Source organism: Xenopus laevis, chromosome 1L (genome assembly GCF_017654675.1).
Source record: "Xenopus laevis strain J_2021 chromosome 1L, Xenopus_laevis_v10.1, whole genome shotgun sequence".
In the NCBI taxonomy this organism is placed as follows: Eukaryota; Metazoa; Chordata; class Amphibia; order Anura; family Pipidae; genus Xenopus; species Xenopus laevis.
Window position 1 is genome coordinate 193,661,100 of NC_054371.1, and position 72,089 is coordinate 193,733,188.

Here is a 72,089-nt window from a genome sequence, read left to right on the forward strand (position 1 = left end):
TGAATTACACGATATGGGAAATATTATATGAGGGGGTCCCTTCAGTGGTTGTTGCGCTACAACTTCCAGAAGCCCCTTAAGGGACTGTCAGGGTTAGCGCTGAAATGGTTGGGTATAAAATCAACCTGGACTAAGTTCTATGGGAGAACTTGGTGGTATCTTAAACACCCACCCATTGTCCTTATCCCCAGCAGCAGCAGCAGCTTCATACAGTTGCCACCCCAGCTCCCCGCACACAGACAGCTGCAGCTCTCGGAACAGACAAAAGGAGAGGAGGCCTAGCGCTGAGCTGGATATCTCTGTTAGTTGTCAGCCTAGGTCCATGGGCAGGGAATGTTAATGAGGCTTTGCAGATCTGCAAGGAGAAGACTGCATCTCTCTCTCTATTTTACCCTCCCCCACTGCCCCTCACTCACAATCACACTGCCTCCTTTTTGGAGAACAGGGGGGGGGAGATCAATATCTGACCCTACAGTTTAGCCAGCGCTCTATTTATCTGACCCAGCAGTGATATTATCAACCTTAAACGTTATATCCAGTCAATGTCTTCCTAAATCAGCACAAAGAGGAGCCCAGGGTCAGCCCAGACCGCTAGGCCGGGTTTAAGGGCCCCCACAGCCTTTCTAGCGCTTTCTGTTGCTCCCACCCCAGTGCTTTGCGCCTGACGGCTGCGCGTGCAGACAAGGAGATGTATATACACTATTATACACTATTATCCAGCTATCATTGAGATTACTAACAGTGATTCTGCTGTCAGCTTAGTGACAAAGGCTGTGAAATATCCCCCCCTATCATATCGACATTTCCACAAAGCCCTGAGCAGAAAAGCATGTTCGCTAGGAGCACACCGAGCGTTATTTATTAGTCCCTGGGATAAGGTTTGCATAAATAATAACGTGGTTTTATTGTTTATTGAAATCAAAGGGGAGATAAGGCAGCAGCTTGTTTATTATCTGAGCGCAGTCACAATGCAGCTCTGCTACAGATCCATTCCCACACCCAGTCTTTGGAGGGGTCCTGCTTAACCAAAGAGGGGGGTTCTAAGAATTTTTTCTAATATATATTCATTAAAACGTCAACGTTAAATCTAACTGCTATTGAAAACAATATTTGCATGGCTGCTATTCTGTGCACTTCTGGTTCTGACTCATGAAGCAATGGAGTTGCTTTGCTTTTTGCGACTGTTACCTAAGAACACATGAGATTTGTGCAGAGTTGTTAACCCCTTGCAGTCTGGGGTTGGGAGGAAAGAGGAGTGAAGGAGGGACTTACCTTGATGGCAAGGAAAGGGTTAACAGGGAACTAAGTATTGCACAAGGAGAGAGGGGGAAAAAAAGTTGGGAAAATGGATTCTCTGACAAGCAGGGATAATAAATGAGTGGGGCTTTCAGATAGATATCTCAGACGTGAAATTGCACCCAGCTGGTTGTGTAAGCAAACAAATAGTTTCGTGTAAGGGACCCTGGACTTGTGACTTGATGAATAGAACACGACAGAGGTAAATGGCTCTTTAACTCATTTAGGAATAAAACTGTTTGGCTTCTTAAATGAAAGAGCCGGCGAAGCCAAGCACCAGGGCAGGGAGTTTAACAACAGATTTTAGTGGTTTGTACTTGGCTTTGTGATCCTTTCTCTCCCCACTTGCTTCCCAATCTTCACCAGACAGGTTCCATGGGTTTAGCTGAATGATAAGGGATGATCTGGGGCTTCACAAGCAAATATGAGAGTGACTGGGAAAAATACCCTGTGTGGGAAGCCATAATTCATGTACATTATAGTTCTTCAGATGTTGCTGAACTACAGCCCAGTAGGCCTGACCTAAAGCGTTACTCTTGCTTGGCTACATGCACTATCCCACAGATGCAGAGCATTTCAAACAACAGAAAAAAGTAAAATGTCTGCTCCACCCTTAGGCCAGGGCTGGGCTTTTGGACTTTCACTTAGGGTTTTTTTTTTTTTTTTTTAAGGAAACCAATTTCAGTAAAGGAAGGGACACAAGGAAATAAAGTCACTGTGGCCCTTCAGATGGTGGTTAAATATCAATTCCCTGCATCTCAAGTTTGCCTATAGGTCGCTGTATTTCAGCAAACTAGGGTTGGCAAATTAGCTCCTCCATACTGGTTATGGTTTCTTCTGGAACTGCCCAGTTTTCATTCCACCAAAAACCATTAATAATGCCAATTCTTTAACCATTGACCACATCCAGAAACCAAAGGGTTCGCAGTCTTTCTGCATCCTAAATAACACTGCAACTTTTAGCTTAGCAATTCCCAAAATGAACCTTCTGATCATACCTGGTACATCGGGCAAATAATAATTCCTTCCTCCCCAAACCACTGGCAGCCTTTATACAGTTTCTGCTCTACTTATGGAAAATTTAAAGGGGATGTTCACCTTTGAGTTAACTTTAAGCATGATGTAGAGACAATTTGCTATCATTTTTCATTTTTATATTATTTTGGTTTTTGAGTTATTGAGTTTTTTATTCATCACCTCTCCAATTTACAGTTTCAGCAATCTGGTTGCCAGGGTCCAAATTACCCTAGCAACCATACATTGATTTGAATAAGAGAGAATATGAGAGAGCCTGAATAGGAAGCCGAGTGATAAAATGTTTCAATATTAATAAAATTGTAGATTGCATAGCATTTGTTTTTAGATGGGGTCAGCGACCCTCGTTTGAAAGTTGGAAAGAGTTAGCAGAAGGCAAATCATTTTAAAACTATAAAAAAATGATGAATACCAAATGAAAAGTTATTTAGAATTGACCATTTAAAAAGTTAACTTTAAGGTCTAATATTGCAATGTAATAAGTCTCAGGATTTCCCAGGCCCCAGAAATGGCTGGACATTTCTCCCCCATTTCACTTGTAATGAATTGTTTTCAGATAAAACCCAGTAATCTGCGTCCCTGATCAATGCCATTTTCTCAGCGGTTTATGTTGTGAGAGGCAGTGAGTGGCCACAGGGCTACTTGACCTGAGCGCTCTCCCTTTGGCTCTGGGAAGGTTAAGGTCACCCTGAAATTTAAATAGCTCTTATGTCGTGCGATGGGAAGGTTGATTTGCATTTCTCGGTGTGTTTTTATGCCTTCTGCATAGATACACCATAAATGACAAGTTCATGCCCAGACACTGAGTCTTAGGAGAAGTTCACCGGTCTGTTGAAGGTTAAACAGGAAAAACCTCAATTTAGTGTTGGAAATTGTTGTAGAAATGTCATAAAGGGTTTCTGTTAAAAGAATAGAAAATAGAAGAGGGATTTTCAAAAAAAGGGTGGGTGAGGGTGACACATTTCCGTGTGGTTGCAGCTTGAGCAGCTTTGAAATTGCCCTATTTATCAAAGTCAAAATAGAATCCAGTCATCCAGGGGAGGCTAATTTATGAATCAGCTGGGTAACCTTCCAGTCTGGGCCACACCTATATACAGGAGCAGTAACATGTAAGGGCTCTATCTATCTATCTATCTATCTATCTATCTATCTATCTATCTATCTATCTATCTATCTATCTATCTACTCTCAACTAGCGCACACATTTTGGATAGGCATTTATAAGCCCACAATATAGTTCAGACTGAACTTGTGCTGTTTTACAGATCAACCATAAAAACTTATTGTCCTCCTGGTTGTGCTGTTATCGTCCTTCTAATAGATTGCAAGCTCTCTTCAGTAGCGCCACTCCACAGATCTCGCGACCCTTGTTTTTAGTTGCTGATGCACAAAGCTGGAGGTGCTGTATTCTATGAAAGTCGAAGAGTTAACGCTCCTCCAGGGCGGGTGCTATAGATGATACATTTCCTACAGGGTGCGTTAATTGCGCGCACGGTCACTAAAGTCAACCCCACTAACCCAGCTGATGAAATATAGAAACTACTAAACCAATAGTTTCCTAAATGCTCTGCTGTTTTAGAATCCAGAGCAAATGGAAAATGAAAAGGCACCATTTGGAAGAAATATGACCTGCCATAGTCTCTCTCTCTACCGCAATGTACCATAAAGGTATTTAAAAGAAATAAAAAAATACCTAGGTGTCAATGTCCATACTCAAATGCAACCAAATAGCAACAGAGGAAAACATACAAGTTTTAAAGGAAGCATTAAAAAATAAGTTTTCTTAATTTAGTTTGCTCTGCTTGAGTTTCAGGTATTGGTAAAAAATAAGTTTATTGTGTTGAGGTTGCGGCCCCTTAGTCAGGATTAGTCAGGATTCCTATAGGCAAGTCGATTAACCTCTTTTCCTATTTTTGCTGTAAAAATCCCGTTAATGGGTCTTTTGTCGTTATTTGGTTTAATATGTACATATCTATCTATACAAAAATGTTGAGTTCAATTGGAACCCCCAAATTATTATTATTATTATTATTATTATTATTATTATTATTATTATTATTATTATTATTATTATTATCATTATCATTATTATAAATAATAATAATAATACTATACTGGAATAATATATAGTATTAATAATACAACAATCTGTAAATGATTAGAGATTTTATTAATAGGCGAGCTCCCTGGTAGGACGGTGGGTGCCCATGAAACATGAATGCGCAGGGAGCAGTAAGAGGGAGAAGCACAGGAATACCGAGCAGTCTTTACCTTGAGAGAAGCCCATTATAGAAGCGATGTTTAAATGAAAATTGCGTGTGTGGCGGATGGATGGAAAGAGGGAATGCTCATAATGAGACCTATAGGATCCGCACTCAGGCTGGGAGAAAGACATTTTTATATTAATAGATTGGGAATAGGGCTTTACATGGAGAGCTGCAAGGAAATAATGTCCTCTGCTCTAACAGCAGAAAATAGGGTCAGATCAGAAGGCCCATTGATAGCCACTCAGAGCTATAATAAGCCAATCTTTCTTATTCAATCCAATTGCACATTCTATTACTATCTCTTACAATACACCCCCACAAGCAGCCAAAAGCCAGAATATCATTTCCCCTTCACATTTTCTCCCCCCACCATTCCCAAGCAACACTGACTAAACAAGAAATGGAAAATGCACCGAGACACATCAGCCCCATTTATAAAATGGATTAAATTGATGAAATGGGGAAAAATTCGAGGCAGCGGCAATTTGTATATTATGACCCCCCTACAAGTAGAGGCTGCTACTGTACCCCAATTGCACAGCACCATGAGTCCTCCATCTGAGAATCCAGGGGGGGGGGGGGTCGAAGGGGCAAAGTGTTGGTTGTAGTAGAAACTAAAAAAACAATTATTTTGCTAAAGTCTTTTATTTTGTTTAAATTCTCACTTCAATTTTAATTCTTGAAGAACTTACGCCTCGACAACATATATCGCACTCATTATAAGAAGCAAAGGGTTATATCAAAAATTATTAGTATAGAATTACAGGAGACCTGGTTTGGAACCAGAAAAATACAAAACAGATATAGATACATAAACACAGGACGAGTTTTTTTTTTTCTGGTTTATAATTATTAGGAAACTGCACGATTTCCCCTATTTTCGTAACTCTGCTTTTGTGTTGTTCTTTATGCGCATACATTGCTTTCAACTTGACATAAAAAAAAGAAAATAAAGACTAATATATATTACAAAATGGCCAGGAATTGTTCCTGGTTAAGTAGTCAGTGCTTGTGTCTGCACGGGGTTTATTGCCCGGTCCTTGCCATTCTGTACAGACCAATCCATATCGGTCCATAGTACATCCAAGTGGCTCAGTTTCCTCGCTTTATATTAGATTTCTCATGGTCCATTTCCAGCAGAGTCCTCCATAGCGATTTATTTTTTTAAAAAAAAGGTATTAATTAAGTAAGCCTACCATCAGAGCTGTGTGGCCAAGAGAGGTCCAAGTGAGAGTCCCAGGGCGGGTCCCTAGGAGCACTGGATGGGCATGTAGGGCCAATTGAAACTACTTCCAGATAATAACATGTCTCTTATGAGAGTCTCTATTGGGGTTTTACCTACCAAACGCACGAAGAACAGTTGCTCGATGACAGACGAAGATACTGTGCGCAAGGATGGGAGCCTTAGAAGTAGTTTGCCGAATCTGCTGGGTTGGTTGGGGTATTGGCTCCTAACGTACTCCTCCAGGGCGCACTGCGACTTTTCCTGCAGGCTCTCAATGTGCGCAGCGTCTGACAGGCCGCAGGCATCTACACAGGGGCCAAGGGAAGGAAAGACAAACAGAACACATTATTAATATGGCATAAGGGCCTGACAATCACAAGCAAAACATTCGCACTCTCACACTGGAGTAATAAGTCCCAAGGACATTTAGACAATAGTAGTTCAGCGTCACTGGGTTGAGGGCATTGCACCATAGAGGCATGGGCAGATGGACCATATTGTCTCACACTGCCACCCCACAACAATATTCTACTGTATTTCCCCCATACCCCAACATGCACAAAGCATGGAATAATGACAAGCACTAACCTCAAATAATACCAAATCTAATTCTTATGGCACAGGCATTATCTACCCCACATGTTACCTGCCTGACCCACACCCAAGAACTGTATGACCACTAACCTGGCACCCAGGGCTCATCTGTTAATACAAGTAACAAGATTTCCTCAAATACAGCTCCTGACACCCTCAACAACAGATGAATGACCATTATCTTTCTTCAAAATTCAGTTTATTCAGTTTATGTTACAGGGTGCTTGGTTCTGTTATGAGCATAGAATGGTATTCTCTAAAGAACTGGCATCACGATCGCACGGCCTTACATTTAAATGCACAACTAAAAGGCACCCCAGATAGTGTGACCCACGTTCAAAGCTCTCTAAGGGGAAGGGGCGCAGTAAAGAAATTAAAGTCACCGCAGACTCACTTTTCTGCACCTCTCTAGAAAAAGTGGCACCCTGAAAGCGCCCAACCCAGTGTGATCTGATGCAGTTCACTTTTGGTATGTCTCCCTTTGCTAAAATCAAAGGTACAGTACAGCACTCAATTTCCTATAGCAATTCCTTACAGGGTATCAGGGGTATCCATACACCCTCAGACTGAGCCCTAACTGGTCTTTATGACCCGCCTCGATCTTTAATAAGTCCCATAACTGCTACAAGACGAACAGCTCACTAAAGCGCGTTATAGGGCCCGAGTGGAACTAACACATACCAGTCCCAATACACTAGTGAGTGTGATATAAGGCCAGGGATCCCCAACCTTTGGAACCTGTGAGCATCATTCAGAAGTAAAAGGAGTTGGGGAGCAACACATGCATAAAAAATGTTCTTGGGGTGCCAAATAAGGGCTGTAATTGGGCATTTGGAAGCCCCTATGTGGATTGTCAATATACATTGAGGCTCTGTTTGGCAGTGCACCTGGTTTTTATGAAACCAAAACTTGCCTCCAAGCCTGGAATTGAAAAATAATCATCTGCTTTGAGGCCACTGGGAGCAACATCCAAGGGGTTGGAGAGCAACATGTTGCTCACGAGCTACTGGTTGGGGACCATTGTATAAGGCCATTGCTTACACAATCTACTGACCTCACACTGAGGCATCATTAAGATACACACACATGCCTCCAGGTGGGTCCCAAGTAAGCCCTGGGAATCAATACCCTAAAGAGGCCACAAAAAAGTCCATGCACCATTAGGAGCAGAGTAGAAGATACAATGTGCCCTCCATGTGGCACAAGATGCTTCCACTCCCAGCCTATAAAACTCACAGTGACGTTAAAGCCAACCCACGACAATGGAACAATACAATTATGCAGGAGTCCCACTGAGTAATAAACAGGAGGGGGATCTCCAGCCAAGCACCCTATCTCTCCAAGCACCCTATCTCCCCAAGCACCAGGCCGCCTGCACACACACCCTTGTGCCTCTCCACCATCCCCTGTTCCCAGTTGAGCTATTAATAGACACACACAGAAGCCACATTGTCGCTGCGCTTTGTTTAAATCAAATAGCTGTATGTGTTTCTTCACTGCAGGGCCTCTCTCACTTTCATGCCTGTCACTATTTACAGTACGGCTCATGCGCACAGGGGAGGGGGGCTGTATTCTCACAGATCGATTCTGATGTATCAGTGTGCTATTATTATTATATAATATTCTAGGCTGGAAATACATCATACCCGAGAGCTGCATTTGGAGGCACCCACTACCTGTCACTCTATGGCCCATTTATCTCTATACCACCAGTATGGGCCCTGCTGTGGCACCCAGACTTCTCTTTCGTTTAACCTCTCAGCCGCCAGAATGGCCTCAAAGCATTGCAAGCCGGTGTTCTCTGGCAGAGCACAGGTTAATGTCTACAGCACATTAATAATAATAATAATAATAATAATAGTAATAATAATAATACACATGGGGCCGAGGCAAATGCTATATTCTGTTAAACAGTTTGTACTATTGCAAGCAAGAGGGGGGATGTAAAGCTGATTGTAATGGTCTCTGGGTAACGATGAGGACAACACACTGTGAATTCTGACATATAGATGTGTCTCTGTTCTGGCAGAGGCAGGAATCATCATATATCTAAGTGTGATGTTGGAGGAAATCCCCATAATGATTTGAATCTTACAGCATTAAAAACATCTTTTTTTTTTTTTATCAGATCCTAAATGTACATGTTGTACCATATGCACCGCTTACAATGGAGATTGTTTGCTCTCATGATATTATATAGGAAATATATAGTGATTAGTCATATTCACGTCCCCCCCCCATATGCCCCACTAACTTGCTAAAACCACATATACACCCCTGTCCGCTTAGTGGCCGAACATAACACACTGCTTAACATATATACTGCTGCACTCAAAGTTAGTTGTGGGATGATGGGATTTGTAGTTTAACAACAACTAGACTCTGCGCTGTTCCATCTGGGCGCACTTATGTATTATGTTTCATCTCCAGCAGCCCCAAAGACTAGATACATTAAACTGAGTAGCTTTGGTCGGCGAGTGTATTACAATGTAGCTAATTATACATCCTTGTCACAAGGTGTACATTGCTCCAAGTTTACACAAATGGACAAATATTTGGTCCAATTATTAAAAAAAATGAAAGAAACTCAATGAATTCTCCATCACATGTGAGAAATAGGGGGCAGGGTAGAGTTCTCACCAATGCTCTACAAGTGGGATTCAAATGGGTTAACCTGTTAGATGAACTAGGACTTGTGGTATGGTATCAAAAATGGGACATTTTTACAGCTGGTGCATTTATTTCATGTGTTCTCTGTTCCAGTTCTTTCCCTTTAACTGCGCCTATCTAAGGCGGATAGGGTTAAAAGCATATTTGTGGTAGAGAAATTAATAATCTTGCAGTGGGAAACAGGGTTCGTGACCTCACGTTTGGATGTGATCCAGAATTATTTTTTTTTTTAAATATTTTCCGGAGTATAAATGTAAAAACCACAAAGTGGGCGCCCAGTGCCAGGATTAAATGCCTTTCACTACTAAACTCGTTTGTTCATTATGTCTAAATTATGATCTAAAATTGCGTTTTCATCACTTCAACTATGTTTAACGTTCAGCTTTTCAGCGAATTCCCAGCTGATTAGTAATCACAGCAAGTTTGTTCAGAAGTTTATTGTGTATGTAGTGTGTATGTGGTGTTTATGTGGTGTGTATGTGGTGTTTATGTGGTGTGTGTGTGGTGTTTATGTGGTGTGTGTGTGTGTGAGTGTGTGTGACTGTGTGTGTGAGTATGTGAGTGTTTGAGAGTGTGTGTGTGAGAGTGTGTGTGTGTGAGTGTGTGTGTGTGAATGTGTGTGACTGTGTGTGTGAGTATGTGAGTGTTTGAGAGTGTGTGTGTGAGAGTGTGTGTGAGAGTGTGTGTGTGTGAGTGTGTGTGTGTGTGTGAGTGTGTGAGAGTGTGTGTGTGAGTGTGAGAGTGTGTGTGAGAGTGTGTGTGAGAGTGTGTGTGTGTGAGTGTGTGTGTGAGTGTGTGAGAGTGTGTGTGTGTGTGTGAGAGTGTGTGTGAGAGTGTGTGTGAGTGAGTGAGTGTGTGTGAGAGTGTGTGTGAGTGAGTGTGTGTGAGAGTGTGTGTGAGTGAGTGTGTGTGTGTTAGTGCTCGCACGGGGAGGGGTTGGGGAGAAAATGGACGCTGACAGTTGCATTTCCATGTTTAATAATTTAAGGGCTTTAAGCATTCACTACTTCCTCACCGCAATATTAATACTGTGGCTAAACGTGAATTTAGAGACTTGATTCTATAGACAAGGGGATTTTACTTTTCATCTGCTTATAGGGGGAGCATTAAAGGTATTTGTGCTGAGGTTTTTTTTTTTGAAGCTCGTAAAATGTGTTCAGACAAAAAGATCCCCAACTAACTGTTACAACATTTCGCTTCAATTTACATTAAATCACAGATTCAAAATAAATCCCAGTTCTACAGCGGTTTAAGTTTTTTTTTTCAGTTTTGTCTCAAAGGGTCCCACAACTGTTGTCACGAGAATTTCTGATTTATTTTAATGTGCCCTGATTTTATTCAAATATATATATATATTTATACACACATACATAATATATGTATACATACAACATATATATTTATGTATATTTATATATGTATATGTATTGTCCTGAGCAGCACTGAGGGGGCAGAAGAGCTACAATAGTGGGTTTGATCACAGTGTATGTATCAGCTCCCTCTGCCTACAGAAATGATCTGATGTTCAGATCAATATTAATACTGCGATTGCCGCACCACAATCCTGCGCACTTAAGTGCCATTTAATAGAAGGAATATGAACAGTAAGAATGCTGTGGGTGCAGCGAGCAGGGTGCTGGGCCAGGGATCGCTTCGCAGCTTTGTCTGACTATCGCTCGCTTTTATTTGTCTGCGTTTTTTTTAATTTTTTTTTTATCTCTGGATCTTACAGAAATCATTTAATCAATATTTATGAAAAAATACCTCGCAGGAAATCGTGAAAGGGGGGTAGTGATGATCTGAAGTGCGTGTCTAATGTGGATGCCGAGTAGCTGCCTTTGTTTACATGTGTGGCAGCCATACAAGCTGCTCTGTGAGCACCCACCTCTCATTAAGCACCTCTTGCATTTGTAACAGGCGCACTTAAAGGGACAGCCCTGCAGAATTAGCAGACTCGAGCCCCATCCTCACAGCTAATATGAAAAAAATAAATACAATAAAAAAAAAAAAAGACCATTTCTGCAAGGGATCGTTGTCTGCTCCCAATTTGCTTTTTTTTTTCAGGCAATCTGTTAAATATTTAATACGTGTTTGGTTTCCATAGCAAACTGATGTATAACTGGAACCGTAGCTCAGCTCTTTTACTGCTTTTGTACTTATCGGGGTTTTTGTTCCCGTGTGCCATATTCTGGAAAGGGGTTTTGATTTTTTTTTCTTTTAATTAGAAATGACGGAGATTAAATGTTAAGTGTTTTGTTCGTTTTACAGAATAAGGATTTAACTTGCCCCAGGCATTAAAATTGTACAAATGCCCTTTATATACAGATCAGTGGCATTCTTGCCCTTAGCTTGAAATGGTTCATATAGCCTGTATATACTGCCCCATGTCTCCCCTAGAGATATAGAATTGCCCACATTCTCCCGCGGCGACAATTGGTACCACTACCTTGTAAATACTGTCCCACGCATTAAATGGTACAGTCGCACTGCATATAGTATCCAACGTCTCCCCTAGTAATAAATGGAACAGGCATCCTCCATTCCCTCCAGTAATAAATAAAACACTCACCCTGTTTATACTACCCCCAGGTCACTAATAAATGGTATATACCCCAACGTTTTCCCTAGTAATAAATGGTACAGACACTCTGTATATACCCTACATTTTCCCTAGTAATACATGGTACATTCACTCTGTATATACCCCACACATTTGCCTTAGTAATAAATGGTACAGTCACTGTATATACCCCACACATTTCCCCTAGTAATAAATGGTACAGGTACTCTGTATATACCCCCACACATTTCCCCTAGTAATAAATGGTACAGGTACTCTGTATATACCCCACACATTTCCCTTAGTAATAAATGGTACAGTCACTCTGTATATACCCCACATATTTCCCCTAGTAATAAATGGTACAGTCACTCTGTATATACCCCCACACATTTCCCCTAGTAATAAATGGTACAGTCACTCTGTATATACCCCCACACATTTCCCCTAGTAATAAATGGTACAGACACTCTGTATATACCCCACACATTTCCCTATTAATAGATGGTACAGGTACTCTGTATATACCCCACACATTCCCTTAGTAATAAATGGTACAGACACTCTGTATATACCCCACACATTTCCCTATTAATAGATGGTACAGGTACTCTGTATATACCCCACACATTCCCTTAGTAATAAATGGTACAGACACTCTGTATATACCCCACACATTCCCTTAGTAATAAATGGCACTCTGTAAATACGCCCAACGTTTCCCTTAGTAATAAATGGCGCAGGGACTTGGTTTATACTGTCCTATTATCCCCTAGTAAAAATGGTGCTAATCACTCTCTATATACACCCCCAGTTTTCCTTAGTAATAAATGGCGCAGGCACCTTGTTTATACTGTCCCACGTTGTACATAGTAATACATAATGCTGTGTATTTACTGTATATACTGTCCCACCTTCTTTTTAGTAATATATCTTACCAGCTCCCGGTAAACATTGTCCCCCCCTAATAGTACAGACACTCTTTCAATACATCCACACATTTCCAATAGTAATAAATGGAGTAGGCATACTGAATATACTTCTCTGTGATTGCTCCTACCAATTAATGATGCAGCTATTTTGTGCATGTTCTCCTGTGACTGCCACAGTCTTTTATTTCATATTTTAGGTATATACTGTCCCTTACCGACACCTAATAGCAGAACTATTTTCTATTTACTGCCCAATGCCTGCCTTTTTTTGCACATACACCCATACATACCTGTACCTGACATTAAAAAAACACCAGCACCGTGCACCATACATGTGCCTAGGGCTGAATATACACAGTTTCAGACTTTACTATTGTCGCTAACATCATCCATACAGAGTTCAGCGTAGGCCCCTAGCATGAAAATGAAACTAACAGCATGTGTATTGCCCACACATATGCTGCAAGCACTGAATTACAGCAGTAGCCTATAATCACAGCCTCCTTCTATAGTACAGCTAATCCACTGGTATATTCTCTAGTGGACACATATAATAAATAATATCTGCAAACCCCAGATCCTTCAGTAATACAGAGACTTGCACAGTGTTATTCTCTAATAGCAAGATGCCTGGCACTAGCACTATATATGCACAGGGCCCCTATTTAACACTCACACAAATATTGGTGCAGGGAGACTCAAGACTGATAGCAGGACCCCTATGTTTGGTAGCACCATCCAGCCCAAATAATGGCTGAGCACCCCCAGTAGTCTCAGGGCATGAGTATTGCAATATGCAGTGACCCACTCACCTGAAGTGAAGAGGACGATGGCTTTGATGCAGCTGTACTCGGCCGAGTCTACATGTAAGGCCTTCAGCTTCTCCACCTGCTCCTGGAAGATCCTGATGTGGTCCATAAAGGCCACCACTCTGTCGGCGGACATGGGGGAAGCATGGAGTCCAGCAGCGGCCAGCAGAGGGGCCACATGGAGCGGCATGGAGCACTGAGCCGCGTTCAGGACAAACAGCTCACTCCAGGTCAGTCGCAGCAGAGCCACCTGGTCGGTAATCTGCAGGTCGGGGAAGAAAGGGATGTTCCTGGCCCACTCCACGGCGCTGAACAGTAACCGGGCCGCCAGCTCGCAGATGTTCTCAATGCCCATGATGTTGTTGGGCTGCATGCATTGGCTTCCATAGCGGGACGTGGGGTAGGGCTCGGCCCGCAGCAGCAGAGAGATGTATCCAGACAGGTAGCAGTGGCCGTTCAAGGGGTCGCCGTTGGTGAGAGCGTATTGGCCTGGGTTCGGCTGGGTCGGAGGCATCCTACCTCGCTGTACCGCTGACAAAAACAAAGAGATAGAAGAGGAAATGTGCAACCAGGGCTGGGAAATATCGCCAACACTCACAATATGATAAATATACAGATATAAAGAGACACATATTTGCTATTTATTATATAAAGATACACACAGCAGCCACAGCGCACACCTATGAACACTCAATTTCCCCATGTTGTAAAACAAACAATAAAATCACATCCCTTGTCTCTAGCAGAAAAGATCAGGGCAGAATAGAGATGTTTTGTGCCTGATCAGCCTCGTCCATATACTACATACAGTATATGTATAAATGCATGTGTGTGTGTATAAATATATATTTATATATATGTGACTGTGTAAATATATACTACACACATATTTATATATATATATAGTCATCATCACTAGTCATTCATTTCAAACAAACACACGTAATATCCGATTAGAGGCAGTGAAACAATGAGGATAGAACATAAAATTGGAGGAGTAAGTGGGCAATTAACGTGGCTGCTGGAAGAGTGAGTGGCCAATGCAAAAGACTGGATGATGAACTGCAAGGATGAGGCTTATTTGTGCTCCCTGCGAGCAAAGCTCACCCAGTACTAATGGCAACTGGACAGCAAAACTAACCGAAAGAAACTGCAATCAATTTAGAATACACACAAAATAGAGTAACTCACCCCATGCAATGCAATCATGTGGAAATCGTGTGTATAGTGGTAGTGGGCCAATTTAAATGACTAGCATTGTAGGCTTTGCACACGAGTGTGATAGGCTCTCACTATTCAGCACATGTATTCCCAGGCTGCTGCATTTTTAATAAAACCTTTGATTTTTTTTTTTAATGGCGATGCTTTGCATTTAAATAAAAGTGGAGTTAACCTGCCCATTAAAAGATAAAACAACAGATCAATTACACGTTTATAGATGAACTGCTTTGCTTTCTGCTCCCCTCGATGAAATGAGCCAGGAAATATTTCTGTGAAATAAGGTTTTTTTTTGTTTCAGATTCAGCGTGGTGTTCAGGTGCAGTGATGCATAGGTGCAGCTTATTGTGTAGTGGGCTGATTGTTTCACTGTATCTATTTGTACACAGTCACACACACACACACACACATGAATTGTCTGTATTACACACAAAACGTTCGTTTTCCTTTACTATACATAAATACAAGAACACACACGAAACAAAGGTTTACACTCACTATCACACAACCAAACACCAATACACAAGTACAAATGAGTTTGTTTATATCACTTTATATATATATGTGAGTATGTGTCAATGATCTAACAGTTTGTCTACTCCTACACACCTAAACCTAACATTAACACACACACACACTGACTAGCTCACACAAATATACACACAGACACACACACACACAATAACACTGACAAGCAGAAATATGCAAATTCTAGATAGTGGCACACACACACACACATACATACACACACACATACACACACACATACTCAATTTAAGCTCCTGTAAGAAGAGAAACGACAGGGAAGAAAGTTTTAGTTCCTTCAGTAAAGTGCATATGAGCAAATAGCAGATAGGAGTAAAAGCTTCTGGAGCAGGATGGTAACTTAACTGTGATGTGATATGAAAGATCCCTAGATGGAAGAGAGGGGAGACATGGAGTAAAATGAAATTGAAGTGCATATTGAGAATCAATGAATCCCAAAGTCCAGTGTCAGCTGCTGAGTGTTTACACACATGTGTTTGGCAAGGCCACAGGTTGTTGAGAGTAGAGGAGTACACACAGCATGGATGCAAAGTAAATGGCATTGTTTTTGTGTGGATTGGTGTGGAGAGGTATGTGTGTGTAATGATGACAGAGAGAGAGAGAGAGGGAAGGGATGGAGCACATGAATAGAGGCTCAGCCAACATCCCACAGCAGCTTCCACAGACAAAACCCACACAAAGCTCAACACGCGGGGAGCCCAGCGATTATTAATATTAATAGCGCCACAATACATCAGCAAGTCAGAAATATTGGGCCAGTCAGGCGCAGTCCCTCATACACAGTAATACACACACACAGTAATACACACACACAGTAATACACACACACAGTAATACACACACACTGTAATACACACACACAGTAATACACACACACAGTAATACACACACACACTGTAATACACACACAGTAATACACACACACACACACTGTAATACACACACAGTAATACACACACACTGTAATACACACACACAGTAATACACACACACGGTAATACACACACACAGTAATACACACACACACTGTAATACACACACAGTAATACACACACACTGTAATACACACACACTGTAATACACACACACTGTAATACACACACTGTAATACACACACAGTAATACACACACACTGTAATACACACACACTGTAATACACACACACACACACACACAGTAACACACACACACGCGCGTGGCCAGAACAAATATTCACCTTCCCTCCTCATTCCCACTTTGAGGCACTTCTTGAGGCGGCAGTACTGGCACTGGTTGCGGTGATGTTGATCTATGGGGCAGTTGCGGTTGGCGCGACAAGTGTACGTTAAGTTCCGGCGGACGCTCCTCTTGAAGAAACTTTTGCAGCCCTCGCAGGTGAACTGCCCGTAGTGTTTCCCGCTGGACTTGTCCCCGCACACCACGCACTCAATGTGCTGCTGCTGACTCTGCCCCGAGCCCTGCTGCCCCTTGTCTCCGGCCGCACCCGGGGTGGATGGAGGTCCCGGTTGGCTGGGGGTCTGCGGCGTGTGGGGGGCGGCGGAGGGCGCTTGTTGTTGCTCCCTGACCCCCGGGTTGGGGCCTCCCGGATTCCCCCCGGCCACGTCCTCCTGCGGATCTCTCCAGCTGCTGACTACCATTGCCATATCTCGGGCCCAGAAAGTGCTGGAGAGCGAGCTGATGGCCGCGGTCTGGGGGGATTTGATCCTGGAGGAGAAGAAGAAGCTGGCTGTGTCTGCCGTGGTGCTGGCCGCTAATGGGAGCCGTTTCCTTGGATTTGGGCTCAAGGGATTTCCCCCTGTCTCTTGCACAGCGAAAAGGGGAGCTAATGATGTATTGTGTCCCCGGCTGGGCTCTGCGAGTGCGGCTTGAACTGTGCCCCCTCCCCTGAGTGTGGATGGGCTGCTCCTGCTCTCCGGGCTGCGAGGCTGTAGCGGGAGGAGGGTTCAGGCTCGGGAGGCGGCGGGTTTCGCTGCCCCAATGTCGCCGGCAGAGCAGAGCGCGTCAGACATAGGCGGCCAGGAGCAGCAGCGAGCTCTGCAGGACGGATCCGTGTGTAGCCGACCCTGGGTGACGGGAGGGAGGGCGAAGAGGAATAAATCTTTGGAGGGGGTGGGGGGAACTGATCAGGGCTTGTAAGTGTCCGGGGGCCAAATCCAGGGCAAGATGCAGTCAGCCATTCATAGAGACAGTCCTGGGAATCAGCCTCATCCGCAGCCCGGAGAAGATCAGTCGCTTCCCTCCCTCCGCGATCTGTCGCTCTGCAAATGCTCCTTTATTATTGGCAGCGGCCGCAGCAGAGACGGAGAAATAAGCCGGGTCGGTCAGTCATTTGATCACAAGTCACAGATACAGACAGCGGGAGCCTCCGCAGCATCAGGACAACTGCACTTATCCCATGTGACCCGAATAACAAAGCTAATAATAAGCCGAGTGATTGTGCCGGCCGGCGGCCCTTCTTCTTCTCCTTCCGCTTCACTTGGAGAAAAAAAAAAAAAAGTGTCAGGAAAAGTGAGAGAGAGTCCGGTGTCCTCCCGCAGCAGCGAGTACTAATAGGAGTAACAGTACTGCGAGTAACAATAGGCTGCAGCTCCCAGTTCTTCTGCACAAATGGAGCGACGGAGGCAAAGGAGGAAAAGCCCAGGCGGCAGCGAATAGACTATGCGATAAAAGGAGAGAAGTCGGGACACACGTACTAATGAATGCGTTTACACGGGGAGAGCAGCGGAGCAATGTTTCCGAAAAGGGGATCTGCGCGACTGTCTGTATATAGTGAACTTTGACACTACTATTCAAACTGACACGTTTCTATGGAGATCGCTGCCTTATATGGAGCTCGTGTCAAGGAGCCAAGAGAGGGGCCGCTGGCGAGTGATAATCAAAGGCGACTGACTGGCCAGAGCCCCGAGTTGGGGGGGAACACAAATGGGAGGCTTAGCTTGGCCAATCCCCCTCTTCCTATTGGTGCCTCGGGCCCCCCTCTCCCATTTGCCTTGTTACCCACGGCTGGGGCTGGAAGGAGGGGGGACGGGGGGCTGTGACGAGCGCAGTGTTCATTCACATCAGGCCGCTACCATTTGCTCGCGGGGGGGGGGCTGTGCGCTCAACAAAACGCACCACTTGCTGGAGTGGCTGATGGGAAAACGGCAGAACTTACACGGCGAGAAGCGGATGAAGATGTAAAAACTGTGAATTATTTAGATTGATGTCAAAAGGAATCTCACTCTCACCTCTCGTCCTTAACCCCCCCCCCCGCTCCTTTTCCCGTGCACTTCCCCACTCACCGTCTATCTTTATAGGAACAATTATTTCTATCTGCGCCTAGAGCGCGATACTTAGCGGAGGAGTTGCGCCAAGTCGTTAGAGGAATTATTAATGAAACGCTGCTGGTCATGTCCCCTTTTTTGTTGTTGTTGTCTGGCAGCAGGATCAATGGCAGTAAGTAAGAGTCCCAGCAGCACAGGTTAGAGACGCACATGCCTTTCAGTTTCAGCGGCAGAATCGCTGGCTGCGAGTGCCATCTAGCGGACAGGCAGCGAGTGCAGTGAAGGCGTTACACCGCGGGGCTCCGGCACCTTGCTGCAGGGCTGAACCCGCATTTTCTGCTGGGAGGATAACATTGTACGAGGCGATGGGATTAAAGGCTGCGTCTTTACGCAGGCAGCGCGGAAAGGGTTAATCGGCGCAGGTAGAAAGTGCAAGCAGCCCTAGCGCAACGCCAGTCTCTATTCATTAGTTTCTCATCTGCCTCTTCCCCGACTCTCATTCATTAGCAACAAGGGGAACAAATTAAACCCCCCCACACACTCCCCAACTTTTCTGGCTGAGCTGACGGGGGGGAAGGGTCTGATTTCTCCATTAGTGACAGCTCCGGATCATTTCCAAGCGAATAGTTCCCGGTCATTTCTCTCTTTCTCTCCCCAGTCCGAAATAATGAAGAGATTTTCCACGGGTCCGTGGCCAAGCTACCCCATTGTAGGGCCATTGAGAGAAAGGATGTTATTGACTAGGAACAGTGGCCTCGCCAAATAAACTCGCCTCCTGTCTCCCGGCCACTGAAAAGGCTGAAACGAATACGATTAAATCAGAAGCACAAAAACGCTTGTGAGTGAGAATCAGTTAGAATTCGGGGCGAGGAGAGTGAGAGGAGAGGCAGCACAGCGGCTGCGGGGAAGGCAGAGTGGGGCTACAGGGGGACTGGCTGGAGGCTACACTGCGCCGGGCGCTACCCTGGGAACTGACACTTCTCTTGCGCTACAACTCTTTCCTGGCAGCGCTACAGCTCTGGCTTCATTTCCACTGCACTGACTGTGAGTAACTATTCCCTTTCTTTCCTCTACTGACTGTCTCATTTCTATTTCAGCCTGTATTTATAGTACACACTGCCATTATAGCTCACATTTAGCGCCCTGTTTACTAGATCAAAACTGGGCCGAAATCACATGCCTGTTATTTCGCCCCCTATTTATCACCAGCGATTGTTCTGTTGATATTTATTCCTGGAGATAAATATGGATGGAATGTGGCCCAGTTTTTCTCTAGATGAGCCCACACAGGTGCCATCCACTTTAATAGCAGATATGCCCTTGCTGTGCCCATGGATGGTACTCATCTGACTCTAGAGCACTTCTCCCGGGCCCAGCACAGAGAACTCCCACCCAGCAGTGATGACGGATCAGAGGGGCACTTGTTATTTCTAATAGCGACAAACAGGAATTAAACCTGAAAGAACGCGCGCTAATGAGCCTTCTCCACCTGCGCTTGTTGTTTGCCCATTAGAAGATCAATGTGAGTTACTTTATCTGGGGATAATGTCAATAGATACTCGGATCACAGGCAATATCCAGCAGGATTAAAGGGGAGATCGACCCAAGAGTTTATATATTGTTTTCTTTATGTGTAATAATAATTGATAAAACATATGCTTATTCTCTGGCAATATCACTAATATGCTGTTTACAGCTAAAAATCTCTAGTCGCAGTAACTGTGCGCCTCCAGCTGTTGTTGAACTACGACTCCCCAGAAGTGATCGCTTCACAACAACACTTGTTGCTGGTAAATGTCTGCCTATACTTTTTTTTTTAGTAAATCAGTCACCTCATTGGGCTTGCAGCTTATTTACATTGAAATAAATATTCATATCTAAAAGGATAAAGTGAACTTGATTTCATTTTATGGGCATCACTTTGCAAGGACAGGTATATAAATATATCAGAGATTAATCAGCACCTACAGGCAAGGTAACACACAGGGATAAATATAGATATTAATATACAGCAGAAAAGGGGTTGACAGCAAAATAAAAAAGAATTAGACTAAAAATCAATCCAGTAACAAGTAAATACAGTTATTTTCCGAGATATTCTGCCATTACTCATTATTCCACCTTTTTTCCTGCGTGATAATTATAGTTGTAATAAAATATAATGTTTCCACTGCGAAAATATGTTAATGTTCCCCCAAATACCAAGTGAATAATGGACGAAAGGGAGAATCTGAATAGACATTAACTCACAAACACACATCAAGTTCTTCAATGAGGCAGGAATTAAATATATATCAGTTCGTAGGAGATACTCACAAGGACACTTTTTAGTTTCATTTAAAAAGAGAAGGGAGTCCGAAGCAAAAGGGATTTAGCAGAGGGAGGGGGTTTTTGTAACGAACTTTAAATGGCAAATAAGTCACTGCCAACTGTCATTCTCCCAATTTGCTTTAAATAAAGCTCACAAATTCTCCTACAATTGGGGAGACATTAAACATGTTCAATATAATTATCCCAGAAATCATGTTCCCAATAATAATAATAATAAAGAAATAAAAAAAAAAAAAAAAACATCCTTATTTGTTTTTACGATTTGAACGCTGGTAATGGAAGTGATCCATCTTGTGCGGATACAGAATGTGCCTATGAAATAGTCCCAGTAAAACACTTTAATGTGCTGGAAAGTGGATTTATTAGCGCAATGTGCGCCCAAGGAGGCAGCGAGAGAGGGGGGATAAATAGGACGCAAAGGCCGTGATACTGTCACTAACTGCCACTTATTAATAATGTGGAACGAGCTCGTCCTCACGTAGAATGAAGCAGGGAGGCAATTGGGGAATTCCGTTCAACTCAATGATAAGATTAGGGGCATGCGGTGAAATTAAAAGCGATGTAATGAGCTAAATATTTCATAAAGCCGCGCACACACAGATTAGATGTATATTCCTGAGGCTGCTTGGCTTTCACACGGCAGATCTGGGGGTTTTATTTATAACAAAGCCTCTGTCATGTCACCCATGGGCTGCTGTTGATTGTTGGGAGTCATGAGGGTGCCCGCCATACTTACATGGAATCAGCAGCGCGACCCAGAAGCTGCCATGCTGCAAAGTTGCCTCTGTGCTTAACCTCAACTTTGCTAAACTAAACGTAACTAGTTTCACTGGGGCTGTGGGCATCTCGGTTTAGTCCCTTCTCACGTGTTAATTGGAGAACTGAGGTTAGAGAATAGAAAGCGATAGGAAAACGCTGCCTCATTGTAGTAGCTTGATCCCAAGTAGCTGGCCCAGGTCAGTGTGTAAAACCTTCCCAGTGTAGCCCGGGGGCCATTACTTAATCCCCTTCTCCTCAGTGCAAAGGGCTCAGTCTTGGGGAACTATAAGGTCGCCTAAAATCGCCCATTATCTCACTGATTCAATAACTGAGTGCGAGCCATCTAATCCCTCAGTGCAGGCAGAGTCTGTAACTTGCTGAAAACTCTTAGATAGATAAAATATCTATAATATATATATATTATTATTATTATACATGCATTTTTAGAGCTCCAACATATTGCCGCAGTGCTGTAAAATGAATGTGCTTGTACAAAGAAATCACAAGAATTAGATACATATAATATACAAAAGCCATGAATATCTTGTAAATTATATCCTTATAAACCGTGAGTCCTGATGTCATCAGTAATAAACGGTGAGTTCTGATGTCATATGAGGATATTAGAAGTTACCTCGGAGTTCCATGACCTGTATAAAAACACTCGGACTTCGGCTTGGTGTTTTTACATGGTTATGAAACTCCTCGGTAACTTATAATATCCTTATATTTTACAAGAGGGGGTACTTTATTCACTATATAACATACAGAGTTACAGACATAACAACCAGTACCAGTACCAAAGGTGAGGAAGGCCCTATGCAAAACACCTTATAATTTTAAGGGGAAGGGAATGAGACACAAGGTGCGGGAGTGGGCAAGATCAAAATAAGATTCTCTAAATAAGATTTATCTATCTATCTATCTATCTATCTATCTATCTATCTATCTATCTATCTATCTATCTATCTATCTATCTATCTATTGTATTAGAAACCCATCTAAACCTGACTTAATTTCATTTTTAGGGGGGGAATCACTTGGGGCCGGTGAGCTTTGGATAAAGAGACAGGTATCATCAGGCAAGTCAGTTGCAGCTATTGTGACACACGAGCAGCCTGTGGGGGTACAAGGGATATCAAAGTCCTGTCTGGGTGCCATGGGGATATCACAGCTGTGGGTGGGAGAGGAGCTGCTGTTCGCTCTGCTTTGCAGAATGCTGAAGACCAGACAGGTCCCCTGTGAGGGGCCACAGTCCCTACGCGTTCTGTACATTCCTGTAAGTGAATGAATGTTGCTTCGGTGACAAACTCAATTTTCCAGACACAAATCTTAAACTTTTCAGTCGCTTCTGATTTAATCACCGAGTCTGGGCGATTTACAGGCTGAAAGAGTTCAATTAACCATTTATGGTCACCTGGCTATGCCCTTTAAAGGCCGTCCATACTGTATATAGACATTTAATGTTCATTCTTACATAACTATGTAAAAGCCATTGATATATAACTATATAAATGCCATACAGACATAACTATATAAAAGTCATACATATATAACTATATAAATGCCATACTGACATGCCTAAATAAAGGCCATACATATAACCATATAAAGGCATTGCATACATAACTATAATATAAAAAGAATATTTAAGAGACATGCCCCAGGTACACAAAGCTCCCATGAGGAGTTAATTCAGTTACTTGACTCATTTATTCGGTTATAGAACACAATTATATCACCGCTCATTGCACTTGGAGTAAACGGCCCAAGTATGGGGCCCCTCGCTGGGCTTAACCCTGGGCTAAACCCTAGAAACCCTGCTACTTATACCACGGTTTGCTAACTTTAAATAAAACTTCCCATCTTACAAAGTCCCTCTATCTGTATCTGCCTTATCCTATTATTTTATCTTAGCAGGAAATACAGTTCTGGAGAGAATAATCAGTTGTTTATATAAATGGGAACAGATAAATTAGCCCCAGACCAGCTAGTCCGGTGTGGTGGTTTAGCACAACTAATTGGAAACAATGGAGATAAGATGACATTCCCAATTAGCTGTTGGGTTGGAGTTTAGCTAGAAAAACTGTCAGCTCTGGCAACTGGTAATTGCTTTATTGCTCACACAACTATCAGCTATTTAAAACATATGTGCTAATTATACTGGATGACCGTTAAAAGATTAGAAATCTATTAGCCCCTATAAAGTGTCCAAGGCTTGGAGGCAGGAGAGAGTCTATTACGTAGTACTAGTACAAAGGGGAGGCCTGATTGGCACTTTATAAAGATACAAGGATGGTGCAGTGTTTATTTCAGGACTGGCATTTTCAGATTCATTTTCATAACCATCATCATCATCATCATCATCATTTATTTATATAACATCAACAAGTTATGAATCACGTACACAGATAGACATACAAGTAGACAGACAGAAAGACACACACACACACTATATCAGATAGGTGTACAGAATGAAACAATATTGGCTAACAAGAGCATGCAATCTAAACCTTACATAGCCTTACAAAACACAGTTCCAGTAGGAAGCTTTATACTAATACATGTTTATAGTACAAAACGTTTAATTTTTTTTACATGATTTCACTGGATCTGACCTGAGGATTCCCCCAGTAAAATACATGTTTTAGCAGGCAAGCCTCTTACATCCAGTTTAGGATTTGCAGAATGACTACTTGATGGATGCTTCCAGCCCACTTCTCATCACCTTAATGGGCAAGAGACATCCCCCTGCCATGTTCTTGGCAAAGCAGCGGCAGATCATTCACACCCATATAATCTGCAGACAGACAGGTGCATAAGGCTAGGAAGCCTTAGACCTCAGGTGTTCAAGCCTGTGTGAATAGAAGCCTTATTGTCAGGCTGTTCCCTGTCACGGTAGAGGCTGTATTTTATTCCAGATGCACTCAGCCTTCCATAATCTCTTTCCTTCCCACTTGAGTTCAATTGCAAGAAGTATATTATACCTCTTAGCGCACATTCCCCCTTCATGCTGCACTAACAGTTTACCAGTTTATTGAGTGAAGCACTTTTAGACTCTCTTTAAAATGTTGTCCTCCTGCCTCATTCGGCTCTCTTCTTTTCCCAGGAATTACCCTCAGTCATTCAGTGCCTGCAGAGATCTTTTAAATTGAGTGACTGTATCTGGATGGCATGAGATATCTACTTTTAAGCTCAATTTAGTTGGTAATAGCAGCTATGTGAGGTCTGGTTAATTGGCACAAATTAAGCCATAATGATTTGACAGGGAATGTGCAATGATCCCTTAATGCCCTTTAACATTAACACAGACAAGGCATTGCTAATGCAAAGCAGAGGGTGAAATATAATTCGGAGATGGGATTCTGCTCCTCGCTAGATACGGACTATGCAGTCACTATGAAATCAATGTAGCCCAGCATTTGGTCTTTATTTAAATCACTGGTTAGACATTGCTTCTTTTTAATAGAATAGGGCTGCTGTAAAACTTCCCACAGCAAGCAGCACAGTTTCTCAAATATGTTATCCTCTGTCAATTGGCCATTGGAATCAATTAATGTTGAATAAACATGTTAATTAGCCATTTAAAGCAGCAGTGTTTTGGTCAAACCTCATTCTGTGGTCCAAAATGTGACCAGGCTGACCCGTAGCTCCAACGAGTATCTAGGAGAGCTCTCTAAATAGTATCCTAACTGACATTTAGGCTGGGCCTTTGTCACTGTTCCGGCCTGGGAATCCTTAGGGGATCAACCTCAAAGTCTGGGAATTGATCATTTTAAAAGGATCACCTGACACTTAGCACAGGGGCACTAGAAGTTTTAAGTGTGTCTACAACATAGAACATTCCTGGCCCTCCAGTTTCTGCTGCCCTGCGTCCCTTGGGCTATAAAGGGAATTGCAGTTCTCCAGAAACTGGAGAAGAAAAGGATCCAGATCCCTATGTTAGGGAAAGTAACACCTTCTTTTTTGTGTTATGAAAAAGCAAAGGAACTTATGTATGCAATATATTGCCGTATTCTGAAGACGTGTCACCATACACATTTATGGATTATGCTATTTTTATGGAACATTTGTTACAGAGACATCTTGTGATTAAAATCTAGCTGCAATTATAATGTTTATGTACTGTAACAGAGCTCAAACATGCAGCACAGCCAAAGAGCTAAATTGAAATCACACATGCTTGACACAATGTGTGTATCGATGTATCAATCCCTTTTGTGTGTATTGTTTTAAAGAAAAGGGGGAGTACAGTAAAGGATATAAGCACACATCCCAAAGTTAAACTGTAGCAATATTCCTAAATAATACAACATACATTTATACCTTGTATAAATATCATCTATATATTTGAGCGATACATAGAAGATAAACACATATGTAACAGTACAGGCTGTTGGGCTGGGTTTCCCGGTATTATATATTGCAAAAATACGAGATATGACTTAGGGTAATGTAGCAGGTCTAGTAACCCATAGCAACAAATAGCATTTATTCAACTCAGCAAAGATTAGATACATAATGTGAGATCTTTTCCTAATTCACGAGTCTAACTCTAATACATCTAATGAATATGTCCCTCTTAGCTCTGAATGTATCCCCCCTTTTTTGAAGTTGGAGTTAACTGAGAGACAGACACTCCCTGTAAAATGTTGTGCTTGTCTGTAATGGATTAATTTATACATGCACAGATATTGTTACCCCTATTAAAAAAATGCCTAAAGAAACAGACTCCTCTCTCTCTCTCTCTCTCTCTCTCTCTCTCTCTCTCTCTCTCTCTCTCTCTCTCTCTCTCTCTCTCTCTCTCTCTCTCTCCCTATATAAGTATGGATTTTCAGGGATGTCTCCAGTATTTATATTGCAAACCCACAACTCTTCTATATTCCTAAGCATCTTCAGTTGACAGAGGACACTGGGAGTTGTAGTCAAATAAAAAACAGGGGGCTGCATGCAGTTTGGTGGGTTTTCTTTACCTGCCCTTTGAAAATCAATTCTTGTATCCTCCTACAGACAGCTTTGTGAAATGACAACCACAAAATGTCAATTTTTTTTTATTAAAAATGTATATAGATTAATGCCTTTTTTTTTAAAAGAAAATACACTAAATAGGGGAACAGTGTTAATCCACATATTGCATATTACATAATACTAACCCTTTGAAGGCAATTGGTTTCTTCCTTGGTATATTCCAAAGCTTCTTGTGATTTTGTGAAAAATGACATGTAAATAACATCAGATTTACCGAAATAGAATTCATGTAGAGTTGCTGTTCAAGCCTTTACAGGGTTGTATACACAAGTGATTTTTTGTTTGGATATCAATGCAAAATAGTTATTCTTGTAAACTATTTATATACTGTAGAGCATATATATGGGGCTGAATGCTATTGATTAACTGTCCGACTTTATAATCCATATTGAATAAAGTATGACTAAAAAACTTCTGCTTGCTGCCGATATGTAGGTAAGGAATAAGAAATCATTTAGCACACTGGAATATTGGCACAATCAATGTCTGCACTGGTCTATAATGGTAAAGGAAACATTTTAGTACAGGTATGGTATCCATTATCAGGAAACCTGTAATCCAGAAAACTCTGAATGACAGAAAGGCCCTCTCCCCTAGACTCCATTTTATCCAAATAATCCACATTTTCAAAAATTATTTATTTTTCTCTGTAATGATAAAACAGTAGCTTGTACTTGATCAAAACTAAGATATAATTAATAGTTATTGAAAGCAAAACCAGCCTATTGGTTGTACTGAATGATTACAGAATTTTCTAGTAGACTTAAAGGGGTTGTTCACCTTTGAATTAACTTTTAGTGTGATGTAAAGATTGATATTCTGAGACAATTTGCAATTGGTTTTCATTTTTTATTATTTAAGGTTTTTGAGTTATTTAGCTTTTAATTCAGAAGCTCATCAACTTGCTTTATATATCTGGTAGCAAGGGTTAAAATTACACTAGCAACCATGCATTGAATATGAGACTGGAATATGAATAGGAGAGGACCTTTCTAGAAAGAGGAAAAATAAAAAGTAGCAATAACGATCCATTTGTAGCTTTACAGAGCTTTGCTTTTAAGATGGGGTCAGTGACGCCCATTTGAATGCTGGAAAGAGTCAGAAGAAAAAGGCAAATAATTATAAAACTATAAAAAATAAATAATGAAAACGAATGGAAAAGATGCTTATAATTGGCCATTCTATTACATACTAAAAGTTTACTTAAAGGTGATCCACCCCTTTAAGTTATGGAGATCCAAAAAAGGGAAAGGTCCATTATCCGGAAAACCCCAGGTCCTGAGAATTCTGCATAACAGGCCTCACACCTGTACAAATTAGGACTTCAATTAATTGTGCTATCTGACTTTTTCTCTAGGAGGAAAGGAATTATATCATTTGTCTCTACAATAATGGAGATCCTAAAGTGGGAGATTAAGTGTTTGTATCAATGGGAGCTGAGAGAAGATACGGGTAAGATATATGTTACCTATCTATAGTATATATATTCCAAGTATTTTAATGGCATGCATGAGGATTTATTTGTGCAAGGAGCAAAAACAATCCCCAAATCATATGCTTTGAAATGCCAGTCACAAAAGTACTTGTGCCAATATCCAGTATTACCCGATGAAATATTAAGCAACTTGTAATTTTAAGAAAAACAATATCTGCCCAAAGTGACTAAAATTTGGGGACCCGGGGCAGGCACCTTTACTGTCCTACCACAAACTAGGCCTCGGACAGGTTCATACAGGGAGGGGGGTTAAGGAATGACACAGCTGTAGATAAGATGCAGTAAGTGTTTAGGAATTACTAAAGAGATCTGCGTTCCTTTGGTCAGTACATATCCTCCCCTTTCACAATCCTCCACACTTTGTAGGTGTTATGTGAAGTCTTTGATTACATGTAATTTGTATTCATATCTATAAAACTAATTTGGATTGTTTATAGCTCATTGTGTCTCTAGCCTCACAATATTCATTGATATTATCCAGGGATACAAGTAGAAAGACCCAAAAAGAACATAGAACACATTCTGTATGAGATCACCTTACTCGTTTGGAAAAGATAAATAGAAACCACTTGTTTGTACATTGTAGGGAAGTAAGTCTGTAAACTCCACTGGCGCAGGGGCCGATATAATGCTCCACTTAATTTGTCAGCGGTGTATAAATGAAGGATAATAAATAACAACTTGCAGGAATACAAAATCCCCATAGGCCATGTAGTTTAAAAAATGCTTTTTGCTTCCACCACAGATGTGACCCTTCTCCATGCACAGTGCACTTTCTCCTTTGTGCGTGAGAGAGATGAGATTTATTCTGCTGCCCAGGCTGTGATCTCTGCTTACCTGTGCCTCCTGTCTATTAGATCTCACAGCCAGTGCATTCTCCTGTCTAAAGCTGGCCATAGACGGCAGGATTTTTAAAAGATTTTTAAGACCAAGCTTATCTTGAAACGATCATTTCAATGTACGATTTGTCCATCAACTAAAAAGACCATATCAAGCGATGTTGTCTAGTTAAAGCTAAGAAAACTGAGGGTAGCTGCCTGCTTGGCCCTGCAAACAATTGGACAATAGATAGATTTCACTGTGAAAATTTTCGATGTCGGAAGAAAAATCGTTAGATGCACGATCGTTCGATTCCCACTAACCTCATGATAATTTGATGGATTTGTCAGATCACACAAGAGTCGGTCGTTTGGGAGAGAAAAATCTTAACATATATGGCCAGCTTAAAGAGATACCGACATCAGAAAATAACCCTTTTTATTATCTATTATAACATTGTCTTTGGATGCTATTAATAATTTTGCCGTAAAAGTATTTGCCTGATGCTTTTACATACTTTCTTACTACCCTGTTCCTCTATGAGGGGGCTGCCATATTTGTGCAGCAGAAGTCCGTTAGCAATAGAAACTCTAACTGACAGGTTAAGAAGAGATAGTCAGGTTGGCAAAACAGTCAGGTTTAGGAACTTTAAATAACTATTACTTACAAAAGCAGAACCATCAGCGAAAAACAATCAACTTGACCTATAGGTAACTTTTAATGTAGATTAATAATTTCAAAAGAAAATGTTTAGTGTCTGTTATGAGCTAAAATACCTTTTTTAAACTGATCAGCCTGGGTTGTTTTTTTTCTTACAATCTAATGCTGGCCACATTCCTTTTTAGATTTCCCAATGATCTTTATCATTTGAGGGGTGGTTCACATTCAAGTATGACCAATTCTAAGCAACTTTTCAATTGTTTTTTTTTAATTATTTACCTTCTTCTTCGGACTTTTTCCAACTTTCACTGACCCCATCTAAACACAAATGCTCTGTATGGCTACACATTTATTGTAATTGCTACTTTTTATTATTTATCTTTCTGCCATCAAGCCATCTCCTATTCATATTCCAGTCTCTCAAAGCATAGTTGCTAGGGTAATTTGGACCCAAGCAACCAGATTGCTGAAATTGCTTGACACAATAACTACAAATAATTAAAAATGAAAACCAATTGCAAATTGTCTCAGAATTTCACTCTCTTCGTCATACTAAAAGTTAATTTAAAGGTGAACAACCCCTTTAACATTTTAGTTACTGGTTTTATCAATTCTTCAAAAAAAAAAAAAAATGAACCGACCAACAACCAAGTTTAATTAATCTACGGGCTCATGAGGCAGCTCTGCGTTCTACACGTAATGCTTAAATCTGGAGTGATTCTATCATAAAAGTGTTTCTACCTATATTTTAAATTCTAGAATGCTAGCTAGTATACTTGAAATGTGACATAGTGAACAGCGGTGCCATTTCAGCACTCAAAATGTTTTTTTTTATTGGAGTGTTCTGTGGATGGATTCCATTGCCGAATTAGTGGGATTTTCCTCTTTCCTCTCAGTGTGACAAATCAGAATGGTCTAAGCATTCAGTCATTAGTCCAATGGCCTTGGCCAAGAAGATGGCAAAGGAGCACATACATATGTTGTATTCCACCCAATCCTTTTTTTGGGGACAGCAATTATACATGGCCCATTAGACTGCCAATCTGGTCAAGAAAATTGACCACCATCATTTTCTCATGTTAATACTCAGGGGCAAAGCCAGATTTGCTGCCTCTGGGTTGTCCACTGTCATTATTGCTGCCTTGTGAACTGTGGTGGCATTAATAATGCTGTTAACTAATTCTGTGTCCATGTTGGGCACATGTTTAAAATATTAGCTGCTAGAGCTGCAAAGGGGCCATTGTGTTTTTCCAGCACTGCATAACTCACCCCTCTGATAAATGAGCCCAGTGATAGAGGCGGAAAGAACTGGAACACTTTTCCCTTTGATAAAAATATGCTCCTAACTGTGCACAGGTCAGCAACTCCTTATTATAAACCATTTCCATTCAAGCTACCTGCTTGGCCGGCATCAAACTATAGCATCATAGGGCAAGTATCTTAAAAATCTTATTCACTTCTGCTCTACTTCAACAGAAAGTAAAAACCTCATCAAATGTGTTGGGTTAGGCCTTAAAGATGAAAAATCAATCTGTTACAGTAACATGTTGATTTCATTACAGTGATTAGCTAGACTAATTCAGATTTGTAAATACCTTTAGTTTTAGGATTAGACCAAATTGCCAATATGCTTCAGAGCTTTATTGGTTTATTTTTTTTGCTTGGCTTCTACAAGCTATTTCTTTATAATGGAGGAACTGCATGGACTTTAACTTAACTTGCAGTGCAAAATAGCCAACTAACCAGATTATTACTTTTATTACTGTTGTTGTAACTTTAGCTCAGAATGGCATTTGTTCTCAAAGATATCCTGTAGAGTCTGCTTGCTCCTGTGTCCATAACAAGAGGCACTGAGGTTTTTTAACTGTTCGGGATCTATTTATGAAGCCTCAATTTTTTCTGGTCAAGTTTTTTAAATAGAAAACTCAAATTTTTAAAGCAAAAACAACTATTCATTTTAGACATTTATTATCCCCCAAAGCTGCTAAAAATTCAAAAATACTCCAGCTGAATCCTGTCGAGGTCATATAGAAGTCAATGGCAGAGGTCCCTTATACAATTTGAAGATGTTTCTTAACATTTTGATCTGCGCTGGATAATCCGAAAAAGTCAGGGTTTTCGAGATATTCGGGCATCAGATTAGAAAAAGTTGTTTGATCCGAATTGATCCAATTTTGTCGAGACTTTTCCTGCACAGACTTTTTTGAACTGATTATTTGATAAAGTATTTGTGTGAGAGTTAGGTCAACTTCGGTTATAATAAAAAAAATGGGATAATTTGAGTTTTACTAAATACCCCCCTTCGTGTGTGTGTTTGTTCAGAGCATCTAGGAGACATCAGTCACATGGAAACAGCACTAAGGTCTGGGCAAGTATCTATTAGATCTACTGTAACTTTAAAATGTGCAGCTTTGCAGGTCTGTCTTGCTGGCTGGGAAATGGGGATACTGCTTTGAGGTCCTGCCTAGACGTCTCTTTTTCTCTTATATTATGTCTATCTTTACTTTTCTGTACTTTTTCTAGTAGGGGGAATACTCTGGATGATCATTGGCCTTTTAAGGTGAAGCCAGCAAGAACTCTCTATTCTTCCAAATCATGGATGGCTGTATACTTATGTACAAAGGTAAGTGCCATAAGTGGTAAGTGTTTTTCTGAATGGGGGAATAACTACAGTCTTCTTTTAGCACAGTTTGTATTTTAGCTGTCCCATAAGGCCAAATATATTATACAGTAAATAATAATGGCACATCTACTTAATTAATTAATTAAAATTGATGTCGCATAGGGCATTTTTTTCCATCCGCTTGCAACACCAGGGGGCAGCTTTATCAAGGGTCGAAAAATTCGAAATTCAAAGTAATTTTTTGGATACTTCGACCATCAAATAGGATACTACGACTTCGACTTCGATTCGAAGTAAAATAGTTTGAATATTCGACCATTCGATAATAGAAGTACTGTCTCTTTAAAAAAAACTTCGACTTCAATACTTCGCCAAATTAAACCTGCTGAAGTGCTATGTTAGCCCATGGGGACCTTCTAGAGCAGAAAAATTGAAGAAAAATCGTTCGATCGATCACTGAAATCCTTCGAATCGTTCGATTCGAAGGATTTAATCGTTTGATTGAAGGATTTTACCGCAAATGGCCTAATTCGATGAAAAAAAACTTCGATTTCGATATTCAAAGTCAAAGTAATTCAATTCGATGGTCGAATTTCGAAGTATTTTCAACTTCGAAATTCGACTCTTGATAAATCTGCCCCCAACCTTTCCATATCTAATTCAGAGATGCCTGAAACCTCCTGTACTGGTGCTTTCTAAACTGAAAAAGTAACTGAAATAAAAAAATTTTGGGGTGTTACTTCATCTTTAATTCAGCCATCTAGTTACCTACTTACCAGTACCTCCTTGCTTGTGGACATCTTGCAAACTGTCTGTAGCCAAAGGAGAGTGTGGTTATTGCAAACCTTATTTAATTCATATTATGCAGCTGTCATTTTATTATTAACCACTGAAATGAAGGAAATAAAACCATTGGATGCCTCAAATGATTTAACACATTAACTCAATGACTTGTAGTTATAGCAAGTAAGTAAAATGCAGATGGATAAAATCAAGACTTCCTCAGTTAACATTCTTTTAGTTAACTCTCTGTGAAGTTGTGTCAAATGTTTACACTCTTTATAGCAAGCATCGAGATAGAAGTCTATGAAGGTTTTCATTAATCCAGGTCATGGTATATCTAGAAGAAGTAAATCTAGAGCAACTGGACTTGCTGAGTAGTCATCGGTTCAACTGATTGATATGGGAAATAATGATGTGCAGGTCCTGCTGGTTTTTAGCTGGGTCGCAAAAAATGTAAGGCGACCTCACTTCCAGCCTGTCAATTTATAGACTTGTCTGCCCCGCCCCTTTTGTGACATCACTGCAGGGTGGGTCTATTAATATAGAGGATGGAGGGGTGCGAGGCGGATTGGGGTTGGGAGGGCGTGGGTGCAGATCGAGGAAAACTCTTCCAATAATTCAATAAGTATTCAGATAAGTAGTGAAACTTCTTCAGTTATTACTCAGCAAGTCCAGTTGCTCTAGATTTACTTCTACGAGACATCTGCAAAGAAATGCACCAGTTGATTTTTTTTTTTTAATGCATATATTTGTAGCTCCTAAGGGTTATGGAAAAACAATGTCATTCAGTGCTAAAATGACTCCTCACCTTTGCTTACCAAAGTAAGTCTGTGTTTTGTGTTTCCAATCAGGCAGTGGAAGCAATGATAAATCCAAGCGACTGAGAAAATCAGGTAAATGGAAGAAAAACCTCCAATCTGTCATGTAATGGGGCAGAATGATGAAAAGAAGTACAGACCTTGGCAATCCAGCATAACACTCACTGAGTTATGGAGAAAATGTGAAGAAAGCAGGTAATAGCATTATTTCCATGCAAAGCTTATTGTGGTACAGAGGTTAAGTCAAGTGTTTGTGGGGACTAGGGGTGCGCCTACTTTATTTAAAAAATGCATGTCTCTATTATTACATCCGTGAGTGTGCGATTCATCAGTGATACTGATACACTGTAAAGTGTGGTGTCTCTATTATTAGCGTTGCTATTTTATAATTTTAGGGCAGAATACATTATTTAAAGGAGAAGGAAAGGCAAAACATAAATAGCTTTCTGGTGGACTTATAACTTACTGAACGCTTTGAAAGTTGTCTCCCTGGTGTCTAGTAGAAGCAACAGCGCTTGTGAAGACTAGTGATGGGCGAATTTGCACCGTTTCGCCGAAAAATTCGCGAATTTTGCGAAGTGGCGAAAAATTCGAGAAACGGCGCCGGCGTCTCGTTTTTGACGCCGGCGCCCGTTTTTGACGCCGGCGTCCGTTTTTTCGAAAAAATTGTTTTGACGCCGACTAATTTTTGCCGCAAATTTTCGCGGGCGTTTCGCCAATTAATTCGCTGGCGGCAAAATGCGCAAATTCGCCGCGAATTCGCGCCTGGCAAATAAATTCGCCCATCACTAGTTAAGACTGCAACGTTGGATTTCGGTGACGTCACACATTTTTTAGGCAGCTTCCTCCCTGCTACCCAGAGGCAGCCTTGAGGCTTGTTGGGCACAATTTCAGTCTAATGTGCATGTCTCAGGGGCACAGGCTTTCTCCATTGGATGATGACGCGCATGCAAATCTGGCTATGCGATTGTCATCATTGACCCCTAGCAACACGCCCCCCCAGCTTGTGATGCTCATGCTCCTTGTGCAGCCTATAACGAGCTGCTCATACTGCTTAGTAATGAGCACTACGTCATTAATGACGCGCTCCTAGGGTCAAGGCTTTTTTTTTTCACGCATGCGCAAGAAAAGGGAAGAGGCAAAGAAAGCATCCGATACTTCACAAACGTGGCAGCTGTGTGACTGCAAATGCGAGCAGAGCAGGAACGCAAATTTTAGTCGATTGGATTGGCATAGGCGAGTTGCAACTATAGCGATTTAGGAGATCTTCAGGAGTCCTTAAAGGGAGATAGGTCATGATTTTTGCCTTTCCTTCTCCTTTAACACAATTTCGCATTTCTTGATATTCTAGTTAATTTTAAAGGCACATTATTATTTTTATTCTTTACTGATATAACACTGGAATATTCCAAAGTGCTGCACAAAGATTATAAATCATTCACATCAGTCCCTGCTCCAGTGGAGTTTATAATCTAAGATTTGCATTATTGGTTATATAGGTAATTACAAGGAACTTTGACAAGTCGAAATTCATACATGGAAATGTAAGATAAGTGATACGTGACATTGTATGAATCACAGTTGCTAAATAATCATAGATAACAATTCTGGCATATTTTATTTAAAGTTTTCTTTTAAGGCCCACTTCATTTAAAGATATAGCATTACTTATCTTGTGCAGCCTAGTGGGTGGGGGATTTGTTTCATTTCATTGTAATAATACAAGCGCCAGATACATCTATTATTACATTCTGATTCTCGGCTCACAGCTACAACAAATCCTATTTTTAACAGTGACTATTAAATGCTAATGCTTACCACTAAGAAACAAACTGTACTGAAAACAGGTACACTGGATTATGTAACACTTACAAAAGCTGCAGGTCTGTAGACTGTATATTTCGGATTTATGTGTTGATAATTAGTGATGAGTAAATCTGTCCCGTTTCGCTTCACCCAAAAATTCGTGAAACACATTGAAGTCAACGGGTGTCAGAATTTTTTTATGCACAACAATTTTAATACGTGCTACAATTTTTTTTACAAGTGCGACAATTTTTCTTCCTCCAAATGCATTAAAATCAATGGGAGTTTTTTCTTATGCCTTTTTCTCTCTGCGACTTTATTGTCACGCTGATTTTTTTTTTCCGCAACAATTTTTTGCCACAGTTAAAGGGAACTGTCGCCAAAATTTAAATTTTATATAAGCTTCATCATAATGAAATAAGAAACTTTCTAAATACAATCAATTAAAAATTCTGTACCGTTTCTGAAACACCGTTATCTTCACTATCCCTCTCTCAGCATCTGTTTCTCCTCATTCTGTCTTCATTGAGGAGTTGGATGTCAGATGAATGATCCAATATATCTTATAGGGGGCTCCTTTTGCCTAGACTCTATTTAAATCACCAGAAATCCTGTCTCTCTACATGCAGAATTTGTGAAAAAGGCAGTTATTGTGTTTGTACTGGAATCAGTTATTTGAGTGAGCTCAAATGCATCTGCTAGGAAAGGAAGCCCCCTATAAAATGCATTGGATCATTCATCTAAAACCCAACTGCTGCATGAAGACAGAATGAAGAGAAAAAGATGCTGAGAGAGGACATAAACTTGATTATTTCAGAAACAACTGATTGTATTTAGAAAGTTTCTTACTTCAGTATGATAAAGCTCATTTTAAATTTTAATTTTCACGATAGTTCCCCTTTAAGCAAAACAATTTGCAGAATTCACTGCAAATCTGTGGCTGGCGAAAAAAAATTGCTCATCACTATTGATAATACCAAACCTGTTGTTATGTAATTGAATATGTCGAATGCACATTTTACATTCCAGCCTCTTATACTGAAGGACCAGGGTAAATGCTGTCTTTGTCCCACCCTAAAACTAACTTTAAACCCACGATTTCCATTCATAAAGTAATACATTTCCCAGTTTGTATTGATTGCCGTTCCTCCCTGATTGTATTAATGTATAACTAAGCCTGAGCTAAAAACAAAGCAATTCGATTTGCTCTTTGTCTAAAATCTGATTGGTTTTTATACAATACAGATTTGTTCTATACTTTGAGATAGAGTTAAAAAATAAATGAAGATTTCTCAGTAAAGCAAGCCATGAACTCATCAGGAACACGGAGACCCAGAACTATAAGAATAGACAGCAATCCTTTTTTTTTTAAAAAAAAAATAAAAAGTCAATCCAGATTTAGTCGCCTAAAGCAATGTCAATTTATGCATGTGCGGGCAGACTTTTCTCAGGATGTCTGAGGAATATATCTTCTGCATTCTTTTGGTAATATGTGAGAAATAAATATAGTCTTTCCCTGAGAATTTCATTCGGTTCGTTTTCATTTTTGTCACCTTCAAAGACTGAGGGAGAACTGCTGGAAGCAATTAGGCTCTCAAATGAAGATAACTGTACTGACCCAAAAGGAAGCTAGTTGTGTTGTCACTTTCATTCTTTTTAAATTGTTACCTGAAATATTATTGTATGTAAGTGATAGCTACAATGAATATGTTAAAAATCAATTCATATGTCCCATGCAAAGTTCATGCTGAATTTAGAAAAGGCCTTCGAACCTAAATGTGACAGTTTGCCAAAGAATGAAAGTGTTATTGTAAGCAACTTTCCAATATACACTAAAAATTGACAGCAGTATCTTTCTGAAATATTAAACAAAGTAACAGAAATATAGACTAGTAATGAATCTGTCCAGTTTAGATTCGCCAAAAAATTGATTTAATGCATTATGCAAATTTCTCGCCATTTTGACAAATTTTTTGGCAAAGCAAAACGGCAAAAAATAACCTTGAAACGCATTGAAGTCAATGGGCGTCAACATTTTTTTTACGCTCCAAATGCATTAAAGTCAATGGCTGTTTTTTCTTATGGCAACTTTTTTGTCCAAATGCATTAAAGTCAAATTGAGTTTTTTCTTTTGGGCATTTTTTTTCTGCAAACTTTTTGTCACTGCAAATTTTTCCGCGCCGCATTTTTGCCACAGTTTGTGCAGATGGTGAATTGCAAAATTTCGCTGCGAATCCATGGCTGGGGAAAAATTTGCTTATCACTAGTATAGACATATATATTCTGACTTTTGAAAAAAAATATAAATTTATTTTTTGCACGCACTTCTCCTTTAAAAAAAAAAAGCTAGTTTATTAGAAACAATAATAGTTTGTATTATTAACTATTATCTGACCTTGCACACCATCTTTTATTTTGGACGGATGGTGCTCCCCAACTCCTAATCTATTTCATTTTTATTAGAAACAATGTTAAAAGTCACATAGACAATATTAATGTTTCTGAGGTATCTACTTCCTTCCTCAAGGGAAGGAGAAGTAGGAAGGGAGAAAATAATGGAATGGTGCCAAATCAAAAATAAAGTGGAGCCACCAACCACATATTCAGTCCAATTAGAAAAATAGTGAAGATAAAGGAAAAGTCTCACAGTTCACCCCAGTCTGAGGGTTCATTTTTGTATTTAGAGCATGACAATGTGAAATTCCCAAAAATCCAAACAATAGTAGTTAAAAGTACAAAAACATTTATTAGGAGAGGACAGGAAAAAGCCTAATGCATTTTATGCCTGTTGGGGCACTTTTAGTTTGGATACCTCCGAATCATTAATGTTGCCTATGTGGCTTTCAACATGTTTTTTCCTGATAATCTTTACTTTTTGCACTGTGCACCATATTAACTTTGTATTAGTAGGGGATATGGAAGACCCCATGACAGGTGTACCTCATTACAATAATTACTATTCAGCTGTGCTGCCAATTAATGATACAAAATATATATATTTATTGTAGGGGTTCAATCAGTGGCAAAAGTGGCAATACATTTTGTCATAAGAAGAAACTGTGACACCCCATGTAACTACAAACTGGTCTGTAGCTGTGTTTTATTCACAGCAGGCTTGTTCACAAACCAGGTCATTTGTTATAATTCTGTACACATTATTCAAAAAATGTAGTTTCATTCTTCTGAAACAGAACAGACCAGCTCACTGGCCATCTGGATATGTAGGATTGAAAGCCTGATTTTTCAAAGTACCCCAGCCACTGAGTGTCAATATTACACAGATAGCCTTTTTGGAGTTTTTTTCCTCCATTCTCTTAGTTGCACCACCACCTAGAGCTCACTTTCAGACCCACCCCCTTTTTATCAGCAATGACTTACTCCAACACCTGTACTGGCTTTTTGGCTTTAGAGAACACAGCCCCTGTTATTTATAGAGAATTGTGAGAGAGAGACATACTCACTTCGATTTTTACAGTTACTATGGGAGTGATATACCCTCTTAGACAGAGAAGCGCAGACCTTAAGGAAACCTCCTTTTCTGAATGCCTTTCTGATGAATTTTGATAAACCGTTACATACATGAATGACTAACACATTTCTTCCACTTTACCAGGGAGGCATAGCAGTAAAATCAGGGAATATGTCTGCCCTGTCAGATAGGCCTTTGATGACGGATGGTTTGTTTCAGCTGTAGTAGTTCACAGTAAACATTAACTGACACCCGGCTACATCAAAAATATCTATAAGAAATAATTCAATTTCTTTATTTGCATTAAAAATAATCTAAAAAAAGACATTCAAATACTAAATTCATGGGACTTCCTTTAGGTCTTTGACCAGGAATAGGAAGGAATGATTGCATTCACCTAATGTTCATGTTCTGCAAAGTTAATCCCTTTTGCTGTTTAGATCCAAGTTAGTTCTTTCACCTTAAACTGCATTTGCTATTTTTAACGCTAACTGAAAAGAGTGTTGCACAAGTCATTTCTGCAAGTGTAGGCTTGAAACACTTACTCTATCTGCTAGATTTCGGGTTGTCATTCAAAATTATAGCATGCAACTTTGCTTCATTCTATTTTTACAGAAGAATAAATTATTTAAAACTTTTCCACCCTCCATTTTATTCCTCAGAGGTTATATTTCGCAGAACATAGAAAACCTAAGTAATGGATCATATTTTAAGTGTACATTATAACAATAGTTTCGTTTAGTATATAGTGCAGAGAAGAGACTCTAGTTCTCCTGAGACAAACAGGATTCCATTTTATTTGTGACTGTTTTACGGGGGGGGGGGAGTTGCATCATGTGTTTGTTTAAAGATAGTTTTTTTGTGTGGCTGTAACTGTAACAGCCACTGAGAGAATCAGGAGCACTGAGATTATGATTATCATTATATGTAACAATAATGACTAATTATTCAGCAGGCAAACAATTCAGAAATTTGATTGTACTTGGTACTGACTATAAACAGATTAGTGGGGAAATATATGCTATTTTATTCTGTATGCTTTTTTCTGTAATATACTCATAATTACTAACTGTCAGTTATTGACTTTCCATTGGCACTGGAAAGCATTAAGCATTGATTGGTTGGTCTTTAAAATATATGACCCAGCCTTCACAGGCTCCTGGAGTGAAAATGTCATGCATTGCATAGATCACTCTTTGTTTTTTGGCCTTTTTTTGTTTCAAGAACCCCTTGGAGGTCTAATATTTTTGAACCCCCCCACTTAGTTCATAACAAGGCTACATATACAGTATTGGAAAACATGGAAGAATCACTTATCCACCAATTCTTATAAGAATACATAAGACAGCAAATATGTGTTCATCCTAAATTTCCCACTAACTAATCCTCAACCTAAGCTTTAAGCTGTATGTAAAATGTCGAGAGAGAAGGCGCACACCCTTATAGTTAATTACGAGTAGCTAATCCATAGGAGGCTCCCCATGTGGGTCTCCAAAGCTAACATACAAGAATCCAAGAATAAAAAAGTTTATTACAAAAGATAAAAAAGGGGTTACAAAATTGACAAAAATAATAACTGGTGAGCCCAACGCGTTTCGACCGTAATGGTCTTCCTCAGGGGCACGAATAATAAATATTCAAAAAGAAAAGGCAGTATATAGACTTTCTCCTGAAATTTCACTAAAATTAGATATCAGCCAATGTTCCCTCTACTCAGATACTATTTTTTATATCTCAATTCTGACATCCTGTAGAAGTTTCATAGTGTTTTGGGAATTGAAACCACTGGTTATCCAGGGAAGATATAGGGGGTTGTGTACATACAGGGTACATAAGGAGTCAACACTCTGCACACCCCATTAGAATAATTATATTGTGCTGGGGTGAGGGCACTATTGATCACACTCAGTCTGCCATTTGTGTTTAGAAACTGGTAAAGAAGTAGTTGACATGCACAGAGTTTTGGCAGCTGCCTCCCTTCATCAGGCTCAAAGCTTGCACCTAAATATGGAAGTTGGCTACCCCTAAAATGCTGTGCACATGAACTGCTTCAATATCTATGCATGGGGGGGGGAGGGGCTCCTCCTTTAATTTGCCACTAGAGTGCTTGCATAATCTTACCAAGTCCCCTCAGCTGCTGTTAGTCAGTTCAACAGAAGGTGCTTGTATCCTGCTTCGATTTCCAAGTGGTAATATTAAAGGCTGCAATATATACTGGGAACCTTCCTGGTATCAGTTAAATATATGCGAAGATCACCTTTCTAACATCAGCAACATTCGGGTGTAAAATAAGTTGGGGAGCAAAGCAAGCATGAAAAATGTTTCTACGTGGTACATAATAAGTGCTGTGATTGGCCATTTGGTAGCCCTATGTGGAATGTGGTATGTTTCAGCCTACATGAGGCTCTATTTGACAGTACACATGGTTTTTCTGCAACCAACATTTCACTCCAGGTCAGGAATTCAAAAATTAGAACCACTGGGAGCAACATCCAAGGGGTTGGTGGACAACATGGTTCTCCCAAGCCACTGGTTGGGGATCACTGATCTAGACATTCAAAGTTGTACACAGCAGATCCCCATCTTCTGATCTTGTTAGGCAAACTTTTGTTTGTCATTGGGTCAAAGGAAATCAAAACTTTATCAGAAGGTGAGATTACTCCTGTCATAGAAGATGATCTACAGGATTGATTAATAATCATAGCTAATTCAAAATTAACTGGGTTCAATGTTGAAATGTAATTTTTCTTTACTAATTTCTTTACTAATCCGCCTTGCATTGTAAATGTTATATAGTGTATATTGTGAGTTGGTGCCTAAGCACAGGTAAATGGCAGGGGCTTTGTGCATGTGCTATGAATAAACAGCTATGAATAATCAGATGTTAAGGGCATCTTGGGAGGCATGGATCTTAGGGCAGAAACACACGGTCAGATTCGGGGAGATAAGTCACCCAGTGACTAATCTCCCCGAACTGCCTTCCCTAGCCTTGCCACTGGCTAGAATGTAAATCGCGTGATGGCACTCGGATCGCTTTATTTTCCGAAGTCGCCCAAAGTTGCCTCACAAGTAAACTTCTGGCAACTTTGGAAAATGATGCACTCCGAGTGCCATCCCACCGGTCATTTACATTCTAGCCCGTGGGAAGGCAGTTTGGGGAGATTAGTTGCCACGAAGAAGAGATTTGTCGCCGGGCGACTAATCTCCCCGAATCTGACCGTGTGTCTCTGCCTTTAACTGGTAAAGGGCTATGGTGTCTTCAGCTGGTATAGCAGCTCAAGACATAAGAAGAGACATTTCCCCATGCAGCACAATGCTCAAAGTGCAGTTTTCGGGAATGTTTTTTTCCACAATTGCAACTGCACCAGATGCTTGAAATTAACACTTTGTTTTCATTGTGAGTAATTATTTTTGTGAATCAGATGCATGTTGGGTCATTTTTATTGTGTAATAGCATGAGATTCTTTTGGTGCAAGTCTGTCTCTCCAGTTAATGAAACCTACTATGAAAATCCTAAAATGACCTGCTTGACATTCTGTTGGTGGGAGTTCCAGGCTTCCCCAGCATCAATAGGTGCACTTGCACATGATTTGTGCAGTCAAGCAGACTGGATGCATGCAATGGCCTTTAGTTAAGAAGGCAAAATGTACCTGTTTGGACACAAGTAACTATCGTCTCATTGACATCTATTTGAATGCACTTGTAAATGAGCCATAAGGTTCAACATATCTAATTCACTTTTAATTTAAAGTAAAATCTGCCGTACAGGTCTCTTCAAAGAAGGGTGAGATTTCTATCAAATCATAGCAAATATGTGAAAAGGCCAAGATACATACCGAAAGGAGGAAAGATAAACGGCCCAGCATAAATGTGTATAGTATGAGCAAGTGTTATTACAGATGTTACTGGCTGCCAGCATTATACCAAATCACAGTGTTCTGGGGGAAGAAGGATAAACACAATTTTGCCAAGCGATACTCTGTAATAACTGTATCTAGGAAGGTGCAATAATAATATTATTATGTTATGAGAGTATTTTACTCTCTACTGGAATGAAACATCACTAATGCTCTTTCTAAGAGACATAATAGATGAGGGTGTTTGGACACAGTATGGTTATTATATGTGTGACTGTGGTCAGCAAGGGCAACAATGTTGTAGGCACTCAATTTCCCGAAATGTTATCCAAGGAGTATTAAGGTATGTTTTATGCATATAAATATTAATATTGACAAATATTTTTTTCTCTTTCAGAATATCTCTGTGGCTGTAAGCCTTGATTAATAATGGAGTCTCAACAGGAGGCTGAGTAAAGTGGATCAGTTGGTATGGCAAGCACTGTATGCCTACGGTATGTCTTTATGTACAATGCACAATATTTTCCCACATTTTGTGCAGTCCTGTATCCTAACATTTCCTAGTTTATTTCACTGCCTTGTCATTTTGATTATGATAAATATTTAACTTTAGAGCTTGTATACTGCCCTCATTAGACTGTTTGAAACTTCAACCTATTTTTCTTCATTTTTAGTGGATCGCCTCTCCTCTTGTTAATGCCTAGTCTATCCCAGGGATTAAAAGAGCATTAGACAAATCTCTCTTTGAGCATTTCATATACTTGATACATCATATATATATATATATATATATATATATATATATATATACAATGTTCCCTGTAAAGGTCTTGTTTATTTTGGTTACTCTCCAACTTACTCTTGTCTTATATAAAATGAAGATGGGTGTCCAAATCCATTCCTTTTGCTTAGTCAGTGATACAAACGACTGACAGGGTAATGGTTTACATTTTGTACATTTTTTTTGCAAGTTTTATAACACCCCAGCGTGGGCACATACGCACCAGATGGTTTATTTCTAGACTGAAACGCATTTGTCCACATCTGAATACAGACATTGTGATTAATACTCCTGTGGCACCAGTTCCCTCCAACAAGACTAGTATGTAGTGATGAGCGAATCTGTCCGGTTTCACTAAAAAATTTGTGAAACGGCGAAACAATTTGCGGACTTGCAAAAAATTTGCGAAACACATTGAAGTCAATGGCCGTCAAAATTATTTTGATGCGCAACAATTTTATGCGCTGGTCAATTTTGACACGGAGGATTTTTACCAGGTGAATTTTTGTCGCAGTTTTGCAAAAACATTAGCAAAACGCGGGAATTCGCAGCAAATCCATGCCTGCCAAATTTATTCGTCCATCACTACTATTATGACATAGTTTCAGCAAATGCCAAATTACGTTGTACTTGAGTTGAGCTGTAATATTGAAAGCCATGAATTAAGTCTGAATCCAGAGCTTCAGTATACATATTTGGATTTATCACTTTATGATTTTCTGTATTGATCTTCTGATTTTATAGTCTTGGGTCAGGACAGTATCCTGACAAATAATGCAGTGGGGATGTAAAGTATACAGTTAGTTTAATTTAGGATAATGTTTAAGACTTTCAGAAAGGATTTTGAAAACAATTAATGGTGGATTGTTCTACATAATTTGGAAGTAAATTGACAATCTGATCTGACAAATTTCTGGGAACCCCAGATATAATTTTGATTCATAAATAGAAATGCATATTCCAAGCTAGTGTGACACCCAAACTATTTTAGTCCTAATCAATAAGACAGTTGGTGCTATGATTGACTGTCCTTACTCAGTATGCACATCTCACTATCTCTCTCTTATGCCAGTGAATGATCTCTTTTTAACTGTCCAATCCTAGCAATTAAAATATTTATACTTACCTTGTTTATGTACATTTACTCTGGGGTCCTGTACAGTGCCTCTTTTCTAAGGTAAACAAATTCAATTTGTGTTCAGGTAATATTGATGTGGTCATTAAAATAAGAAGTGATTACCAAAAATATGATGTTTTATAATATTTAACAACTATGGTAAACAATTATGGATGTTTAAATTTGTAAAGAAGGATACTAGAGACCTGTTTCAGGTATACAGAATAACTGTTTGCTTTCCCCTGTAGAACTTTACAGTGAACATTTCCTCCAGCGCAAATCTTTTAGCTGCTATTTTGGATCATTTGGTTGTAGATAAGTCCCATCTCTTTTCTGGTAAGTCTTGTGTATGCTGCCATCACCTAGGGGCCCATTTATTAAACCTTGATTTTTTTCTGGCCAAGGTTTTAAGGGGAAAAAAAGACAAATTTTTTTTAGAGATATATCATACCCCAAAGCTGATGTCCTTGAAGTTGTTTTTTGATATTGTGATCTGCACTGGATAATCCCATAAAGTCAGGTTTTCGTCTGATAATTCGAAAAAGTCTAGTTATCGGAGATTCCATTGTACGATATGAATTGTCGGTCAAGTTTGTTGGGACATTTTGTCTCTCCGATTATTTCTAGAAAAATTATTGATACGGGAGTTTGGTTACTTTGTTTTCATAACAAACTGAGATTAATTCCAGTTTTAGTAAATCAACCCTCAAATGTGCCAAGTGGTAACATTGCCATGTGCATACCCACCTTCAATGTATAGTGCTTAATAAGAGAGTATACTGGTAAGGCACTCCAGGACTCCAGGGGTCAGAACTATTTCTGCAAGGTTTTTTTTTTTTTTTTAAATAATCCATAATGAGAATTTTGCCAAGAACTGTGGACTTTACAGTTGTGTTAATAGTAGCTTTCTATAGAAAATAGTCATTAAATAGCTTGTACCACACATTTTTCACTGCTGTCCTATCAATACTTGCCATTGCTTAACCCCCGCCTTCAAATTGCTCCTATTCATGCAGTTACTCCATATAATAATAAAGCCGCAAACTAAACAAATGTAATAAATCTATATACGAGTATAAAAACTTTTATTACAATGGAACAGAAACTATTAATTATAATAAGTTGATTTAATAGTAAGGTAGTATGGAGGTGACCAATCAGGACCTCAAAAATTGCATTGCTTCTAAAAAATTTTTTTTTACCATTTTTCAGGTGACCGCTATCAGCGCTGCTCTTGAATCATGAATCAACGGTTGAAACTAAGCAAATGAACTAAATGGATCTTGATACATCAACTTGGAGAAGAACAAAGACACAACACTTTCTCTCATAAATATGCCATAAGATTTTTATAGTTTTTTGTAACCCATCTCTTTATAATCTGTCCACTCATGTATAACGGGTAAGTCATTAATAGAAGGTTGATAACGTTTCCCCATCCTTAATAGTGTTTTTAAAATAATATTGGGAGAAGTAAAACGTTGAATCAATCACAGTTCATTTTAGGTTTAGAATTTTTAAGAACACACTGGCCTCTTGGTCATGCTTGTTATTTTGCCCAATAAGGCACGCCCATGAAAATGATTAAGATATTAGTTAGTATAGATTTATTTCCAATTTATTTCCAATACTTCCAATTTTAGAATACCAATAGAAACAGTATTGAATATGATGTTGCAATTTCAACAGAAATAAATAGATATTATACATATTGGCATGCAAAAAGAACATTATTCAATATTCTGGAGGATCAATTAGCAATATAGGTCTAAAAGTATAGGTTGCTGTGTTTTTTCTTTTATAGGTAGGATGTAAATGGTTAATAAACACACAATCCCTATCATCTGTATAGGGAAGAGGGACATAACTACACATTAAGTAGACCCTGTGGTTGCTGAGGGCCCAGGAGTGTAGGATTCCCAGTAAGGCTCTAATTAATGTGCTATTTCAATATATATTTGTAGAATGGGTCAACTTACCAATGTTTTGGTTGAATTTTGCCATTGGGAGGTTTTGGAAAGCAGCTATATGAGAATATATCAACCAATGAGCAATAATGAGCTATTAATAATTGATCCAAAACTTTATAAGACTTCTATTGAGAAAAACACACTTGTGTTGCACAATGCAAGAATTCAAGCATGATGTTCCCATTGTGGACTTCTTTCATATTTATTGGCACCTGTAGATTTGTCTATCATAAGTGTATCTATAATATCAATTTGATGAATTTAATAAAGTGGGACTAAGCAAAAACATAAAACAGATGGTACACAGATGGGGAATTTACTCTTTCCTTCCTTTGTTTTTACATCATTAAAATAAATATAACGTTTTAGCTTGATTTCCTGCTTGGTGTATTGAAACTAAAGTGGTGTGCAGTATTGCTGGAAATATGTGGGAGTTTTCTGAAATCTTCCTACCTCACTCTGTCAGGTCAGGGAAATTAAACGCTACAGTAGAATCTGGGTGGCAAATGTACCAATGAGACATCTCAAGGCTCTGTAAGTTGGAGTTCAAACTATTTCTGTTCTACCAGTCACGTGCTTCAATGGCTTTCTTGTAGCTTGGTGTTTCTGCAGCATCAAACCTTATTCACGTGGTTGCAACTTAATGGGCTGAGCCTATGTGTAAATAGATAACAAATGAAAAACATAAATACTCTAATGGGAGTTGTAAGTGCAAAATAAAGGCTTTTCTTCATTATTGGGGTTGTAAAGTGAAGACATTTTCTGGTAGTTGTTCAAGTTGGACTGATGGAGCATAAGAAATGGCATTCTATTTTTATAATATATATATATTTTATAATGTCATGAGTTTCAAGCAATAATTGTATCTACTGGGGTATTAGACAAGACAGTTCAAATGACAAGTTGTTTCTGAGAGCTGTAACGTCCTTTTTGTCCTCTTTCTATAACTAAGTACTTTTTAGTAATATAATGAAACCCAAAGCGACATAATTTAGGGGTCCATTTCTTAAACCTTGATTTTTTCTGGTCAAGGTTTTAAGGGAGAAAACAAGAATTTTTTGTGGAAAAAAACAACTTGAACTTAGAGATTTATCATACCCCAAAGCTGCTAAAAATCTGAATCTGAAAATACTCCATCTCAAACCGGTCAATGGCAATTTGTTTCTAGACATCGTGATCTGCGCTGTATAAGTCTGGGCTTTCAACGATAATCTGAAAAAGTTTCGGAGCGTCAATCGTACAATACGAATTGACAATTGATTTTGTTGTGACATTTTGTCGCTCCCAATTATTATTGATAAATTAGTTCAATTCATGGAAGGGAGTTAGGTCAACTTTGTTTTTAGAAAAATATTAGATAAATTCGAGTTTTAGTAAATCAGCCCCTTAGATTATATTGTTTGATACACAGCAATGATGAACCCATTATTAAAAGAGTAGAACGAGTAAAAAATGACTGGGATCTGTTCTTTGTTGGGTATTTCTGTTTCAAAGCAAACATTTTCCTCTTCTTTCTGTGTCTTGTTAGGAAGCTGGCATTGGCTTTTCATTCCCTTGTCCTCTACTAACTGGCATCCAGTTTATGTCTGTTCATTTTATTTTAGGATTTCTCCTTTACACCACCTAGAGTAAATCAAGGGCCTGCCCTTGTCCAGCGATTCCCTGAAAGGGGACTTATCTCCACTCTCCATGTTTATAATTATAAGGTTTGCCAAGTTACTAAGGCAGCACAGATGTGTTACCATAAAGGTGTCCTCTGGAGAGCATTGGTTTTGCAGACTCAATTCCACTAGCACAGATGAGCTAGATACACCATTTATCAAAGTGATTATATAAACAAAGCTGGCCATTTATAACCTACAAGAAGAAGGTTATAAGTATTATTATTATTATTATTATTATTATTATTATTATTATTTTTACACCAGCATTGTGTCATTGAAACCCTTGGTACCCCTCAAAGATATTTAGAAGATCCAAAATAAATGTAATCCTTAGGTCTCTTATGTCAGAATAAGGTCTGTGAATTGTATATATATATATATATATATATATATATATATATATATATATATACACACTAAGCATGTGCAGTGTCACTGACACTGCTAACAAAGATGGAAAACTCTTGTGACAACTTTGAAGGCCTAAATCTTTAGGCTGGTTCAGTATATTCAGCATATAACATATGGCATTTTTAGGCAGATTTATTTTTATATATAATAATAAATTTTTTATTCACTGGCATAAAACTGACGTTTCGGCTGTGTTCTCAAAGTGACTTTAAGAAAGGCTGTGGACACAGCTGAAATGTCAGTTTTGTGCCAGTGAATAAGACCTTTTTACATTTGGATTAGAAAATCTATAGGATTATAGATTGTTTTTATTCTCCTGATATAGTTAGACTGTAGACTTAGAGATACTCTTCCTTTTTCTCTGTTGTCACGTTCAATCTTCGTCCTCACCCTGAGCTCTCTATGTATCTTTTCTTACTATGCTGCTTTTCCATATCCATTAGATAACATCCTGCAAATCTGTGGCTCTGGATTGATCATTAACTTTGTTGCCCTGAACAGGGCTGCCCTGATTCTCGGCACTTGAGTTACAAAGCATTCAGTACAGAAAAATAAAGAATAAACAAATATGGAAATTCAATTTAAATTCATTTTGGCCTGCTGGTAGGGCATGTGGAAGTATAGATGTCATATAAGATAGAATGCACACATTAAATGTGGACATTCCAGAACTTAAATCTCACTGGGTCTGCATGCAATCTGAATCCTACTGAGGACTAGTAACACCAAACAATTAAAATGAATGAACACATACATAAATGATTCAGTAGATGTGTACTTTACTGTATACATTGAAGGGTTCTGTAATTCATATGTGTGCCAAACAGAATTTCTAGCAGAAGTTCTCAGAACTCAAAAGAAAATATTTTCTTCCTTTCTTTAGTAGGGCTCAAAGAAGGGGTGTCTTATAAAACTGCACAGCAACACTGTTTTGTTCCCTAAATAAAATGGTAGTTCCCTCAGTTTATGTTCATTCTGCAGAATCTAATAGGGACAAACTGAAGCAGATACTCAATTCACAGTAATAGCCTGAGTTGATTGCTTGTAATGTATGTATTATTCCTGAATCAAACTGAGCAGTGCATCTTTATCTTCTATACATACTGTAGTTTAAATATCTCTTAGTTCCTTTAATTTTTATTGCTATTTCAGCAGTATCTATATCAGCATCTGTAGTTACTATTTGGCCAAGGATGTGAAGATGTCACTCCATACAGGTGGATTCTTACTTGAAAACAATAGAAAAATATTTTATTTTTTATAACCTTGAATTCTATAGAAGAAAATAGTATTCTATTTTGTTTAAAACCATTAAATTACTAATTTCAATTTTTTTTTCCCCTGTTACTGAAGGTTGTTTGTCATTTCGAGATCCATGATCACCTACTGGTAGTGGTCCTGTAATGGTAGTAAAGTACCAGTTACTGCTTAAGAGCAGAGCATCAATTTTCTAATTAAGGTTTGCTCCAGCAGAATTCTGCACTGAAATCCATTTCTCAAAAGAGCAAACAGATTTTTTTATATTCAATTTTGAAATCTGACATGGGGCTAGACATTTTGTCAATTTCCCAGCTGCCCCAAGTCATGTGACTTATGCTCTGATAAACTTCAATCACTCTTTACTGCTGTACTGCAAGTTGGAGTGATATCACCCCCCTCCCTTCCCCCCCCCAGCAGCCAAACAAAAGAACAATGGGAAGGTAACCAGATAACAGCTCCCTAACACAAGATAACAACTGCCTGGTAGATCTAAGAACAACACTCAATAGTAAAAACCCATGTCTCACTGAGACACATTCAGTTACATTGAGAAGGAAAAACAGCAGCCTGCCAGAAAGCATTCCTCTCCTAAAGTGCAGGCACAAGTCACATGACCAGGGGCAGCTGGGAAATTGACAAAATGTCTAGCCCCATTTCAGATTTCAAAGTTGAATATAAAAAAATCTGTTTGCTCTTTTGAGAAATGGATTTCAGCGCACAATTCTGCTGGAGTAGCACTATTAACTGATGCGTTTTGAAAAAAACATGTTTTCCGATGACAGGATCCCTTTAAGGTTTTTTTAACCTATGAATTGATAAATTTGAGGTATTCGAGTTTTTTCCCCGATTGCATTCAATCGTGTTTTTTACATTTAGATTTTTCCATAAATAAGCAAACGAGTTGTGAGTTTAGTCAAAGTAGAAAAAGCCTCACCAACTCGACCTTTGATAAATAACCACCTAAGTGTAAAACCATGAAAAACTCTAATGCAAAACTTCTCCAAGTAAAAGCAGTTGAGGTCTCATTAAAGTCAATGGGAGCTGTGCTGATCCTATTGAATTTTTTTAAATAATTTAGACTTATAGAGGTTTCCATATTTTTTTTGCCATTAATTGTCCTAAAAACTTTAATTTTAGGACTGAACTCCACATCACGATGAGGACCGATTTGTTGAATGACAATGATATGCATGAGATGTGATTTTATGGAAGTGGAGGCCTATCTATTAAAGTTTGGATTTTAGTGGTTTTAAAGGTTTTTGACACTATAATTAAAATCACTTTACTAAAACCATGAAGGCCATCAAATCTATTAAAAAAATCTGAACTGAAAACTGCAACTTTTTCATATTATTGCACAAAAGCCAGCATCAAAAATACCTGAAAACCACGAATCAAAGAAAGATCTTCCAGTTGTAAAAGAGACTTCTGCCATTGGCTTATACATGATTTCAACAAGTTTTAGCTGGAGTATTTTCGTAAGTGGAATTGTCCCAAAAAAGGTGCACTTTTTCCCCCCCCACAACTTTTTTGGATTTTTGGTGTCATGAAGGTTTCAAATACTACTTAAACTATACCTTCAATAAATGGGCCTCTACATGTTAAAAATACACCACCCATTGACTTATATAGAAGTTTGCCAAGTTTTAGCAGCAGGATTTTTTCATTTGATTTTCTGAGATTTTTTTCAATAGCTACAGTTAGAAAATTATAAATAAAAAAAATAAATAAATTAAGAAAAGCTTGAAATTGAAAAAAATTGGGATTGCATTTTTTTTTTACAATGATTTTTTTTGAATCACTGAAAAAACATTTTAATAAAGTTGCCCTTTAGAGCCTTAACCAATATATAAAAATATGATATAAAATATATATTATAATATTATAAATATAAAATAAAATAAATATAAAATATTATAAATATAAAATTATAATATTATATATTACTCTATTATACTGCTTTCCAGAATCGTTTGGCTTCTTTGTAAGTACCTAACAAACTCATCCATCATTTATCACTGGAGAGCCCCAAAATGGAATATATATGTGAAACTGCAAATCAATCTGACATTGTACCAGTAATAATTAGGGTGACAAACAACTCTTTATCCAAAACTATTTCTATTTTTGCTGAGGGTGTACGAAGTTGGCAAGCTGCTCAAGAAGGCAAGGACTTTAGTAGACATGTTTAACAAAGGGATAAGATAAAGTTACCCCATGGGAAGTACACAGCCCTCTGTCCTTTTGTGTAGGACTTTTAGGGGCATATTAATCACAGGGGTAGCTCTATTTTCACTCTAAATTATGCCTTTAAACCCTTATTCCTCTAGGCCAGGAGTCCCCAACCTTTTTAACCTGTGAGCCACTTTCAACTGTAAACAGAGTTGGGGAGCAACACAAGCATAAAAAAGTCCCTTGGTGTGCCAAATGAGGGCTGCGATTGGCTTTTTGGTAGCCCCTAAGTGGACTGGAAGCCTACAGGAGACTCTACTTGGCACTATACTTACTTTTTATGCAATTAAAACTTGCTTCCAAACTTGGAATGTCAAAAATAAGCACTTGCTTTTGGACCCCGAAAGCAACATCTAAGGGGTTGGAGAGCAACATGTTGCTCACGAGCTACTGGTTGGGGCTATGCTCTAGGCTATGTAAAGCCAAGATTCTGGACATCACTGGTATTTGGTGTAATATGGGGCAAGTGTTTGTCTATAATTAGCAGTGCTGTATAAGGGTAAGGTCACACTGGGCATTTTGGGGAGATTTGGTCGCCTGGTGACTAATCGCTTCGTCTTTGCGGCAACCAATCTCCCGAAACACCTTCCCTTACTCTGTGCTGGATAATATGAAAAATCGCTGGAGCTAATCACACGTGGCGATTCGTTTTCTGAAGTCGCCTGAAGCTTCCTCGAAACTTCGGGCGACTTCAGAAAACGAATCGCCACGTGTGATTAGAGCCGGCGATTTTTAATTTTAGTCAGCGCAGAGTGAGGGAAGGCGTTTGGGAAGATTGGTCGCCGCAAAGACGAAGCGATTGTTGCCAGGCGACCAAATCTCCCCAAAACGTCCAGTGTGACCGTACCTTAATAATAATAAAGGTAATAATGTATAATTTTCTATATTGTGTTTTGCCCTGCCACATAAGCTATTACCTTAACTAGTGATAACTATAGACTCCCTCACTCATTTTGTAAGTGAATATACCCAGTGTGTTTTCATATGCTTCGAGTGCTTACTAGAACATTTTTGGATGCAGTAAAGCCACTTTAGTAGATCAATGTCTGAATACTCCAAAAAGAGCAGTGACATTCAAGTACATTTACCCAAGGGTTATCTCTCGATGGAAGAGAAAAAATAATCTTTATTTGATGAGATAAGCAATCAGCTGAAATCTATCCTCTTTAAATAAACTGATTCTCCAGTATTTTCCCAGTGTTGGTGTAAATTGTTGTCTCTGATGTCCCTTAGGGCTTTCTTCTCTGCTTTCTGATTTGGTGTATAAAAGCTGCGGTGAATGATGGATTACTGTGTCATTGCAGCCTGCAAAGGATTAATTTGTTTCATTGATTTCTCTTTAGGCAGATTGCCAGGATTTGCAGCTTCCCACCTTTCTCTGAGACTTCCAGCAGTAATAGACAGTAATAGCCTAAGACAAATCAGACTCTTCTTGTATAAATTCCATGAAAGCAGCAAGAATGTGGGACTACTGAGTGTTTGTGGGATTTATCGTTTTAATACATTTGAGTATTTAGAGCCCTAGACATATAAGGGATAATTAAATAAACCTTCTGCTTATGCTGATTTTACTAATAAGAACACAATTTCATCCATAACATGCAACACAACAAAGCTTTTATGCCAAGACTGGTGCAGAAAAGGAACAGTCTACAACTTGTGTGCAAAGTGGACACTCCCATGTACAATGAAATAGGGACACTTCTCCTTGATCCTGTGCAATGGTATTCTCTTAAGTGGCATACATATGGACATTCCTGTGCTATCTATGTGCTGCACATCCAGTAGTACAAAGGGGTATTGTTGTTGTCAAAAACACGGTGCATTGGATCTGTATATTTGCACCTGGACCCCAGTTCTCTTATTTTCTCAAACCAGGTCTGATATATAAAACACTAAAAGAAATATAATATTTATATAAACTGAACAAATGTTCAGAAGACCTCTTTCAGTAGCTTAACATAATATTTAAATATTTTACTCTAGGGAAACGGAATATATATTTTATATATATTTTTTAACAAAACTGTATACTGCATTGGATCCGTTTTCTGGAAATCCAGAAAGCTCTGAATTACGAGATGTCCAGCTCGCATAGGGGCAAATTTATTAATCTCGGAAAATTCACCAGCGACGGCTTTGATCACAGCGCAACACTTTGCCTTTGCCAGGCGTAGATTCGACAGGACAATGATAATTCACTTAAATCCGAAGTTGCATCCAGGGCCCCGAACGCTGGCAAAGTTGCGCTAGTGTTACTGCGCGAAGCAAAACGAAGTTACGCTAGCGTTGCATAATTTGCATATGGCGGGAAGTTAAACTTCAATGGACATATATGTTGCAACAAATACATTACACTACACAAGCCCATGGACCCTTAATAAAAGAAAATAGAATTGTTACATTGCCCTACACATGAGCCCAGTATATAGTTTATGTGCCAAATAGGGGGGAAGTGAGTTACCTCAAATTCGGCAGGCGTTAGGGAGTGAAGTGACGCTAGAGTCTATCTTCTATGCTAGCGAAGTTACGCCAGCGACCGTTAGTAAATCAACGTCACGCTGGCGAATTTTTGTCAGTGTTAGTCACTTCACCCTTTAGTAAATTTGCCCCATACACTCTATTTTATCCAAATGATACAATTTTTTAAAAAAAAATGGTTTCCTTTTTCTTTGTAATAATAAAATAGTATCTTGTACTGATCCAAACAAAGATATAATAAATCCTTATTGGAAGCAAAACCAGCCCGTTGGGTTTATCTAATGTTTAAATAATTTTCTAGTAGACTTAAGGCATGTAGATAAAAATTACAGAAAGATCCATTATCCAGAAATCTACAGGCCCCGGGAATTCTTGATAACAGGTCCAATACTGTACATATACTTAAATTGATGCAAAAATATTTTCAAATCTGTAATCTTGTCAGGGATGTCAACCTTCAATGACCGAAATCTGGAAAATCTTGTCTGTCTTTGGCCATGTCCAGTTATGCCCAACTACACACCCTTGCTACACCCCCAACTGGAGATATAAATATTGGCTCTGGAAAAATCTGGAAGAATAGACAGTTCTGCCTATTTATGAGATAAAGGGTCCTGGATTAGAAGCTGGAACACAAAAGAGTCTTCGGTTTCAAAAGTCTGCAGAACACTAGCTTAGATGATGAATGGAAAGTTGCTTTATTCAATGCAACTTCACACCATAAGTTGCAAAGAACAACAAATAACTTTTCATATAAAGATACTCAAAGACATAAGAATTGGTCATCATAGTATTTTTGGATTGTTAGCTCTCTAGAAATCAATGGCACCAGTCTAAATTACTTGAAATCTCAGATATTATAAAATGTATAGATTTTACTTGTGATACTAATGATTGCTGTGACTCTTCCATGGTGGGAAGAGTTACAGACTTTTACCTAATTTATAAAATTGTTATTTGGAAATATTGTGCTTCTAAAGAGCCATTTGCTGTCAAATACTTAAAGGGATACTGTCATGGGAAAAAAATTTTTTTTCAAAATGAATCAGTTAATAGTGCTGCTCCAGCAGAATTCTGCATTGAAATCCATTTCTCAAAAGAGCAAACAGATTTTTTTATATTCAATTTTGAAATCTGACATGGGGCTAGACATTTTGTCCATTTCCCAGCTGCCCCATGTCATGTGACTTGTGCCTGCACTTCAGGAGAGAAATGCTTTCTGGCAGGCTGCTGTTTTTCCTTCTCAATGTAACTGAATGTGTCCCAGTGTGACATGGGTTTTTACTATTGAGTGTTGTTCTTAGATCTACCAGGCAGCTGTTATCTTGTGTTAGGGAGCTGCTATCTGGTTACCTTCCCATTGTTCTTTTGTTTGGCTGCTGGGGGGGGGGAAAGGGAGGGGGTGATATTACTCTAACTTGCAGTACAGCAGTAAAGAGTGATTGAAGTTTATCAGAGCACAAGTCACATGACATGGGGCAGCTGGGAAATTGACAAAATGTCTAGCCCCATGTCAGATTTCAAAATTGAATATAAAAAAATCTGTTTGCTCTTTTGAGAAATGGATTTCAGTGCAGAATTCTGCTGGAGCAGCACTATTAACTGATTCATTTTGGAAAAAATTTTTTTTCCCATGACAGTATCCCTTTAACTACTACAACCCTGAATAAAGAAATGGCTTTAGTACAGTGGTACAAAGCCTGTGTTAAAAAAATACTGCAATAAATGTCAGGTCATGAAATACGAAATCTAGTAAATCCAATAGTTTTTCTCCATTCTGTTATTCATTGCCTTCCTGTCAGCCTTTTAGATTGCAAATCATTTGATTGACTATTAGATGTTTGGAAAGTGAATTATGAATGTGGCTTCCCTTCTATGAATGGATGTGTTCTCAGTTGTCTTTATTGTTATATATATAAACTCGGTGTAGCAATAAGAAGTTAAATGGTCAGAAAAGATCTAAAGAGTAAATGGTTTTGGAAATGTTTTAAAGTTTTATAGGGTGTTCCTAGTGTGCGTGTGATTCATTCTGACTGCTCTGTGCTGTAGAAATTATTTGTATTGTGTTGGCTTAGGGAGAAAGCTCTTATGTTGTTTTATTGGGCAGACCAATGCTGTTCAATCTTTCCATGGAGCAGCCCAATTATCTGATATACCCTGCCTACAGGTTCACAAGCCTTATTATATTAAAAAATATAGTTATAATAAATAAAATGCTGTCACACAGACAAGTGTAAGGTTCTTGTGCAAGGTATGGGCTGCTAAAAGCCTCATGGATAATTACATTCTGTCTTAGGCCTCAGAGCTTCTACAATATGGGGCTGCAGGGCTGAGAGGCCATGAAAGGGTGCTGCGGAGAAAATCCCTGCAAAAAGTTGTGCTGTTGGTATGGCCACATATTGTCAGTTGTAAGCTCTATGGGGAAGGGGCCGTCCTTCCCTTTAGACTGTATGCCTATGCATAGGGCCTTCCTCACCTATTTGTACCTGTATTGATTGTGATGTTTGTTACTCCATATATTCTATGTATGTAATTCATGTGATGTAGTTGTATAATCACAGTTACTTTACAGTGCTACGCAATATGTTGGCGCTATATAAATACATGTTAATAATAATTTACTTACCACCGAAGCTGCGCCAGGGCGCCGCTAATTCACTAAAATCCGAAGTTGCACTCAGGGAGGCGAAAGGTAGTGAAGTTGCGCTAGCGTTAACTCATCAAGCAAAGCAAAGTTACGCTAGTGTTGCCTAATTTGCATACGGCGCCAAGTTAAAGTACAATGGACGTATATGTAGCAGCAAATTACTTACACTGAACAAGCCTGGGAAAGCTTCATAAAATAAAATAGAGTTGTTATTTTGCCCTACACATGTGCCCACTGTATAGTTTAGGTGCCATATGTTAGGAAATGTAGGGGGGAAGGGGGGTACCCCCAAAAATTTTTTCAATCTTTTTCAGTCTATCACCCTTAAAAAAGGAAAAACCGCCAGCGATTTTTGGGACTTAGAAAAAATTTAAACCTTTTTTGAAGCAAGCCCTATCTACTCTATTGCACTTCGCCTGGTCTGAGGTGGCGAAGGAAAGTCTGGTGCAAGAGATAACGTTCAGTAAAATGCACAAGTTAGTGAATTAGCGTAGTTACGTCCCTTCACCATGGCACAACTTCGCCTGGTGTAAGGGTGCGAAGTAGCGCTAGAGTAGGTCCACTTCGCTAGCGAATTTACGCCAGCACCCATTAGTAAATCGGTGAAGTAACGAAATGACGTCACGCTGGTGAATTTGCGTTAGTGTTAGCCGCTTCTCGCTTTAGTGAATTTGCCCCATAGACTCCATCATATGGTTCACATGCTTCACTCAGGTTTATTGCTAGTGATGGGTTAGTATAAATAAATTCGCCAGGGCAAATTGACGCATTTTGCCACTGACAAATAAGTTTGCGAAACTGCGGAGAAAATCCGCCGTTACGAAAAAATTTCGGTGTGCATCAGAATAGTTGCGAGCATAAAAAGTGTCTCGCATCAAAATTATTAGGACGCCCATTGACTTTAATGCATTTGGACAAAATAGGTGTGCATATAAAAATTGTTGCAGGCGCCAAAATTGCATGCGTCAAAATAATTTTGACGTCCACTGAATTCAATGCGTTTCGTAAATTTTTCGCTGTTTCTCGAATGTAGCGGGAAATCTGTGAATTTTTGGGCGAAACAAAACAGGACAAATTCGCCCATCCCTATTTATTGCAGATTATCCCCCTAGAGGAGCCAACCAAGCACTACTGATTGAAGACAGCATAGACATACTTCTTGTGAAACTTATGTTACAAAGTAATTCTCTGGAAAATAAAGTGATCACTGCACCTGGAATAACAAATAGAAATACATCTGAATGCTCTTCCGGTGTTCTGTATCCTGGAACGCCACATTGAGGAACATCTCACAATGATGGACCTCTCACAATGCTGCCTAGTCACCTTACTGAAAGTTTGGCAGACTATGCAATTATGGGTAATGTGAAATCTATGTAATAAGATTATCTCCTTGTTGAGCCCATGCGTTTCAGGGATATCAAATCTCAAGTTTTACTTTATCTTTCAAAACAAAGTAATTCTGCAAACGTGCCGGATGAAAAGTTCTTCTAATTTAATGCAGAGTGACGATTTTGTGCCCAATTGTCATACATCTATTGCTTTCTTCCTCTCAATTTAAATCTGATGTAAAATAAAGAATTCCTTTGGGTAATGTGTTCAGGCTCTGTTCCTTCCCATCTATGGATTCTCATCTGAAACGCCTTAATGTGATTGTCATGCTTTCCTTTGATTGGTATAATCGCTCAGTGGAAATGGCTCAGTGGAGCACCTCGTCATTTCCAATGGCCCCAGTTAGCAATCAAATAGCTGTAACTGTTCGCAGTTAGGAACCAACCTTGATCTTCTTTGGTTTGACTTAAAAAAAGAGAAGTCTGGATTGTGTGCATTGCCAGTTGACTGCATCAAATAAAATAAAATGGGGTAATATTAATTTCAGCGGCATTATTGCTCACACCATCGTACTCTTATTTTTTGCAGGTTCTATACAAAAAGTCTGATTAAAAATAAAAGAAATATATTGGATTAATTGGGACTCCTGTTTCATTTTCATCTTCGCTAGTGATGAGCAAAATCTTCATCGCAAAAATTACCAATGGGTGAAAAAAATTGTTACACATCAAAAAAATTTGTTGTTCATTATAACATTTTTGTCGCCCATAGACTTCAATGAATTTCAGCAAATTTTCGCCATTTCACAAATTTCTGGCAAAGCAAGTCAGATTCGCCCATCACTAATCTTCACTCTATGCTAGTCTATTTAAATGTAATTAAACCTGGGTCCCTATTGTTATTACTGTACAGGTACGAGACCCTTTATCCATAATGCCTGCGACCTGGGTTTTCTGAATAAGGGATCTTTCTTTAATTTGGATCTTCATACCTTAAGTCTACTAGAAAATCATTTAAACATTCTACAAATCCAATAGGATTGTTTTGCACCCAGTAAGGGTTAATTATATCTTAGTTTGGATCAAGCACAAGCTACTGTTTTAATATTACAGAGAAAAAGGAAATCAATTTTAAAAACTTGGATTATTTGGATAAAATGAAGTCTATGGGAAACGGTCTTCCCATAATTCAGAGCCTTGTGGATAAAGGGTTTCTGGATAACGGATCCCATGCCTGTACGGCATAACAACTGAGAATAAAGCAGCAGTCAGGCAGCCGGGACCATGTGGGAAGATAAATGACATATACATTTTTTTCCATAAGGGGCAATTAATTATAGGCTTGTAGGGTTGCCATCTGGCCAGTGTTTTACAGGCCTGGCCAGTAAAAATGCTGCTTGGTGACAATGTTATTAATAGGGAAAAAACATAAAAATATAGGATGTCTGGTATTTTTTTCCAGAAAAGGTGGCAACCCTAGCTCCTAATAAAATGCAATTGCTTAAATATAAATTATTTAATTATTTAATCTGCATCCCCTATTTATGTGGTCTGGACTCAGTGGCTGCCTGATTGTTTATTCTCAGCTGATATCCGCTCCATTTGCTGTAAGGTCTGGACATTCAGACTTCCATGTTTTGCTTGGTAAGTTATCTTATCTACAGTCAAACCACTGGTATTTTATTATTGAAACATGTACAGGTATGGGATCCCTTATCTTGAAATCTGTTATCCGGGGAGCTCTGAACTACAGGGATGCTATCTCCAAAACATTATAAGCAAACGTTTCTTCTTTTTCTCCATTATAATAAAACTGTAGCTTGTACTTGATGTTAACTTAGCTTCAGGAATCCATATTGGTCGCAAAACAATCCTATTGGGTTTATTTAGGGCCTTATTTATTGAAATCCACATTTTTATGATAAATTTATTTTAAAAAGTCAGAGAAAACTAGAATCCAAAATTTGACCTTATTTATTTTTTTAAAAAAAGCACAATTTAATTGAATTGGGGAAAAACTTGATAAAATCAAGCAAAAATCAATCATACGTTTTTTTCAGGATTTTTTCCCGAATCATTCGATTTTTCTGGCTTTTTCCCAAAAAAACACAAATTTTCGGATTTTTGCCCGATAAGTCCAGAATAGTTGGATTTTTTATTACATTCAGACTTTAATAATTAACCTCCTGATTGTTAACAGTGGCGTAGAAATATGAGGTGCTTTAATCCAGTGATTCTTAACCTGTGGGACAGGACCAAAAACTATTCCCAATTTGTTGATGGTGAGTCACCATGACCTGCTTTATTAAAGTTACCTGTTTTGCTACAGTACTTATTAAAAGTTAAATAAGGTGTATAATTCATGTACATTAGAAAGAAACCTCAGTTAATAGGCAGTATTTCTCATTCGGCACCAAATGTCCGAAATTTGGTGCTGTTCAAGTATTGGATACTTGAACAGCACCAAATTTCGGACATTTTCCTTATTTGTGAATGGGGCTACAGGGTTAAAATATGCCATTTTGGCTACTGCAAGTGATTTCAAACCCAGACCATGTGCAGTTGAAGCCGAGTCCATTGGCTTCAACTGTGTATGCTTAGGGGTTATTTATTTAAGTCCAAATGCCAAAAACTCAAAAATCCCGGGATTTATTATATCCCGAGGATGTTAAAAGTCCAAATCCGAAAATCCACCATCTCAGACCTGCTGAGGTTGTATATAAATCAATGGGAGAAGTCCCGAAGATATCCTGATCTACCCTGGCTTTTGTGCAATAATCTGAAGATTTCATGGTTCTTGGGCAAAAAATTTCAGGCTGAAATTTCGAAAAATGTGTTTTCCTGCACAAGAAATGTTAATGTATTGATAAATAAGGGTAAATAACCCGTGTGGATTTGGTCAGTGTCGATTTCAGAAAATTATGATCTCTTACAGTAGAAGATTCAGTGCTTTAATATGGTGCATGTCAACCCTGCTATACTACTCTGCTTGTTCTCAACAGGGTAAGGAAAACGGTGCAGATTTTGGAGGGTAAACTGGTGCTCTTTGAGTGGGGGAGGGTTCTTCAGAAATACTACCTTTTATCTTAGGCTTTTGTTCTTTAAAATCTATTCATTTGGGTCACAAATCTAAGTGCCCTTAAATGTGGTAAGGAAACCCTGCATTAGTTTAACAGGTGGGATGTGCTTGGGTTGGAATAATTTATATATTAGATTAATAAATATAAGAGGTTAAATTCAGCAGTTCCTATCATGGTTAGCTGGGGAATGGTGAGGAGCTTGATCTGGTCACGAGCCATGGCTCAGTTTTCCAAGCAGTCTCTCAATAAGTAAAGTTATTGTTGGAAGTTAAAAAAAGGACTTAACATTTTCTCACAAGAATCCAATTCACACTCCATGAGGCTCAAGGGTGAGAAGTCAGAGGTGAAAGGTGACATTGAATGTTTGGCCCCTTTCTGCTGTGTTTCAGACTGAGTCATGAAGCAGAGGGGCTGACAAGTTTCTTTTAAAAGTATTTGTTGTTGGGATTGCTTGTAATGACTGATTTTGCATATATTTCCATGACCATTATAATGTTATTCTAAACATTGGGAGGGGTCAGCTAAATTACCTCTCTCTTGAGAGCTTTCTTAATGGTGTCCCTTTAATGAAATCCTATTGATGGAAAAAGAGCAACAGATTATGTCAATGTCAATTTACAGATCACTTACTAGAAATCACAACGGGACAGGCACTTACCACAAGCAGTTACACCACCCCTTGAAAATGAACAAATAAACTCATAATTCACCCTCAAGTTCATTTGTAACCAGATTTCATGTTGCATTTGCTTTACAAAAGCTTTATTTAGTCAACATAAGCCATATATTGTCTTTATTGTCCTTGAGTGCATAACTAAAAAAATGGGTTACTTTCTGACACATTTCAGAAAGAGCTTGTTATGCCCATCATTGGGATATTCACTTGATGTGATATTTTTAATGTTTCTTCATCAGCTTTTGCTACTGTAATCTGAGCCAAGAGCAGGGAGAGACTCAGGCAGGAAGTGATGTCACACCACATTAATACTGCAGCTCCTATTCTAAACAAACAGAGAGTTTCTAGAGCTTTTTACTCAGGTATGGTAAAGCATTCTACAGAATAAATTTAGCATTCTAGCTTGCACTATTGCAGCTAATCTATTGGCAATAAAATGCCTCCGTAGCTTTCCTTCTCCTTTAAGACTTAATCGGAGAACATATTTATTGAACAGGAGCATCCACAGTAAAGTGTACATACAGAGCAAACAGGATCATACAGCAACAGTGGATAGGCATATACTCACAGCACCTTTTGTCAGTATGAGTACCCGCAGGGAAGAGAACATGTACAGCAGCAAGGAGGTACCCCAGATTTCAGGCTTTTCCCTACGTGGAACCTGAGGAGAAACTCACATCCCTAGGTCTGTAGACTTAGTCCTTACTTCTGGGCAATTAGTACCCGGTCTAATCCCACTCAACTCCTCGGAGGAGCCTCAAGATGCTCAGAGCCTAACTGTCTTTTACTCCTAGAGTGACCTCTTAAGGTGAGTAGCCTATCCTTACTAGACCTGTCTAGGTTCCACTGGAGCCCTGCCTACCTACTCAGGCCAGGGCTAACACAAAATGGACCCGAGCACATGGCTGCCCAGAACTTTATACTTATAGCACAGTGCTATCTACTGGGTGCTGATAGAACACCAAGGGGCATAGCTTTAAGCAGGATACGGAAACAGGTTCAAAAACAGTTTGTCTTTGGCACACCACTTACTTGATATTTATAGGGTGCATTCAATCCCAGGCTGCTTCAAGCCCAACGCAGTACTATCTTGCAAAAGGGGTAAAAGAAGCACACTCCTTAAATGCTCGCTCTCCCAACCCCTGCCCAATGGTGTCTTTGGAAGAGATCATGCTAAATAAAGAGAAAAGCAGGTATGGTCTTTCTAACCCCAAAGATAACACTTTATTTTTTCACTTAGGATAGGACTGACGCATGGACACTGCCTTGATAGGGCGCGTCAGCTTATGCATGCTTTGTACAAACTTTGTAACTAAAAGTGTCTTTTTTAAGAAAGTTACAGTTCAGTTGTGCAAGAATATTTTTTCAGGGGGTTATATATCGAGAGTGCTGGGGCTAACTTGTTTAGTATGTAAATTAAGCCTTGCCCACATGCACCCAATAAGAAAGGTGAGGAGCGGCATTTCAGCTTGATTTGTTTTAAAAAACTATATATATATACTTCCCCAAACTCCCAGCACTCTCGACAAATACACTCACGTCGCCTGGGTGCACGCCTCACAAAGCTGCATACAATCCTCCCCGGAAGAAGCCGCACTGCTCAGGACTTATCAAAATATATAGAAGTTTATTGAAAAACTAACGTTTCGGCTGCAACATCAGCCTTACGCTGTGTCCACAGCCTTTCTCAAAGTCACTTTGAGAACACAGCCGTAATGTCAGTTGTGTGCCAGTGAATAAAACACTTTTTTTACATCATAAAACCTGTGAGTGTGACTATGTCTCTTTACATCGTACTTATTGATAGTGATGGATGAATTTCCGCGACTAAATCGTGAAATCAGAAAGTTGCATGAAAAAATCTTGAAATTATGAAATTTTCCTGAAAAATTGTGAAAATCAGACATTTTCAGGAAATAATCGTGAAAATCTGACATCAGTGGTCTTGAAAATTGTCTTAGTAACAGACCGAAATGTTGACCTCCTGTTTTTAATGTATTAAATAAAACTATGGATTTTTAATTACTTTTTAAAGGTGAATAGAACCTAATCAGAAGAAACATACCAGGAGAAGCTTATTCTTTAATCTCCCCCTACAACACATGCACACTTACGAGTGCGCGTGCTCACATGGTGGAGGGCGGGGGTAGCCAACCGGGTGCCTAGGGTAGAGTCCTGCACGGGTCCATTTTTTTGGACCCGTACCCGACCCGTACCCGCAACCCGCAACCCGAACCCGAACCCGCAACCCGCAATTTGACCCACTTGGAACCGCTACCCGCACCCGACCCGCATACTTGCTACCTGGACCCGGACCCGCAACCCGCAATTTGACCCGCATGTTCCCGCTACCCCCACCGGAACCGCGGGGATGTCTGTCTGCAGCGCCCCCTACTGGAGGAATTTCAAAAATTACTATTGCAAGGCAATTACATTTTAAAAAGGACATTTTAAAAGAAAATAAAATGGAGAAAGAGGCATATTGGCAGACAATCTTTTCCACATTTATTTAACAACAAATAAGACATTCTGGTTACATTCACATTATTGTCATTGTTGTTGCTGTGTTTGTTAATAAATGTTGAAGTTAGAATTTACAGTTATTGCTTGGCTGTTTGTTTGATTACACATAAGAGAAAAGAACTACATATGTGTAATCATACAGGGCACTGCCACGTCATCTGAAGCAGGCAGGCAGAGTTCGCCGGGCGTGCGGCACCAAGGCAGTGCCAGTTGCAGTTGGTAAGATCTTCTTCTTGGTATGGTAGTGATAAAGTGGCAGTGGTGGTAGTGGATGATGCCTGGTGGCGGTGCTAGGGCGGTGAGCGTGCTCAGGAGAATGGCTGCCGGTGTCTGGTGATGGTGTGACTGTGTGTGGCTTTCTGGCTGCAAGCAGGTTGTTGTTGTGCTGCCTTGGCTTGTTGTGGCAGTATTGAACAGGAACTGGCAAGTAGAAAAATTAATACACCACAGTTACAGTGAGTGAGTGAGACATGAGTCACAGAGTCACACACACACCAAGCAAGGCAGCGCCATATTTCCCCAAAAGATTCTAGATAAAACAAAAAATTACAGTGAACTGAGTGAAGCTCTGACTGAGTCCTGACTATCCTGAGTGAATAGCTACTGCTAGCTAGTGCCATAATTACATAATTACTGGCTTGCCTTGTTGATTCATTAATTGCATGCAACGTGCGCACTGTTTGTTTGCGCCACGCAACACGTCGCACGCACCAGACAGTTCATAAAGAAACAGCCACCCACCCGACCGTCCCCCACTTACACACACAGTCGACTCGGGGGCCCTATTCTATTAGCCAATAGCCGTACCTTGACTTAGGTCTTAGGGCAACGCATTCGCATTCCCAGTAGTCCGCACGCAGCACTCCGCAGCACAGTCAGCAGGGCTTCTCTAGCCACACAACGCCGTAAATGTATCTACGTCTGACTTGCCGTGGTCCTTGCTTGTGGCACTGTTGTGTGCAGAATGTGTGAGTCTGTCTGTCCACTCCGTCCTACTTGTGTGCCGCGTGCCTGGTGTTAAAATGGCGCCATACCTCGTCTCGCAGCCAGACAACAAGACTACCACGCCGTGGGCACGCCCCCCGCCCCAGTGCGCACCAAGAAATTCAGCAGTGCTAAATGCCAATTGGTGGACAATGGCGCGCAGTAGCGCGCGTGTCGTGACGTCACTCGCCTCGCTTTCACACAGTCAGGAAAGGAACAGGAAGTGTACGGCTGCCTGGCGCGCCAGCATCATACACAAAGTTAAGCACACAAGTTAAGCAGCCCGGCAGCCAGGGCAGAAAAACCGCTCCAGCCTCCCACATGAACCGGACCCGATCTAGGGGGGCACACCTAATAGGGAGTTGTGACCCGATAACCGACCCGCATTAAAGTTAGGTCATGAGTTCCCGCCCACAATCCTGCCAGATGTCGGGTATTCCGCGGGTACCCGCGGGTACCCGACCCGATGCAGGACTCTAGCCTAGGGCGCTCTGTCGGCTTGGCCCGGCCCTGTTCTGTTGGCACCAGGGCATTATTTCCTTTCAAGTGTGTGCAACAGTCTCACAATTTGCATATATATATATATATATATATATATATATATATATATATATATATATATATATATATATATATATATATATATATATATATATATAGTCCCATTGAAGGATCGTACCCTCAGGTCTTAAGTAGAAGTGTAACAAGTTTATTCCAGCAAAAATCGACTGACGTTTCGACGTGACGTCATCCCCCAGTGTTAAAATCTCCCAATGTGCATAAAGTTCTACAAACAAATGGAAAAAAATTGTAAGAGCTCTCTTGTACCCAAGCAAAGAAATATATAGTAAAAGAAAACCTTGGTGATCAAACAAACTCAGTCTCATTGTTAATTTATTACAGTACAATCCATGTTAACAGTATACTTTTAAGCATGTAATATCAGAATTAGCAAGTTAGTTGCAAAGATCAGCTTCATAATAATATATACAAAGTGTCCAAATATGTGAAACATTCTGTCCTTATATATATTTCTAAAATAAAATAAAATCGTTAGGGCTGTCATATATCCATAATGTTGTATGCATGACATTGTCTTGAGTCGCGTATATTAGCCAATCAAGTCAAACACTGTTTAAAAAGTAACATGCAGTAATAAAGGAATATCATTCAGAACTTGTACCTGATGTTAATGGGGTAGAAGCGGAGCGGAGAGCAGAATATCCAGGAGTGGACGAGGTTCTGCCATTTCATGAAGTTTGTCACATGTCATTGAGTTATTTATATATATATATATATATATACAGCAGCAGCCGCACTCTGATCCGGATTAACAATGTTGTTGTGTGTGCTGGATCAAATATAAAAGTATAATCTTGTACATAGAGCCGCACACCAAGTTTTCTAGTGAATTATATCACCTTTATTGCATGAATTACAGTGTCAGAGCAGACCTCCGCTTCCGTATCATCCCCGGGTGCACGGTAAAAAATTCCAAAATATACTAAAGAAAACCAGCAACACTGCGATTTCTTATGATTAAAATAAATGTATTAGAAGGTGCATGTACAGCCAACGTGACATATGTTTATATATATTGTTGTATATATATATATAATACACAAAAGCCATGAATATCCTGTAAATTATATCCTTATAAATGGTGAGTTCTGATGTCATCAGTTATAAACGGTGAGTTCTGATGTCATTTCTGTCACATGACTCATTGAAATTTGTGTATTATAATAAATAAAGTACCCCCAGTTGTAAAATATGAGGATATTAGAAGTTACCTCGGAGTTCCATGACCTGTATAAAAACACTCGGCCTTCGGCCTCGTGTTTTTATATGGTCATGAAACTCCTCGGTAACTTATAATATCCCTATATTTTACAAAAGGGGGTACTTTATTCACTATATATATATATATATATATATATATATATATATATATATATATATATATATACAGTATGTGACCTTTTAGGGCAAATTGAATACAGCTTAGGGTGAGGCAAATCATACTTAGGTTCTAGCTGATCCACAGAAAGGCAAGGGGTTGGCAATACAATCCCTGTTAGTATGCCTTGGACTGAAAGGATAAAAATAGCTTATTTGAAGATAGGCATGCACGCAGAAGAAAGAAGAGCCTGCTAGTTCATTTTCTGTATACATAACACACTGAACTGCTCATTACAGAACACTGTTTGGAGGCTAGCTTTATATTGCAGATTGTTGTGCTAGATATTATACAAAAATCCACAGATGCATTGTTAGAGCTGGAAAAATGTTGGCGCTGTACAAGTACAATGTAAAAAAAATAATACTCATTAAAAGACACAGCACAAGTAGCAACTCTATATGATTACAAATATGTGAGCTGCTAATGAACAGGATATGAGCATTTAAGATATGTTAACCTCATGGCTAATAAACCGTGCCTAGGGCTCACATTAAGGGGAATAACACACTTCAATTATCAGGCATATTGGTTTTGCTTACAATGCTAATATACGAGCGCTAAGTGTGCAAAGATGTGGTTTTAGGTTAAACTCTACAATCACACTCCTTAGCAGCCGTCAGATGAGAGAATCCGAAGGAGGAAATGCATAATCAGATAAATGTGGGGAAAGTTTGGAGTAGGATTGCTAAGGGGTAATAGGAGATATTGCCGGTGTGTTCCTAACTCTATTGTTGTTTTCTTTCAGTAAAAGTTCTATCAGCTGGGGAGAGCTCTGCTGCTCTTTGAAGTTGGCTCCTGTTTCTGTGAAATCAGATTCCATACTCCCAAAGCTCCCCTCTGCAATGCCAGCACAAACATACATCACCCAGCTGCACTTTCCACAGTTCCCAAGCAGAAACATTTAACATCCCTGCCTGTTTTAAAGTGGCAAATTTACTAACACTGGAACTGAGGCTTGAGAGGGGATTGGCTATATTTTGTTATTGGAGAAAAATTGCATTTGGGATTTGCACATTTTTTTTTGCAAAAGAAAGCAATTCCCTGCCCTGCATAAACCATTATGTTCTACAGCAATTTACTGGCCATTCCTTATAAATAAGAGTTTCTTTGCAGTGCAATTTTGTTTCATGTTTTAATGGACTACAAAAAAGTCCCGTGTTTTAAAGTCAGAAAAAAGTATATTGGGGATTAATAATTGACGTATTATTGTACTATGAATGTTACAACATCATGGGAAAGAAAGAAAATTGAAGTAAAAGTTAACCCCTAAAAACAAATAAACATGTAGGGTTTCAATTTTGCAGTTTTTTCATTAGAGTCAATGTAGGGAATAGGGAATATAGGATTATGGAAGATAGCTAATAGTATAAATTGAGCCAGGGACTACTCCGATTTTGGAGTCAGGGATGAATCTTTTCCCCCTCTGAGGCAAATTGGACAGGCTCCAGATGGTTTTTTTTGCCTTCCTCTGGATCAACTAGCAGGCAGGATAAAAAAGAGTGAAAAGGTTGAACTTGATGGGCATTTGTCTTATTCAATCTGATTTACTATTTAATCTATTTATTGGATTTTTTTAGACCCATGCACCATTTTCTGCACGTTGGTTGTGTGTGTGTTGTGGTGGGTGTATACATATAAGTATTTGGTCACTTTTCACTTTACCTGCGTCTATCTCTCAGACAAGCATGGCCTTAATGGGTTGTTCACCTTTAAATTTACTTTTAGTATGTTGTAGAATATTTAAATCTCAGCAACTTTTCAACTGGCCTTCATGTTTTATTTTTAACTGTTTTTAAATGATTTGCCTTCTCTTTTGACGCGTTCCAGCTTTCAAATTGGGGTCACTGACCCCATCTAAAAAACAAATGCTCTCTAAGGCATATATAGAAAAGTGTAGCTTCCTTTATGAAGTATAGAAGGGAGACCAATGTCAGACTCTATGGGGCAAATTGACTGACCTCCGAAAATTCGCCAGCGACGGCTTCGCCAGGCATAGATTCAACGCTAATTCACTAAATTCCAAAGGAGCGCTGAACACTGGCGAAGTTGCACTAGCGTTACTGCACCCAGTGGAGCGGAGTTGCGCTAGAGTTGGCTAATTTGCATACGACGAGAAGTTAAAGTTGAATGGACATATATGTTGCAACAAATACATTACATTACACAAGCCCAGGGAAACCTTAATAAAATAAAATAGAGTTGTTATATTGCCCTACACATGAGCCCAGTGTATAGTTTAGGTGCCATATGTTAAGAAATGTAGGGGGGAGCCGATTACCCCCCAAAAAAATTACGCTTTTTCAGCCTATCACCCTGAAAAAGGAAAAGACGCTAGCGTTTTTTGGGATTTAAAAAATTTTCAACTGTTTGTTTTTAGGAAGTCCTATCTACGCTATTGCACTTTGCCTGGTCTGAGGTGGCGAAGGCAAGTCTGGCGCAAGAGGTAACGTTCAGTATAATTCTCATCTGAATTTGCATAGTTAAGTTCATTCGCCAGAGTGCAAATTTGCGAGGTGTAAGAGAGCGAAGTACCACTAGAGTCTATCTCCTTCACTTCACTAGAAGTTATGCCTGCGCCCACTACCAAAATGACATCACGCTGGCGATTTTTTGCTCGCGTTAGTCACTTCGTCCTCCAGAATCAAGTGAAAAAATGATTCAGCTAAGATATAATTAATATATGACATGCCCATGCTTATGAAGTATAAAGTCTATGTATTTCATGACCATTTCCTCATTAAGATTTTCTTTTTAACCAATGCGGTAAAAATAGCTTAGAGTTTTGATGGCTTTTTATCTAAATGAATTTGAAGTTCTTTAACAATTGTTCACCCTGGCAGCTCAGGCACAGAACTTTTGTTAGTTTATATCACATGTGCCACTTTGTTTATGGTAGGTACTGCCTATTACTTTAATTTTCCTAAATATATGTTTAAGTTCACATCTGTTCACAGTCACGCATTTAAGAATCTGTTCTGAAGTCCTGTGACTGAGGTCCTGAGGTCATGGTTGTAAGAAAAGAAATTTAAACATTTTTGTGTAACATGCAGATCATAGTGGCACTGCGTTTCTTATTAGGGTGTCTTTTCTGCTTAACATAAATAAAGCAGAAGCTTTGGAATAACGAGCTGTCAGAAGCTCCAGCTGGAGGAATAATTAGCTGTTAGGAGCTCAGCTGGTAGAAACCAACCCTGTTGGATGAGACATGGGTCCAGGCCAAACATAGCATAGAGTAGAGTCATGAAAAGCATACAAGAACAAATCTATTGAGAGTTAGTATTTCTTTAAAATCTGTCATCAAGCAGTATGTGCCATCTTTCTATTGTCTTGGATTGGATTATGATGTGGCAAAAAATATTAAAATGTTCCATTAAAATTGCATGGCCATAACACATGTTTTATACACACCTTAATTACAAGAACAGAATTAGGGCTAGAGGTAATTCACCCCGAAATGTCCCTGGAGTGCCTTAAAGTGCCAGACACTCTTTATATAGACAGGCATGGGAAGAACATGCAAACGTCTTACAGATAGTGCCCTAGTTGGGATCAAACACAGCACCCCAAAACTGATGTCAGGATTTTGACAAGGTGAAAAATATTTAAATGTTCCATATAAATTGTGTGGCCATAACATATGTTTCATATAAGCCATGATTACAAGAACAGAATTAGGGGTAGAGGTAGTTCTCCCCAAAATGTACCAGAAGTGCCTTCAAGTGACAGGCACTGTTTATATGGATGGACATGGGAAGAACATACAAACTTCTTGCAGATAGTGCCCTGGCTAGAATCAAATGTAGGAGCCCAACACTGCAAGGCAATTAAATTGCTGGAGGCTGTCCCCAAAAGTAAATGATGGTGATTATCTGACATTAGGGTGGAACTGGAGAAAATCACACTTTCTCTGAAACATTCATTGATCCCTAGTCATATACAAAACTGGTTATTTCTCCAGTTAAGTTTTCATACTTTCGCTAATCTGAGCTAGAATTTCACCATTTGTTTCGACAAAAAATAGTTTTTTTTTCTGCACAGGAAAACCCCATTAGATCCAAAGCATTTGTTTTGAGAACAATTGCAGACCAAAACCTTTGTAGCTCCAA

The 72,089-nt window shown here is 39.3% G+C and overlaps 1 protein-coding gene and 1 long non-coding RNA gene across 3 annotated transcripts; one reads left to right on the top strand and one right to left on the bottom strand.

The window, feature by feature from the left end:
• Positions 1–5,227: 5,227 nt before the first annotated feature.
• nr2f1.L (nuclear receptor subfamily 2 group F member 1 L homeolog) lies at positions 5,228–18,040 on the bottom strand. Of its 2 annotated transcripts, none has more exons than XM_018243087.2 (3): positions 16,369–18,040; positions 13,392–13,916; positions 5,228–6,128 (listed from the first exon to the last, which is right to left on the bottom strand). In XM_018243087.2, exons 1-3 carry the CDS (start codon positions 16,793–16,795, stop codon positions 5,848–5,850), a joined length of 1,233 nt encoding a protein of 410 aa, XP_018098576.1. In that variant the 5' UTR covers positions 16,796–18,040; the 3' UTR covers positions 5,228–5,847.
• A 162-nt stretch (positions 18,041–18,202) lies between these two features.
• LOC108717435 lies at positions 18,203–47,105 on the top strand. The gene is made up of 7 exons (XR_001935847.2): positions 18,203–19,459; positions 27,891–27,985; positions 32,031–32,130; positions 33,765–33,926; positions 43,261–43,357; positions 45,010–45,097; positions 45,974–47,105. It is a non-coding gene; the product is annotated as an uncharacterized LOC108717435 (long non-coding RNA).
• Positions 47,106–72,089: the final 24,984 nt, after the last annotated feature.

What these genes read in the sequence shown, in the direction of transcription:
- nr2f1.L (XM_018243087.2), bottom strand. Translation starts at nt 16,795, where the DNA reads ATGGCAATGGTAGTCAGCAGCTGGAGAGATCCGCAGGAGGACGTGGCC. An exon ending in AGTGGGAATGAGGAGGGAAG is followed by an intron (nt 13,917 to 16,368) that starts GTGAATATTTGT and finishes TTTTGTCAGCGG; the next exon opens with TACAGCGAGGTAGGATGCCT. An exon ending in CATCGTCCTCTTCACTTCAG is followed by an intron (nt 6,129 to 13,391) that starts GTGAGTGGGTCA and finishes GCCCCTGTGTAG; the next exon opens with ATGCCTGCGGCCTGTCAGAC.